The sequence below is a fragment of the Peromyscus maniculatus genome, chromosome 8 (assembly GCF_049852395.1).
Source record: "Peromyscus maniculatus bairdii isolate BWxNUB_F1_BW_parent chromosome 8, HU_Pman_BW_mat_3.1, whole genome shotgun sequence".
Taxonomy (NCBI): domain Eukaryota; kingdom Metazoa; phylum Chordata; class Mammalia; order Rodentia; family Cricetidae; genus Peromyscus; species Peromyscus maniculatus.
This window is the reverse complement of record NC_134859.1, coordinates 13,430,107-13,481,239: the sequence shown is the minus strand read 5'-3', so window position 1 is coordinate 13,481,239 and position 51,133 is coordinate 13,430,107. Positions and strand designations below refer to the sequence as shown.

Genomic DNA, 51,133 nt, shown 5'->3' with positions numbered 1-51,133 from the left:
GAAGCAATTTGCTCTTGCCTAACGTATTTTAATAGCGTTATTTGAGATAGATTTCCATTGTCTTTATTTTACACCTCCTCAATGTGCCCAAGTACATGGTCATTCCTGTGCTTTGGGATGAAAAGTCAAGCAGGTTGCCTGCTGCAGGGGGACCTCCCATCCAGTAGCAATCTTTGTGGGCGCTCTGGGATTGACTTAGAGGACATGTAAAAAGCATGATGTGATTTGTGACAAGGCTTCAAAATTTTTAATGTACGATAAATACCTTTAAGGCTGACAAAAAGGCCCAGAGAGGCCTAATTAAAATACTAAGTAAAATGGGATGCCAACACAACACAAAGATCCAAAGTGGGACCCTGGACTAACCGTCATGTTATTATCTCTTCTCAAGCTTGCCAATCCCCACTGTGTGTTTAGACTTAGAGTCTGTGAGCTAATTCCTGAGACAAAATATTCTCTTCTCTATCTATATACACCCTGCTAGTTTTCTGAAGAGGCCCAATTCACCTACCTACAGAAAATAATATATAAAATTAAGTTATCAACAAATCTATAATCACTTAAATTAAAAAAAAAACTACTTGGTAAGTTTAGTATCTTTTGCTATGTGTGTATACATGTAGTCATATACAAACAAGTAAAGTTACATAAGAGATAAGCCATAATATATGTACAATATGTTACCAGCAAGTAAGAATCCCTGAAACTCATTTTTCTTCTCATTATCTTTCATTAACATCCCATTGTTTATGCAGACTTAAGAAAATACAAATAGGAGAAATTACTGAAATCCTATTTTAAATTTCAAAATTATTTATTTAGTATGCTTGAGCCATGAAAATCTAAATTACATATTAATTAATATAGGCACTTTAAACCTTTAACACATTTTGTATTGTAATATATATTTTCAAGCAATATTCACTATTTTTACAAGACAGGGAAAATACAATTTTATTTATTCATAAAATTATACATAGGGAAAAAATTATACATAGGAAAATACAATTAACAACTTCAATGTTTTGTTGTCCAATTTTCTTTTCTTAAGGTACATTATTTATCACGTAACTTTCAAAACCCAGATCCAGTGCAGCAAACAGGTTTAAACTATAACATTTCCTCTGAGAGTGGTTTGCTCACTGAGATTCAGTTCTGTGAAGGATCATCACTTAGGGAACCTCTGGTCAGCATCACAGCCATATCTGAAGTTTTGGTCAAGCAGTGTAAGCACACGAGGTCTCAGCACTGGCTTGTACCAATGCTCCACGAGGGTGTCCTGTGCACAGGGACGATCTCCAGTGAGCCCCATAGTGCAAGCCCCTCACTACTGTTGTGGGCACTGAATCTCCGGGGCTGACTTTGAGGACACGAACATGATGGTGTCTGATTTCTTACAAGCCCCCTTTTCCAATTTGCTTGTAGTTTCTTTCCTTTTTTTCACTTCTGCTGAAAGCTTTGACTCTGCAGTTAACCTACAAGCATGAATATTCGCATATTCTGAATTCAAGGATGGTCAAGAAAAAGAAGTAAATGCCTAGTAGAGTGGGCCTCGAACACTAATGACCGACTCTATAGAACTTTTATATCAAGAAGGCTTCATTTTTTAAAATAAAAATAATTAATATAAAATAATAATTAATATAAAAATAAATATCTTCAAATCTGATAAGAGGTCAAGCAATGCCTGAGTTAAAGTATTAGGTAAAAGGAGATACACATCATCAGAACCCAGAACACAAAATTCAAAATGCTAAAGCAATATTTTAAGGTAGACATCACATAGGAAAAGGTTAACAAGCACAAGAAAAAATAACATGGAACCCAGGCTACCCAAGTAGATGTCTGTCTCAGACAAGGAAATAGAAAGCAAGCAAGCAAGCAAACAAACAAACAAAAAAACCCTTCAAACCAACTTCCCATCAGGCAAGCAGTAAACAAACAGCGCAGATGTTTAAATAAAAATTCTTGCTAGGCGTGGTGGTGCACACCTTTAATCCCAGCACTCGGGAGGCAGAGGCCAGCCTGCTCTACAATGTGAGTTCCAGGACAGCCAGGAATACACAGAGAAACCCTGCCTCGAAAAACAAACAAACAAATTCTTACTGGACGAACATTCATTCAGTGAAGACTGAAAGTGTAGTATTTCAGTTCTCAACAAAGCCCATCCTTACTGTGACAAAGCTAACCTCAAACTGTGTATCTAAGTTAAACATGCAGAAAATACATAAGGTTGGAAATGTTTTAAGTTAGTAGATGGACTTACACACTTAAAAACAAATTTCTGTGGTATTTTCTTGTGTGCATGTTTTTTTAAGCAGACAAAAACTTTCCAACGTGCAATGTGAGTCCATCAGGGACATGCGGTCATGTGATGTTTCTCAAGCAACCAAGGGCAGGAAAAGAAAGGCAGACAACAGACAGCAAGGTGCAGTGGCCACCTAGAAACCACCTAGACGCCCTGTCAAACACGGACTCACACAGCAGGCAGCCCCTGCTGAACCCCGTCCAGACCTGCCTGAGACTAGGCATATGGGCTAGAACATGGAGTTCCATTCCATGTGTCACATAGATGGAAACATTATTAAAATCAACAGAATGACACAACAGCAGCAGCTGATGTTTTCCTGGTGAACACTGCACTTGGCAGCACTGAGAACTTAACCCCAGGACACGCACTAGGCAGCCCTTGGCTCCGGGGTGCACTGGGTCTTGCTATCTCAGCTCAGCGTCTGATGCTGCACCTGCTCTCTGACTCACGTAGCCCTAGCAGTCCCCAGAGGGCTTGTCCCCTGGTGCAAACGCTCATCAACAAGCTCACTTGTCAAGTGTGTGAGGGCACTATTTTAAATAAACTCGTCAAGTGTATGAGGGCACTATTTTAAATAAACTTGTCAAGTGTGTGAGGGCACTATTTTAAATAAACTTGTCAAGTGTGTGAGGGCACTATTTTAAATAAACTTGTCATCGCACTGCATGCAGACACCACCCATCTCCTTAAAACTACTTGGCTCCTTCCTTTTCTTTAATCACTTTTTAAACTTTGTGTACAAGTGTGTGGGTCCGTGTGTTCTAGCCTATCCTTCCTAAGCCTGTCCCTTCCTCCCATTAGTCCTTAAATAAGATTTTCTTTGTATTTTCATGTCACACGCACACGCATGTTTTATGTACAGATAAAACCTGAGCCACAAATGAGAGAAACATGCACTATTTGTCTGAGATTAGATTAATTCATTTAGTATGATGTCTCCATTTGCATTCATCTTCCTCCAAATTACCCAGCTCTGTTCCCCCGTGGCTGACCAAGTTCCACTGTGTCTCTAGACCACGCATCCCTCAGCCCTGGCTGTGTTCCCCGTGGCTGACAAAGATCCACTGTGTGTCTAGACCACGCATCCCTCAGCCCTGGCTATGGTCCCCCGTGGCTGACAAAGATCTACTGTGTGTCTAGACCACACATCCCTCAGCCCTGGCTGTGTCCCCCGTGGCTGACAAAGATCCACTGTGTGTCTAGACCACACATCCCTCAGCCCTGGCTGTGTTCCTCGTGGCTGACAAAGATCCACTGTGTGTCTAGACCACACATCCCTCAGCCCTGGCTATGGTCCCCCGTGGCTGACAAAGATCCACTGTGTGTCTAGACCACACATCCCTCAGCCCTGGCAGTGTCCCCCGTGGCTGACAAAGATCCACTGTGTGTCTAGACCACGCATCCCTCAGCCCTGGCTGTGTTCCTCGTGGCTGACAAAGATCCACTGTGTGTCTAGACCACGCATCCCTCAGCCCTGGCTGTGGTCCTCTGTGGCTGACAAAGATCCACTGTGTGTCTAGACCACGCATCCCTCAGCGCTGGCTGTGGTCCCCCGTGGCTAACAAAGATACACTGTGTATCTAGACCACGCATCCCTCAGCCCTGGCTGTGGACCCTGTGGCTGACAAAGATCCACTGTGTGTCTAGACCACGCATCCCTCAGGCCTGGCTCTGTTCCCCGTGGCTGACAAAGATCCACTGTGTCTCTAGACCACACATCCCTCAGCCCTGGCTGTGGTCCCCCGTGGCTGACCAAGATCCACTGTGTGTCTAGACCACGCATCCCTAAGCCCTGGCTGTAGTCCTCTGTGGCTGACAAAGATCCACTGTGTGTCTAGACCACGCATCCCTCAGCGCTGGCTGTGGTTCCCCGTGGCTGACCAAGATCCACTGTGTGTCTAGACCACACATCCCTCAGCGCTGGCTGTGGTTCCCCGTGGCTGACAAAGATCCACTGTGTCTCTAGACCACGCATCCCTAGCCCTGGCTGTGCTGCTGGAAGTCTAGGTCAGTCCCACTGTCCTTCTGATGCTGCCGTAGAGATCCAGAACCTTCGGTCAGTTCCCTGTGCCATTCCCTCTTCTGACTTCTCACCTCTGTCAGCTTTGCTTTCTTGAAGGACAAAGCCCTTAGAACGTTGGTTCCTTCATTTACCACCTGACACGTCCTCTTTTAGTTACAAACTCAATTACACAGAAACTGGAATCTTTGAAGTTTTGGAATAAAAATGAAACTAAATTAGCTTTGATATTTAAAAATGTCAAGCAGGCATCAAAGCCTACTTGTGAAGGCTTAGTATAAATATCAAAAATCATAAAAACTTTTACCTGCTCTTACCCCAAAATTTAAGTCTAAATGTCTTAGACTACTGAAAAGTCCTTTGAGAAAGTAAGGTTTTCTTTCATGGCTACTCTTGAACCGAGAGAAAACAACAGTACATTTATTCCACTCAGCAAAGCACCCAGTGCTGGGCTGTATAATTTTGGTTTCATGGACAAGGGAAGTAAGTGTAACCACCTAGCATCACTTGCTAGTCACCATCCTTTCTTCTTGCAGCCACCTTAGTCTTCCTGAGGTGCTGAAAAGAATTGAAGGAAGACAGACCAAACTGCAGAGTTACAGTGCACACACCCAGGAACACAGAGCAGCGTGGAACAGTCAGAACACAGAGCAGCGTGGACCAGTCAGGAACACAGAGCAGCATGGCACAGTCAGGAACACAGAGCAGCATGGACCAGTCAGGAACACAGAGCAGCATGGACCAGTCAGGAACACAGAGCAGCGTGGAACAGTCAGGAACACAGAGCAGCGTGGAACAGTCAGGAACACAGAGCAGCGTGGCACAGTCAGGAACACAGAGCAGCGTGGCACAGTCAGGAACACAGAGCAGCGTGGACCAGTCAGGAACACAGAGCAGCGTGGCACAGTCAGGAACACAGAGCAGCGTGGCACAGTCAGGAACACAGAGCAGCGTGGCACAGTCAGGAACACAGAGCAGCGTGGCACAGTCAGGAACACAGAGCAGCGTGGCACAGTCAGGAACACAGAGCAGCGTGGACCAGTCAGGAACACAGAGCAGCGTGGCACAGTCAGGAATACAGAGCAGCATGGACCAGTCAGGAACACAGAGCAGCGTGGACCAGTCAGGAACACAGAGCAGCATGGACCAGTCAGGAACACAGAGCAGCGTGGCCCAGTCAGGAACACAGAGCAGCGTGGCACAGTCAGGAACACAGAGCAGCGTGGCACAGTCAGGAACACAGAGCAGCGTGGCACAGTCAGGAACACAGAGCAGCGTGGAACAGTCAGGAACACAGAGCAGCGTGGAACAGTCAGGAACACAGAGCAGTGTGGCACAGTCAGGAACACAGAGCAGCGTGGACCAGTCAGGAACACAGAGCAGCGTGGACCAGTCAGGAACACAGAGCAGCGTGGAACAGTCAGGAACACAGAGCAGTGTGGCACAGTCAGGAACACAGAGCAGCGTGGAATAGTCAGGAACACAGAGCAGCGTGGAACAGTCAGGAACACAGAGCAGCGTGGACCAGTCAGGAACACAGAGCAGCATGGAACAGTCAGGAACACAGAGCAGCGTGGCACAGTCAGGAACACAGAGCAGTGTGGCACAGTCAGGAACACAGAGCAGCGTGGAATAGTCAGGAACACAGAGCAGCGTGGAACAGTCAGGAACACAGAGTAGTGTGGCATAGTCAGGAACACAGAGCAGCGTGGGACAGTCAGGAACACAGAGCAGCGTGGCACAGTCAGGAACACAGAGCAGCATGGACCAGTCAGGAACACAGAGCAGCGTGGCACAGCTCAGGCAGTAGCAAGAGGAAAGATGGAGAAGGCTGCTGACGGCCAGGCAGAAGGACACACTGACCTGGGAGAGCTGGGGGTGTTCCCATTTTGTTCACGTAAGGCCTCAGAATTGGCTGGACCATCCACAAGCTTCACACATTTCTTCTCCTTCTTTGGCTGCATATCCAGAGGCGGGCTCTTGTGGGGAGAGAGGCTGGCTGGCTGAATGGCTGAAGAGGCTGGCTGGCCCCACTGCACAGTGTTATCATCGAAGTTATTAAGGCAGGACTCTTTCTCCTCTCTCTGAAGTGGCAGTCTAGAAACTTCTTCCCTAGGGGCATTGGCAGCAGGTGTTTCTTCTGGAGTAGTTATATCCAATGGCAGCACCTCACGTCTCTTTTTGAGTACAGGTACTTCAATTTTCTCTGAGAAGAAAAACATTAATAAAATATATGCTTAATGAATGGAAACACATGAACTATGAACCAAAGACTGAGGGGCTCCCAGCTGGATCAGGCCCTCTGAATAGGTGAGACAGTTGATTGGCTTGATCAGTTTGGGAGGCATCTAGGCAGTGGGACCAAGTCCTGTGCTCATTCCATGAGTTGGCTGTTTGAAACCAGGAACTTATGCAGGGACACTTGGCTCAGTCTGAGAGGAAGGGACTGGACCTCCCTGGACTGAGTTTACCAAGTCGATCACAGTCCTCGGGGGAGGACTTGTCCTGGAGGAGGTGGGAATGGAGGGTGGGCTGGGGGTAAGGGGAGGGCGTGGGAGCGGGGAGAATAGGGGAACCCATGGCTGATATGTAGAACTGAATGGTATTGTAAAATAAAAAACATATATCACAAAAAAAAATAAAATAAAATAAAATAAAATAAAATATATGCTTAGTGAATAAAAACAAAGACATAACCTGAGGAAACCAAGGGAGTTATATATAAATTTGTTCCTTTTTTGGTACTCTTCATATACATTTTTCTCTTTGATAAAATACATATACATTTAACTACTGTACCTTTTCCCAATACTTTCACGTTTTCATATAAGCAGATATTTATTGCATGTGGGCGCCCCACACATGCATGTGTGTCTCATTCTCTCCCTCCTGCTGCCCCTCAGTCTCCTCGTCAGCCTCACTTCTACCTCCTTGTGCTGTCTCTCCCCCATCTTCTGAGAGACACCCTTCACTGTCTGTCTGTGTCCAGGAAAGGACTCCAGGCTCTATCCTCACTGAGCACCATCAACTCTACCGTGAAGAGCGTCTATCACTTTCTCCTTGTAAATTCCGTGTCCACACAGCTCTCGGAATGATCAGATCAGGGCTGGAGGGCGGGAAGGTCTACTGCAATCTCTGCAGGTGAAGCAGCAGTGGCAGAGTCCAGGAGTTCTGGTTCGCGCCCCACAGTGCAGCCAGGAGACCTTGTGCAGCCCCCTCTCTCTGCACTTCAGCATCTTTAAGACTGCTTCACTCAGTACCGCCTTGCAGGGAGGGAATGAGAGACAGCTGGGACTCTGAACACTGGTAATGCACGTCTACTACTATGTCTAAAATGTACTCAGAATCTGGCCACTTGTATGACGGCTATCTCCCCAGTCCCAACCACACCCTGCTCACAGCGGCTGCTACAGAGCCTCTATGCTCAGGGCCTACCGATCCCCTGTGGGGTCCCACACAGCCCCCCAATTACTCTAATGTCTTTCTCCCACTGCCACCCCAACGTGCCCTTTCATTTTCAACCCCCAAACGTCAGAGGTCTGAGGTGCTACCGCAAAGACGGGGCCCTGCTCCACACTTCTGCCTTCAGATCAGCGTGCCCCGCCCCCTCTCTTTTGCACTGCTCTTCGGAATCACCCAGACCCCACCCGTGTCTGTGCTGGGCTGGCAGACCTCGGGAATTCATACTGGGTAATTCTTAACCAGGGGAGCCTACTGGATCCCGGAAGAGAAAAAGCACAAAGAAAGACGTCTTTTAAAAACTATACAAATCTTCCTATTGTCAACAACCTCCCCCTAGTGGTGAGAGTCACTGTAGTTCACAGAGATGATCTCAAAGTTAGGCAAAGCGAACCTGGTTAAGAATCCTTAAACTCAAACATGCTAACACAACCTTTTGAGGAGGGGATGGGGTCAGAACCACAGCATTCATACATTTCTTAATACTGACTTTCTATTTTTCAACTTAAACACTATAAAAGCCACTGTTTGTAGTATATCAGCTGCAGAGACTGTATGAGTAGGCTATTTTCTGAGTAGTTAAGATTTATTGTATTTCCTGTATCAAAATGTTTTTCTGTAAAAACAGAATTCCTGGGCCAGGCATGATGGTGCACACCTTTAACCCCAGCACTTAGCAGGGATTAGTGGTAGGATCTCTGTGAATTCAAGACCAATCTGGTCTATACAATACGTTCCAGGCTAGCCAGTGTGAGTCTGTTTCAAAATTAAATATAAACAAGTGAATAAATAAATAAATCCAAGATGAATGATGGAAGATGATAGAATCTGTGCTGCCATCAATTATCCCTTGAGTTTGAATAACCACACACTAGAAAACACCTCATAGAGCTCAGAAAACCCAAATACAAAAGCAAGATGGCAAAGACTCTGGAACACACACACACACACAGCAACTGGAAGGTCCTGTTACTGTGGTCCTCCTTCCCCAAGCCACTCGGGCATCCTGCACAGAACGGTGACTGTGCTGGAAGGTCCAAGGGGACATCTGACTTCCCATCACCCTGGTCCCCTGTGGTGTTTCACTCCTACACTGGCCCACAAGGGAGACAACCGGGGCTATTCTACCCCAAGCCAGCAGAGAACAAGAAGAAATGGGCAAACAGGAATTAATATCCAGACCTTGCCGTGGTCCTCCATCCCTGCCACACCTTCCAGACAGACTATGTACACGCCCCGTCCTGCTGGAGGCACAGTCCACATGGTCTTTGGACTCGAGTGTGGGACTGGCTCGCCCACATGTCCTGGGTGCCCCCTTATACACTGTCCACGGCCACCAGGTGGACACTGTACCAGCCATAGAGCCATCACAAAACTGACAGCTAACCTGAGCTGAGGGTGACCTCAAAATGCTCAAGTGGAATGTAAGAAGTTGGTTTACTGAGAATTTCAATAAACAAACAAACCAAAAGTAAAAAATCAAAACGCACCCCAAACACCAAAACAATGAAACAGAAGTCACAGGCAAACACAGATGGCAAGGAATATGACAACAAACATCTATTTCATGAGTCCAGAGATGTATGTAGGGACTGAGAAAGCCAAGGAGGGAGGGCCTTAACAAGGTCTAAACAAGGTGCCCACGACAGAACTCAAGCCATGCGTGGGACAGCTGGAGACAAAGGGCTTAACCACTGGAGGAAACCAGAGAAGTCAAACCTACAAGCCAGATACAGAAAATGAGAAGTGAAGTCTAAGACGTCCACAGCAGAGCTGACCAGTCAGGGAAGAGTGAGTGAGTCTGAGACAGGCTGTTCAAGACAAAGGAAAAGAGCATGAGTGAGAAGGAAGGGAGGGAGAAAACTCCAGCGTCTTCTGAGACACCATCCAAAGGGAAGTCGAGGCCACTGGCACCGAGAGAACCAGAGAATGAGGAAGGGCACAGAGTTTGCGCAAAGAAGTAACAGAAAGCCCCAGAAACCCAGGAAGAAATGTCCTTCCCACGGGAAGGTCAAAGTTTGCTCAGACCCAACCAGAGTCAAACTCTCAAAGGTCACAGAACATTCCGAGAGCAGCACAGGGGAGGTGAGGGGACAGCCATGTCCCCAGCAGCAGACTTCAGAGGCTGAAGGGAAAAGCTGCCAGGCTAAGCGGTTCTGTGGAGATGGGACATGGACGCCCTTCCCTAATAAAAGCTGAAGCAATCACTGTGACTAGACCTGTCTACAGGGATGCTAAAGCATGTTCAAAAGGAGAGGGCGAAGATGCTCATGCGCAACGTGAAACCATCTGAAGGTAGGCTGGGCTGCAGTAACAGTAACAACGGCTCAGTGGTCAAGAGCACTGGCTGCTCTCCCAGAGGACCTGGGTTCAATTCCCAGCACCCACATGGCAGCTCACAACTGTCCTTAACACCAGTTCCTTGGGATCTGATGTCCTCTTCTGACCTCTGCAGGCACCAGGCATGCACATGGTATACAGACATACGTGCAGACAAAACGCCCATACACACAGAAATAAATAAATCTTCGTGGAGGCAGGGAGCACCTAAAGTTTTAAAAACTGAAATGATCAGAGAAAATCTAAATATTCAGACATGATAGTCACATAGATCCTATGCACTCAGCAGGAAGATTTAAAAATAGCACTAACAAAGGAACAATTATAATCAATTGTTAAAGGATAGGAAATATAAAAAAGGCATGAATTTTGACATCAAAACTCAAAGCAAGGAGGGAAATGGAGCTAAGAGAAGGGTTTTTTTTGTGTGTGGGTTTTTTGCCTTTGTATTCACACTTCAGTTCAATGTAACTTGTTTTAAATATAGGGTGTTCTTTATGAGCTTGTGGTAATTATGGACGAAAAAGTTAAAGTCTAAAGGATGGAAACAAACATACTGACCGAGAAACACCTCTCAGCAATGAAGACAGTAGGAGAGAAAGAAAGGAAGAAAAGGCCTGCCAGAAAACAACCAGCAATACGGCTGGTTCTTAACGATCAGTAATTACTCTGGATGCAGATGGATTACATTATCTAATTAAAAGACAGTGGCTGAAGGGATTACAAAAACAAGAACAGAGGATGCTGCCGATGTGAGACTCATTTCATCTGCAAGGATATGCAGAGGCTGCAAGTTAATAAATGAAAAATGTAATCCACATGGAGACCAGAACAAAGTGGGATATTATGTCAGGTCAAATAAACTTCACATCAAAACTATGAGATTAGAACATTAAAGAATGGTAAAGGGGGTCTGGAGAGATGGCTCAGTGGTTAAGAGCACTGCTTGCCCTTCCTGAGTTCAATTCCCATCAACCACATGGTAGCTCTCAACCATCTGTAATGAGATCTGGTGCCCTTTTCTGACCTGCAGGGATACCTGCAGACAGAACACTGTATACGTAATAAATACATAAATCTTAAGAAAAAAAAAAAGAATGGTAAATGGGTCAAAACCAACCCTGTAGCATACATATACACACACAACACATAAACAAACATTGATACAGCTCTCTGTATGAGAGACACCAGCATACATACACACACACACACACACACACACACACACACACACACACACAACACACAAACACTGATACAGCTCTCTGTATGAGAGACAGACAACAGCATACACACACATACACACACACACACAAACACACAAACATTGACACAGCTCTCTGTATGAGAGACAGCAGACAAGTGACACCTGGGGATGGCCACGCCCACTTACAGCAGTGGAAAATCATCCAGACAGGAAGTCAGCAGACACTCTGGATTTAAAGTACACTCCAGACTTCAAATGGAGCTAAGAGAAACTTATAGAACATTCTACCCAACAGCTGTAGAATCCATTCTCTATTGCATATGAAGATCATGTTAGAAAAAAAAAAAAAACAAGTCTGAACAAAACATATTTGTTTTGGTGGGACCCCAAACCAAGGTTCCATCAAACATCTTTTCTGACCCCAACCAAACAAGCAATAGAAAGACGTTAATCAACGCAGCTGAACAGAAAGCTGGGGAATTAACCAGTTCATTCACACAGCTCGTATATTCACAACATCAAAACACAGAACAGGGAAAGGACCTTCAATTAACGGTGCTAAGAAAACTGGCCACTACATGCAAAGTACCAAACACCTCATCTCTCATATGAAACACAACCAGCTAAAAATGGACTAATCACTGATGTAACATGAAAATACTAGAAAAAAAACAGGGCAAGTGCTACCTGACTGCTAGTGAGGACCTTTAGAGAAGACCTCAACAAGTACAACAATAAAAGCAAAAATAAAAAGTAAAAGCAAAAAAATGGATATCAAACTAAAACTTCTGTAACAGCAAAGTAAACAACAATGGAAAGGATCTACAGAATGAAGAAAAGTCGGCAAAGTATATGCCTAATAAAATAGTAACATCTATAAAAATTATAAAGACCCAGAAACAAAATACCTCAAAAACAATCTGATTTGTTAAAAAGAGCAAACCAGGGGCTAAAGAACGGCCCACTGGGTAAAGATGCTTGCCCTGTGAGCCTGACAACCTGAGTTAGAGCTCCAGGAACTGTACAGAGGAAGAAGGAGAGCCAGCTTTCCAATGCTGCTGACTGATCATCACATACACTGTGGTGTGTAAGCATACACCACACACAGGTACACGCTCACACGCAGTAATAATAAATACATATGTAAAAGCCAAACACTGTGTGACCTCATTCATCTGGGAGCTCCTACAGCATGATGACTATAGTTAACAGTAACACACTGTGTATTTCAGACAGTTAGAGGAAAGAACTTTCAAAGTTCTCACAACAAAGAAAGGGAAAAGTTTAAGATACTAAAACCATGAGTAGTTCTGAGATATTAATAAAGTGATAGACATTAATTACCTTGATTTGATCATTATACAACACATACATAAATGGAAGTATCACATTGTACCCTATAAATGTGTCCAATTACTATGTGGCACAAGAAAAACAAATAGAACTTTCACTATGGAGTTGGAGACATAGAAAGCCCTTGAGATCAAGACTCCATCTCAGCCTTTCTGGTGGTGGATCCCAAGGACACATGACTAATTTCTGGTCAATGGAATGACAGCAGACAACATATGCACTGTATTTATCAGTCCTGGAATGCTCCTCCAGAGGTTCAGTAGAGGGGGGGAAGGGGGAGGGAGGGAGGGAGGGAGGGAGGGAGGGAGGGAGGGAGGGAGGGAGGGAGGAGGTAAGTACTTAAACCTAAGCCTTGCTTAGTTCTTCTATAAACAAACTTAGCCGGTCTAGTTCCCAGTATCAGCTGTTTCAACACAATGAAACTCTTTGGCCTGTGCATGGTCATATGTATCTATGATCCCACTCAGAAGGCAGAGTGAAGAAGGGCAGAAGTATGAGGCCAGCCTGGGCTGCACAGTGAGATCCTTTCTCAAAATAACTCTTTGGGACATCACGAGATGCTACAATCTTCAAGGGGAGAAACTCAAGTTCTTGCTGTTCAGTATGATGAACTCAGATATCCTAAGAAAAAACATTACTATATTCATGTTCAGGTAACCAGTTCTCTTAATTTTCTTACACATTTGACAGCTAACTTTACTACAGATATACGATGACAAGTTAAGCTTTGATGACACTGGTAAAAAGCTACAAAACATGTCTTCGCTTCTCAGAGCTAGTCATGATTTGAAAGACAAAAAGCCTACGAAACACACACCTTCAGGCTCATACTTCAGCTTTAATTCATCTAGCTTAGCTCTCAGCTTCATGTTTTCACTTTCTGTAAGCTGAAGGTGCCTTTCATTTGCAAACAGTTTCCGCTCGATATCCAGGGCCCGCTGGCTCTCAAATAACGCCTTCATTCTCTGTATGGACAGTTCACCCTTTGTGCCTTCGTTTTCTTTTCTACAGTAACAGAAAAGAGTAATTAAAGAATATTAAAATAACCAGGCAGTGGTGGCGCATGCCTTTAATGCCAGCACTCAGGAGGCAGAGCCAGGCGGCTCTCTGTGAGTTCGAGGCCAGCCTGGTCTACAGAGTGAGTTCCAGGACAGGCATCAAAACTACACAGAGAAACCCTGTCTCGAATTAAAATCGTACATAGTGTAAACATGGTAAACTAAGTCTTGTGTATTAAAAAGGCATTTCTCTGAGTTTTTAGTAATAAAGAAAAGAAACAGTAAATTAAAGTAAGCAACCCCCCACAAAAACTTCATGGATTCTTTAAAGGAAACAGAGGGAGAAAATTTTTTTTCCAAATGCACATATACATATCCCTTTACATTTTGAATTATATGAAATTTATTCTTGAATTTTGATGGAGAAACTTAAGAGTTTGTTTCACTTACCAATCCTAATGCTAAACATAAAAGAAATGCATGCTTTATATAAACTCATATGCTACACAAGGATATTTTATTGACTTTCTTCTGGAGATTATTTTTAACAATTAAAAACAAACAAATAAAAAACTCAGTCAGTAATACTATTATAAGCAAGTAAAACCCTTCATCATTGTATTCACAATCGCAAACACTTACTTTAACTTATCAAGCTTTAGCTGAAGTAAATCTGCATAATAGGTGCTGTCTTCTAGAGTACCAGGGCTGGCTGATGTGGAAGGCTTAGAGTCCATACTTTCATATAAGTTCTAACGAAAGCAAAAACTCTTATTACACAGAGTAGACAACAGACCAGGTCTGCTGTAACAGCAGCAGACACCACTAAGCTGGAACTCACCAGTTTACAGTCACCAAGCTAAGACCCACCCTCTTAACTCTTAACTCACCTGCCTTCTGCAGTAGGGAGAATAAGCATTTCTCTTTTCAAATAAGGAAAGTGGCTCAATGTGACATGGGCCTGACAATAACATGTTTAGTTCTGAAACTAAGGCTTCCAACCACACCAGTCCCACAGCTCCCTCTCCTAGCTTTTAGAATGGAAGACGCAATGACTGTGGGTTCCATTCTGGACTTTAGAGAAAGGCTATAAAATGGAAAAACACAGAGAGGAAATCCTTGATGTTACTGAAGAAAATTCTTTGTATTTCTCGAGGTGGGGGTGGTGGTGGTGGTAAATTTGTTCAAAAATTTGCAAACAATTTTAGAGAGTGCAAAAACCCAACTCTCCTTAACTTCAAAATGTACTTTTCAAAGTACGGTGATCAGCTCATGTAGACACACCACTGCCCAGTAACACACTACATACACATTTAACAAAAATGTCATCTTTTCCCACAGTTCTAAGAGATGGAAATAAAACTTACTATTTAATGACAGACTAATGGCCACAATACAGAATGCCTAAGGGATCATTAATATTTACAAAATCTGTCACTTATATAAACTTGAATCTTTTACTAGATGCTTAATGAAAAGATACTAATGCTCCCTAAGGTAATTAAAAACTTTGAAAATTTGTAAATGTAGTATAATCCTACAAAACACCACCAAATAGTTCTTTCTAGTGTGTGTGTGTATGTGTGTGTGTGTGGTGCGTGCATCAGACAAGAGAAAAGCAAACATGTAAAAGCAACCAGAACACTATGAAGAAAAAACTAGGGGAACTAAAGTCTAAAAATAAAAACATATACTAAAAAACATCTGTAACTTAAACAGTATAGCACTGCTGTACAGAGGTCAACCAAAACATAGAAAATGTTGAAAGACTCATGCACACACAGAAACTTGTTATGCGATAAACCTGGCATCTCATTGGAGCCAAATTTAACAAATGATGCCAGGACTGACTTCACATCCTACAAAAAAAGACTGAGGTAAGACTGCCGTGAGCTCCAAAAAAATCTAAACATTGGATCAACTTGTACTGAAACTGGAATACTGAAATTATGAGTAACTGCATAATAAACTATAGAAGCCAAAAATGTAGAGATTTTTCAATCAAACTTTGGCTATATTTTTGAAAAGATGTTACATATACCTTAAATTTCTCCAGATTTTTAATTTCACCTAAAAGGTCTTTTATTTCACCATTCTTCTGTTCCAACATGGCAAACAACCGTTCCTGCTGCTCAAATTCGGTTTGAGATCCCCTCATCCTCAGCAATGTGGAGATTTGTAACTAGAAAAACAACCACCCCCAAAATCACAATCAAGATCCTGGGAAGCATACTTCTGGTATAATTCCTGTCTTGTGAGCCACTGATCTGAATTCAGCCTGGAAAGTAAAGAGTTCTTTTTCATCTCATAATCTGAAAACATTTGCATCAAAAGTTTTGTTGTGGGTAACTTTCAAGTACTTATTTTGACTACTTTTATGTTATCGGAGGCCTTTACCATAATTATTGATGTGTCTGTGAAATGCACATGCTGAGGTCGGGCAGCATGCCATTCAGACAGTACATAGCCTGGCCAAACATCACCTGCTACTCGTCACTTGAATTAACACTATAAGTCGACTGGGGGTCTTCTAGAATTTGTAAGTGAGTGGGGAATTGTTAAGTTACTCACAGAAACTAACAACAAGGATGGGTAAATGTTTTACTACATGTTAAGTCCAGGACAACTCTACAAGGCAGGTTTTGGCTAGCACCTTCCTATTTACAACATGAAAAATGAACATCCCATCTCAAGAGGCTCATCTAACTCCCAAGTTTGATTACTGAATTTCCTCATGGTTTTGGTAAAACACTTATGGAGGGAAACTGAGGAGGGAGCCTGTCTAGCAATCCATTACTACCTCAGCAGCACTGGGCACAGCGGGGAGGGTCAGACCCAAAGGACGGGTGCAGTGAGGACTGGTGCTTTCTCACTGCCCTAAGCTTCTTGTAATGAGGAAAGGAAGACAGTCTACTTGACCTAGTGAGCTGCAGGGCTAAGAGGCCATGAGGAGTACAGAGTTCAATAAAAATAAGCCTTCATGTGAGAGCTGGTGAGAGAGTTAAGTCTAGATGACATAGGAAACAGTGTTATGCTCAAGAACACACCATGCTATGCACAAAAAATAATAAACTATTTCTCATTCCAACTGGATAAGACAACTCACTGTCTACCTGGTGAGTCAGTGAATAACCACTAGAGCAATTTGCAGCTGCCTTCCCAAGGTGATGTTTGAAATATAAAGACTCATGCATTCTACAAATAATTACATAGAATACTTCCTGAAGGAAGACAGTTTCCTATATATAGCTGCTAAGACAAAGCAGACGTAAAGCCTTTACCAGTCTATACCTTCATTTTGTTCATCTGCTCTCTGGTGAATGCATTTTGCTTCTTCATTGACTGATACTTGACTTTCATCAAGTTGAGCTGGCGTTCCATAGCCACCCTCCGATCCTCCACCTGGAAAATATTAATGTGTTTGTTCTTGTAGTAAATGAAACGCCAATTTAGTCAATTTGGTCATGAGAACACTTGTAAGTACCTCTGCAAACAAGGAGTTTCCTTTACTGTTGGGATCCAAGGCTTGCTGAAGGGCATGACCCAACTGCACCTGAAGATCTTGATTTTCTATGCGAGCTTTCTAGATTGAAAGGCAAACAGTTTCACTGGCGGAGATCAGCAAGAGGGCGCTGGGTTACTAACTGGAAGCATGACAGCACTCTCACCATACCTCTAAGGCGTTATAATACGACACCGCTTCCTTCTCTCGCTCCTCTTTTTCTTCTTTAAGCCGGTCTACCTGGTGCATTAAGGAAGTATTGAAGCATTCCAGTTGCTCTTGTTTGTACTGCAGTTCATCCACCTCTTCCTTGAGAGCAGCCTATTCAACACGAATACAGAGTTCTCGTGAATAATCTCTCACACAGCAGCTGATTCATCTACTGGCTCCCACCTCATATTAAAACAAAACCATTCAAAGACTGCCAAGAAAATTTTAAAAGGTTTTTAATTAATGAAATTTTTGGCAGAAAGCCAATGAAAATACCTTGGAAACTGCCCCTTTTTCCTTTGAATTTTAATTATCCACATTTGAAATGAAAAATCTATATTGACATGCATTTTAATTTCCACTATGCTAACACTGTATATTGGGCTTTTATGATCCAAACCAATATCAGAATAAAAGCCTATAAATGGTTCCAGAGTTTCCATAATGTAAAATCTGCCTTAAGTAATCATGAAATAGAAAACTATTTTATGAATGAATTAATCCACCTGAAAACTCTGCAGAGTGCTTTTTGGTTACATCCAAAACCATTTCAGTCCTCAAACTGCTTCTTGAGAACAACTACAACATGTTCTAAGAACATGCAGAACGATTCTAAAGTAAAATGAGGAAACACCTGAAATATAAATTACCTTCACACCTTCCATTTCAGTTAGCTCAATCTGAAGAGCCAGCACCTCCGAAGACATGCTATTGCCCATGCGCTGCTCAGACATTAGCCGGAGCTCTTCCGATTTGCGAGCGAGAACTTCCTCTTGGTGATCCAGCTTCTGCTTCAGCTGCTTTTCACTTAACCTTGCTTCATCTAGTTCCACTTTCAGTTTCTCTAACTAAATCAGGAAAAGAGAAAGAGGCACAACCTTTGAACTGAGGGTTCCTTGAGTTCCTTTGACTTTCCATCCTGAAACTGTATTTAGAGTCTAGACCTGATTTTCCAGATGCTACTCTACAGAAACTCACTGGATCTCAGTGACATGAGCAAAGCACCTCTCCCTCCCCACCGCAGTGCTGGGAACTGAACACAGGATCTTGGGTTTGCAAGTTAAACATCTCTCACCAAATTACATCCCCACCCACTAAGTGTCTTTTAAACAGTGACCTATACTGTTCTAGAAATTCAGGAATAACCCACACTAGTCACCCAAGTAGACCTGATTTGTTTAGAGGCAACTGAAGGTGGTATAACCAACCACCAGGCAGCTGTAAAGAACAGGAAGCAGTCCTCATCCCCAGCCCTTAAGAAGAGACATGGGTAACGACGACACAAGCAGGTAACTTGATTAGAAGACCACAGCAGTGTGATGATGGTCTGGACTACAGGGACAGGAGCTACCGAGAGATCTTATAGGTCAACTCCTTGGAATTCAGTGACAGATTCAATGTGAGAAATAAGACAAAGATAATGAGTAAACCTTGAAAATTTTAAAACAAATGGTTTGAGAATATCAGCAACACCATTTTTTAAAATTTACTCTTTCTTCTATAAAAAGGCCATCTTTATAATTATCTTTGCTTTACCTAGTCCCAAGTATTTCCTCTATCATATCTGCTTAGGTAATTAGGGCGACCGCTAAGTCCACACAGGAATGAAAGACAAGAATACATCATTTCCAGTTATCCATATCTCTAATCAGATTAGCTGCAAACAGGATTACTACCTGTCAGTGCTACAGGCAAGATGATTCTGATTTCACCGATACCATTATTCAAAACAGAAAAATATGTTGTAGCTTAATGAAAAATTATAGGTGGAAACAGACATGGAAAAATATTAAAAGACTACAAAACTACTAAAAACTGAAAAACAGACTTCTGAGAAAATAGGGCATTAAAAAAATCTTATCAAGTTTTCATAGAGTAGGATCTGAAAAACTAACAACAAAAAAAAAAAAAAAAAAAAGGGCACAAACTGCACATGAAGAGAAGGATAAGCAGAGCCCTAGACTTCTTGGAGGAAACTGGAGGTCCAGGGCAGCTGGGGGTTCTGAGAGTGAAGGGCGCTCACTGAACAGCTGCCCTGTTTACAGAGGAGCCAGCACGTGAGGAATCAGCAGAGCACGGCACAAGTTCAGTCCCGGGACTTACTGCCCGACAGCCGCAGTCAAACAGCAGCTGACAGTTCTAGTTCATGTTCTGTTCAGTGTCCTCAGTTTGCCAGCCATTAGCATCCTGTTCCGTCACCATGGAGATAAGACGACATCCTTCACAAGCTTTGTTCGGAAACTGGATCTTCCCTAATTTTTTCTTTCATAAACACTTGTTTCACCTCTAAAGCACATTAACTCACCAGACAGTACTGGTTTGTATGCGGAGTAGCAGCACATTACTAACTGCAGGAACTGCTACAGGACTAGTTAGTTCTCTTGCAAGGTGAACCAACCACATGCTATAAGGAGGCCATACTGATCACCAATATTACAAATATTCCAAAAACAAATATTCAATACCCAATTTAAATAATTAAATAAATAATTTCACGTCATTAGAAGGCTAGTACGTACACAAATTCCTTTCGTAGCTTATTTCTCAGTGTTTCCACTCAGAACATGAAGCTAGAGGAAACTGATCTCTGGCCTTTTTGCACAGCTAGTCCTTGAGCAACTCCCCGCCCCCATGCTCACAGGCATCTAAACAACACAGGCTGTTTTGCGGACACAGATCCAAACCTTGTTTTTCAGGCCGCTCACTTCCTGCCTGTGGCTTCTGTTCAGCTGCATTTCCAGCTGCTCCAGCTGCGTCTTCTGCTGTTGTTTCAAAGTTTCACATTCACAGCTCAAACTTTCCAACATCCGACTCTTGAGCTCAACTTCTCTTTGTAGAGCATACTTCTCTTGGTTATAATTCTGAAAACACACTTCATTGCATTAAAAAACTTAAGTCATTAGGTATTAGTTAGCATCTTAAACTGGCTCATACCTGTTTCATTTGCTACCATCTAAATAACAACCACCTGTCAACTTGGGAATAATGCAGTTATCAGTTTTTTACTTTTCTGGGGTGTGGGCAGGGTTACACGCATGTTCACGTGGGCAAGCACACATGTACATGTGTGTTAGTGTAGGACAGACAACAGCCTCAGGTGTTGTTCCTCAGGCAATGACCATCTTATTTTGGGGACAGAGTCTCTCACTGACCTAGAACTTGCCTGCCAAGTAGACTAGGTGAGCCTGCCAGTGAACTGAGCCCCAGGGATCCACCTATTTCTGCCTCTCCTGCACTAGAATTGATAAGCATGTACCAACATGTCAGCTTTTTAAGTAAGGGTTCTGGGAACTAACTCAGGTAAGCATTTTACCAAATGAGCTATGAGCTCAAGCCTGCTAATCAGTCCTAATGAACCCCAAAAAATGGAGATTGCAGTGGCCTCAAAACAGTCAAGCTGAAGATAGAAAGGCGCTGGTCCCAGGAAATTACTGACTTCTGCTTCCCAATCTGTGGTCTCTGGTGCCCTTACAGCCAGCAGAGGAAATGATAATGGAGGAAGCATTCTCTGGATTCCAAATTCAATGAACCCCCATATTGATGAGTGATAAGACTTTCCTGAAAAATTCTTGGCCTTGGTAAACATCAACCATCATGGTAGCAGCCAAGTCTTATCTCAAGCTCATCAAAAACTAGGAATTTGACTGATTATTAGGAAAGTTACCTTTTACTTAATACAGTACAACAACAGAATCTTTCCAAAATTAAAATCCACTTGAGAGACAAGAAAAAGTAAAGGGACCTTTGGTAGTGCAATACCAGAATCACTGTACCCACCTTACAAAAACAGTCAGCTGTCCTCCCAACAACTGTCCATTCCATTCCATGCTCACTTAAACAGCCAGCAAATGTGCCAGGTAACAAACCCAGAGATAGATAAAACATGGCGCCTAACCTCAAGATCAGTCTAGAACAGACACACACTTAAAAACTGTCAGTCACAGTGATCGGTACTGAGGACAAGGGTGGGCTGAGAGGAGGCTTTTTTTAGAACTAGATCCTGCAAACACTATATGGAGGACCAAGGAGAAATTTAATTCTACTTAATATTATGCAAAGAATCCCAAGGAGTTATGAAGTGATTAAAAGAAAATCTCTCATGTTTATGCCTTCAAGGAATATGCATATGCCACATTCTTAAGTCTAAGTGCCCAACACAGAGACTCCAAGACAGCTAAGAATTCTTTTCAAGTACACACCATAATTCTGACTAATATAATCCTTATTATTTCAACAACTGAGTAGACTTACCACTATGGCATTATCTATCGGGTGGAATGTTTTATGAGAGCCTATATCACCATGACTAAGATAAGAGACAGTGCATAATGTCAGAGGGCAGAGGATGTTACATAGTAGAACACAGGAAAACCTGGAAGAGGAGGCTTTCCAAGGGAACGGATGTATGAGCAGGTTTTCAACGTAGAGGTAGGAAATGCTCATGGGTACCAGATGCTGTGATGCACAGAACAGAGGGGAAGCATGTTCAACAATCACATTGTGCCAGGCATCCAAACTCCAACACAGCAGCAGATGTCATTTGCATCTTATCTGCAGGAGTTATGTTCCAGAACCCCAGCCTAATGCCTGGATCCTCAAACAGTACCAAACCCCACAAATACCACACACTCCTCCTCCATATACAGTATTTATCCAGACAAAATTTAATTTTAAATTTGACACAGTAAGAAATTAAAGATATAGCCGGGCGGTGGTGGCGCACGCCTTTAATCCCAGCACTCGGGAGGCAGAGCCAGGCGGATCTCTGTGAGTTCGAGGCCAGCCTGGGCTACCAAGTGAGCTCCAGGAAAGGCGCAAAGCTACACAGAGAAACCCTGTCTCGAAAAACCAAAAAAAAAAAAAAAAAAAAAAAAAAAAAAAAAAAAAGAAATTAAAGATATAGCCAATAATATAAAAAGCAAATTAAAAAGTTATGTGCCATTTTTCTCTCAAAATCTTACTGTTCTTATGATGCAAGACAGTGTAATACCCACATGACAGAGATGAGGTGTGGCCAGTGTAAGGCCCGATGACACAGTGTTACATGATAATGACCTGACAAGAAATCGTCGAGAGGAGCACCATCGGCTTCAGGATCCTGGACAGTGATTCCTGTCCCAGGTGGGATGCATCCACTTCAGCTTTATAAATCCTATGATATGGAATTCCCATGTATTATTTACGGACAACTGTACTGTAAAGTCCAACTGCAGATGGGGGAGTATGTTAATGTCTGTGCTAGAGTCATGGCAATTGCTTCAGTTCACTATCTGATAAAAACCCACAGCATGACGGTCTATCAATCCCTGCTGAAAGAAAAACAAAACAAGGATGCTTTACTAGCACCCACATGTTCCTAGTAAGCATTACTGTTTGAAAATTAAATGTTCTTCCTTATATAATGTCTTGGGGGGGTAGAATGGGTAAAAAGGAAAAATACTGAATTTAACCTTTACTTTCAGAGTGTTGTAAAAACCATTTACAAACCAACCACAGAATGCAAACATACTAAGGTTAAAAAAAGGAACTGTAATTCCTTCTAAATGTTTTTTTAAAAACATAAGACAAATATCATAACTGTCATCATAGAGCCTTCATCCAGTAACTGATGGAAGCAGATGCAGAGATTCACAGCCAAGCACCAGGCTGAGCTCCAGGAGTCCAGTCAAAGAGAGGGAAGGGGGATTCTATGAGCAAGGGGCAGCAAGATCATGATGAGGAAACCTACAGAGACAACCAAACCAAGCTAGTGGGAACTCATGAACTTAGACCAACAGCTGTGGAGCCTGCATGGGACTGGACTAGGCCTCTGCATAAGCGAGACAGTTGTGTAGCTTGGTCTGCTTAAGGGGCCCCTGGCAGTAGGATCAGGATCCATCCCTGGTGCATGAGCTGGCTTTTTGGAGCCTATTACTTATGGTGGGATACCTCGAACAGCCTTGATGCAGGGGGGAGGGTTCTGATCCTGCCTCAACTGAATGTACCAGGCTTTGCTGACTCCCTATGGAAGGCCTTACCTTTTCAGAGGGAACTGGAGGGAAGTTGGGGGGGGGGGGAGAACAGGAGAAGGGAAGAAAGGGGGACCTGTGGTTGGTATGTAAACTGAATAAAAAACATTCTCAATTAAAAAAAAAGACAAGGCAGGCTAGAGAAGGGATTATGGGGAGGGACAACCCTGAAAGAGTTTTGAAAGAAATGACTGTAAAAGCATCCTGACATGTATACATCTACAAAAGGAGTTTAAATGGTGTTTCCATCTATTTGGGGGCAGGTGCAATATCCAAATCAGACATCATATACTACCAAGTAAAACCTAACACCAGGAATGGGTTACACATTTTTGAGTTGTTGGCCAGTGGGGTCCCACACATGCCCTCCCTCAACATTACAGGAAATATTACCAGTGCTATTGGTTGTGGTGGCATATTGTGTACCTTAATAAAATGTGCCTAAAGATCAGAGAACAGAACAAGCCACTAGATTAAACATAGAGGCCAGGCAGTGGTGGCACACACCTTTAATCCTAGCACTCGGGAGCCACAGATCCGTCTAGATCTCTGTGAGTTCAAAGCCACCCTGTATTACATGAGATTGACTCAGTCTAGGAAAGAAACAGAGCCAGGCAATGGTGGCACACACCTTTAATCCCAATATTTGGGAGTCACACACCTTTAATCGCAGCACTTGAGATATCACACCTTTAATCCCAGTATTTGGAAAGCATACACACCATTAGTTCCAGTACTAGGAAAGAAGTGACGCTGGGCAGAGAAAGGTATATAAGGCTTGAGGAGACAGGAACTAAAGCCCTTTTCAGCTGGAGAGCTTTTCAAGCTGAGGAGTCCCAGGGGTAAGACATGGCAGTGGCTTGTTCCTTTGTCTCTCTGCTCTTTCAGCATTTATCCCCAATATCTGGCGCTCCAGGTTTTTAATTAAAAGGCCAGTTTAGGAATTCGTGTTACAGTTGGTTGCCCTCCACAATTTGCCATAAGACCCAACATGGAGAAATCTAGCTGGCATCCAGCTAGAAGCTTCATGCTACTGGCTAGTGTTCATAGTGATGAAAAGTGCTATGTACAACATCAGAGGAGAAAAGTAATGATCGATCTTGCCCACTCACAAGCCCAGTAAACCACAATTTAATGACTTGCCTACAAGTCAGGCCTACAAGTTCAATAGTGGCTTGAATGTTAGGGGGATAATCACCCACCTTTTTACTTGGATCTGAGCCCTCCCATCTCCTTCTATAAGATGAAACCCATACCTGACACTGTCAGTGAGGCCAAGAACCTGAGGCTAGATAGGTCATGGGCCCCAGGGGAAAACCTACCATTATTATTCTGCTAAATGAACACAGCAATAGAACAACTAATAACATACTGCTATACCCAAAGTTCAGTATGTCACTCAACTCTCATCAGGGAGGATCTCACAGTGAATGGTGATTAATTCAGAGACTTAAAAAACAGGCAGCGAGTCAAAGACTCTGGAATGCTCAGCCCTAATTGGGATGTCTTATATCACACCCTCTCCTCAGGGTTCCGAGATCCACTTGGAAGAGAGGGCAGAAAGACTTTAAGAGCCAGAGGTAGTAGATGACTTCAAGGAAAGAACATTTTTCACATACAACAGGGCAAACACACATAATGAACTCACGGGAACTATGACATCACGTGCACGCCCTTCATAAACTCCAGGCAGACAAAATTCCACTGTAGCTGGAAGGCTTCTCCAGTCCTGCCTGACCCCTCAGTAAAGCTACATTGGCCTATGGCAAGGCAGCTTAGAGGCAGGCAGGAAATCCAGGCAGATAGACAGGAAAAAGAAAAGCAGACGTGGAAGAGACACCAGCTCTGCCAGGAGAAGCAAGATGTAAAAATACCATTAAGCCACTGCCATGCGGCAACTTACAGATAAAAGAAATGGGTCAAGTTATAAGAGCTAGCTAGCAAGAAGCCCGCCATAGGCCATGCAATTGGTAATTAATATTAAACCTCTGAATGATTATTTTGTAAGTGGCTATGGGACCTTGGAGCCAGGCGAGACCAGAGAAACCTTCCGACTACATTCCACCACAGAGGCAGGGAAGAGGGCACAAATCCCACCCCTAACCGAGAAGCTATCTGCATTGCCAGCTGCTGGGAGAGGGGAAAGCAGTTTCCCCAGTGGAGTGACAATGGATATGTCAACCACAACCTAGGATACAACCCACACCCAGGAGTCATCATTCAACACAAACTGCACTCCATGGTTGTTGTTTGCGTGTTTCTTAAAGGGAGAGAAAACATGAAGTTGGGTGGGGAGGTGGAGAGAATCTGGGAAGAGCTAGGGGAGGTGGGGAAAGAACACGATCAAAATATATTGTAAAAAAATTCAAAGAATAAGTGAAAACGTTAAATACAACAAAACAAAGATAAATAAAATTCAATGAAATTAAGAAAAAACAGCTAGAATTATTTACATCACTCCCCTCAAAGCTCCTCTATTTCAAAGGAAACCTAAACTTGGTGAGATATTTTCAAAACAATTGTGCAACTTTATTTCCACTCTGAGGTTTGTAATCTTTGCTTTATGATCTGGCATTGAGGGCTTATCAAGTATGTGGAAAAATGACAACTGCGTTAGTGGTTTGTACCTGTTATATTCCAACCTCTGAGATTCAAAGGTAAAACACCAAGCATTTAGTATTAAACTGATTTAGTTGTTTTAATAATATTTGTGTGCCAGGCAACAGGGGTGTATCAGTGAGTCAGAGCAGCCAAACTTCCTCTCATGTAGTTTGCAACTCTGGAGACAATCAGCACTCCGGAGAATTAAGAGCAAATCTGACAACTTTACATCACAGTCAGTGTTTGCTCTGCTAAAATACATTTCACTGAAAGTCTGAGGTTGAGGACGGAATCAAGAAGCGCAGGGACAAGTCACTCCAGGGGAAGAAGCGTCTAGTATAAAGCCAGTGTAAGAAAGACGGAAGGAAAGTGGTTTGAGAGGTGGCGATAAGTTAGGCAGAGGCCAAAGCACAGGGGTGCACACCCAAGCAAAGAGCTCAGATTCAGCCGAAAATAGAACAGAAAGCCCCGTAAGGTTTTCAGAAGGAAAGAAACGAGACTTCTTGTGTATTTTTTCTCATGACCACTTGGATGGGTGAAGACTGAATGGTAGTGATGGAAGAAGCTGGCAACCAGTTAGAAGGCTGCAGCAGCAGTTCAGTGAAAAGATGGCCGTGCTCTGGGCTAGAGCAGCAGTGCCCCAGGCAGATGCTTTGGTTGTACTAGTTGGATTTTTTTTTTTTTTTAAACAATTTAGCACAAACCTAGACATACATGGGAAGAGGAGATCTTAACCGAGAAAATGCCTCCATAGGACTGGCCTGCAGGTAAGTCTGTGAGGCATTTTCTTGGTTAATGACTGATGTGGGAAGGCTCAGCTCACTGTGGGTGGTGCCACCCCTGGGCATGTGGTCCTGGATAGTATCAGAAAACAGGCTGGCCAAGCCAGTGAGTAGAACTCCTCCATGGCCTCTACTGCAGTTCCTGCCTCCAGGCTCCTGCCCTGACATCTCTAGATGATGGGTTACAAGCTGTAAGATGGAATCAACCCTTTCCTCCCCAAGCAGTTTTTGGTCATGTTTCATCACAGCAATAGAAATGATAACTAATAAGTAAGTTGAGTCCTTAGATTTGTTAATGGATAAAATGTGGGACTTCTTGACTTGAGGCTCAAGCAACTGGATGAATGCCAATCCATTTACTAAATCAAGAAACCATTCAGTTAGCAGACAGGGGACGAGCTGTTCTTTCTGTGTCAAGCTTGAGATGTCCGTTAACGGCAGGTACTTGAATACACTAGTTTAGCCTTCAGGGAGAACTAAAGGCTTGGTGAGATGCCACGGAGCATTTAGATGTTTAGAACTAGGAAAGAAGTGAGGTCACTTCAGTCCAGCGCAGACTAAACAAAGCCTGGCAGTAAAGGCATCGAACGGAGCAAATGTTATTTGACTTTTCAAACTCAGAGCACACTGATGGAAAGAACACTGGAAATTCATTTAGTTCATTCTCTTTTTCAATGGAACTGGGGTAGGTAAGATTTAGGTCTTCAAAAAAGAATGAATAATTGTTAGACAAAACAAGTTTATAGTCCCTAAGCACATCCTCCTCCTCCTCCTCCTCCTCCTCCTCCTCCTCCTCCTCCTCCTCCTCCTCCTCCTCCTTTTTTTTGGGGGGGAGGGTCGAGACAGGGTTTCTCTGTGTAGCTTTGGGCCTTTCCTGGAACTCACTCTGTAGACCAGGCTGGCCTTGAACTCACAGAAATCCACCTGCCTCTGCCTCCCTAGTGCTGGGATTAAAGGCATGTGCCACCCCCACCCGGCAAGCACATTCTTCTAAACAGGTGTTCAGGATCCTACCTCTGTCACGGTCATCATTTCCTCGTGACACTTATCCAATTGATTCTGCAGTTCCGTTTGCCTCTCCAGCAGCTGCAGGCCATACTGTGCAGCTTTCAGTCGCTCCTTTTCACACTCTTTGAGTTTGTTTCGGAGATCCATGATATCTGCCTCCATGCTTGCTGTTCTCAGTCTACTATAAAGAGAAAATGCAACCACTTGAGCTGAGCCTGGAACTAAATGCAGTGATATCAGAGCAAGAGAAGAAGTACATAGTTTAACACTACTGTCATATAAAACCAAAGGGATATTAGGTTTTAGTCCTGATCTGTAAGACAACGCCTCTAATCAACAATAGCACGGTACTGTCCACTGGATTTCAATGAAGGCAGACCACTGGCCCAAGGGCTGTTCTGTAGAAGTGGGCTGAAAGCCTGACTGGGATAGATTTGAGAGAGAAGGGTAGGTGATACAGGATGTGAATAAATGACATAGAAATCAAAGTGGAGCTCCAAAGCCTGATGTTCTAACCACTTTTTGGCCCAACCTTTCAAAAACACAACCTGCATAAGGCATTAACAAGAAGCTGTGGGTGAGCTACCGAAGTCCTAAGCCCACTTCCACCACTGACCCACTGCATTGTTTTGTAAACACCTTGTTTTATCTATAAGAACAGTCAAAAGCTTCTAACTAGACGAATTAAAGCTGACAACGTACGAACGCTGACTAGGCATCAACAGAAATACCATGTGAGCCAATTGGGGTTTTAAACTTTCTGAGGGCCACATCTTCAAAAGTAAGCACGGTGGAAAACATTTAACCTGATACATCCAAAATGTTACCATTGCAAACTCTAATCATTGTTAAATAAATACAATGAGATGCTACATTGAGAATCCATTGTGTGTGTGTTCCACTGGCTAGGGATCGTGGTACTGGAGAACTCCTACCCGGAGTTTACTGAACTGGGTATCAAGACCACCCGGTACCCGTATTTAGGAGCAGCCGAGCGGGCAGCGAGGCGGTCCGACCGAAGACTACACCGACCTGGAAAGCGACTCCTGAGAATTCAGGTTCCGGGAGAGCAGGCGTTTCGCCTGCGGCCGCCCGGTTCTCCCCTCCCCCGGCTCGCCCTTACCTCCCTCCTCACACCTCCCAGCTGCTGCAACCAGAGGCCCGTCCAGAGAGCACTGGGCGCCCGGATTCGTGACACTACATCCACCTCAGCACAGAAAAACCGTCCTGTTCATTCAGCAGAACCACTGCTAAAGAGCCGGGGTTCTTTTTGAAAATTGTTCCCGCGAGAACTCGCATGTCTCACGAGATGTCTTGTCCAATCCGCGCCTCCGAGACAAACAAGAGCCGCGACTCGCAGCGACTGCGCAGGCGCGTGCGGCGCGCCCAAGGCGTAGGCTTTCCTCCTGGTCAGTTCTTCCGTGAGCTGTTTTGGGGGTTTTGGTTTTGTTTTGGTTTTGTTGTTGTTGTTTTCCGCTGAGTGTCTACTTTTAAGTGAATTGTGTTTCTGGGTTTTATTTATTTGTTGTCGTCTTTAGCAGCGCCATTGTAGAGGCAGTGTCGCCGGGCCACAGAGAGGCGACAGCAGGCAGGCCAGTGTGGGACTGACCCCCTCCCCCTTGTGGCCCAGCGACACTGTCAGCCCCACACTGGCCTGCCTGCTGTCACCTCCTGCAGCGAAGGCATTTCGTCTCAGCCGTGCCAGGACAGTGCCACATTCCACACGGATCCTCCCGGGTAGACCCGCAAACCATCTTGCCAAGTCCACGGCATCCTTCAGTTTGCAGAGGAAATCAAGGCCTCCCCCAAAGAAACGTGACCTGTCAAAGTAGTGGAACTGCTGTTCAAACGAACGCCAGCTGCTCGGCAGGACAGCTGGGGCGCATCCGTGTTCAAATGGAAATGTCTTGTAAATGTGCTTACTCTTTAAAAATGTAAGCACTTGGAAATCTGGAAAGTTCTAGTACCTGGTACATGGCATCATTTCTTGTTTATCTAAGGACTTGGCTCTGTCTCTTTTATCGTCATGTTTTGCTGTGCTGAATCCTCCCCACCAGTAGACGAAGGTGCTGAAATGACTCCCCTTGCAAAATTTAATGAAAACTTCCCTGACTCCAGTCAACCACAACCCCATTTCGTTTTTCTTTATATAACAAAATGAAAAAAAGCCTTTCACTATTCAGTTTCTATTATTACTATGATGATGATGATGATGATGATGATGATTTTTGAGACAGGGTTTCCATGTACCTCTGGCTGTCCTGGAACTTTCCCTGCAGACCATGCTGGCCTTGAATTCACGAAGATCCTCTTGTCTTTGCCTCCTGAGCTCTGGGATGTTGTAGAATATTAGTTAAAGATGTGTTACAGTTGTTTATGCTGTGGAACATTGGTTTGATAAAGCAATGATGTGTTGCACTCTTATGTTGCATTTGTGTTTCTTTGCCTGTCTAAAGCACCTGATTGGTCTAATAAAGAGCTGAACGGCCCATGGCAAAGCAGAAGAAAGGCTAGGTGGGGCTGGCAGGCAGAGAGAATAAATAGTAGGAGAAATCTGGGAGAAGATCAAGGAGCGAGAAAAGAAGGGGCCAGCCCCCCAGCTACACACCCAGACATGGAATAAGAAGGAAAGAAAAGATACTCAGAATAGAGAAAAGTAAAAAGCCTAGAGGCAAAAGATAGACGGGATAATTTAAGAAAAGCTGGCTAGAAATTAGCTAAGCTAAGGCCAGGCATTCATAAGAAAGAATAAGTCTCAATTTATATTTATTTGGGAGCTGGGGTGTGGCTCCCCAAAGAGCCAAAAGAGGAAAAAAAAAAACAGACAACTACACTAGGATTAGTTTCTTCTATTATTTTGGTATTCCCATCAACTGAGGTCTGGTCTTAAACCAGTACAGTGAATTATCTCTTGACAACATCACCAGTGATTTTTTTCTTTTTTACATTCAGACCAAATCTGAACTGTACCACAGCACCCCAGTGATTTCTTTCCTGCGTTGTCTGGTAGTCGATATCCTCTCTTCCCCTTTTCTGCATTTGGCGGAGTTGAATGCCTCCATTAAGTTTTAATGTCTTGATGCGCCATACCCCTTGATTCCCTGTCTTCATATTCACGTGTAGACCTGTATTTCTGATGGAGCTAGACTAGGCTTTAAAGGAGTGAACTGAATTTTAAGATAAGCAACAATGATCCTTCAAGCATATTTAGTCATCACTGAGTTCTTGATTAAATAAAGCAAATTCTATTTCCCCTATTATTTTCAAATTCCTTGACCCAGGAGCCAAATAACTCCTTTTTTTCTCCTCTGTTTTAAAAGATGGTAAATCATATATCATCTCTCATGTAACGGATTAAGTGAGGTAGACATTGGGAGGCTGTGATAAAATGTACCATCTAGGGGTTGCCCACAATATAGTGTATTATTTACATATATTTAATATATATTTAAGATCAGGGCTGTTTAAATTCATATGGACATGAATAATACATGCCCCTACATGAGAGGAAAAGTGTTGTGTTTTTTTTTTTTGGTTTGGATATTCATTTTTTAAAAATTACCAATCTAGTGGCCCTAAGCAGAGCCTTGAAAAATGGTGAACCTAAGGAAGAATGAATTCAAAGGGAAAAGACCATGTTCACAGTCTTAAAAGCCACTCACCCTGCAATTGTTAACTAGAGTTTATAGGAGAACACTGACTTGAGCTAGGCCTCTACACTGGCCCACTACATGAAAGTAACATGGAGTCACTTGTGGTAATGGGCACACGAATAACTAAGCTCCAAGGCCATCATCAGTGGGCAGATGATTCAAATCAGTAAATGCTGAGCTGGGACCAGTGAAGCTGTCTCTACACTTCACTTGTTTCCTGTCACAAACACTGCCTGATCTTGTTGTTTAAAGGAGTTGTTTGAACTTCTGATTCAGAGAGTTGCCTTATCTTAGCATCATAAATAAAAGTCAGTTATGGTCTTTAAAGTCAATTTGTCCTGGCTTTTATCTTTTGGACATAGCTAAGTCACTGTTTAGGAATGCCCTGGATCAAGTGCAGCCAATACCATCACTGGACACTAGATGTCACAAGTAAGATGAATTTTAATAGTCAGCTTCATAGATTAACTTGGACTGTTACATAGTGCTAAGTGTAGATCTCCCAGATCAGACTGGGGTCCACATACATGCCCTATGTGCCAAAGGTGGGAGTGGGGTGCTACATTTGATTTTTGTTTGAATAAATGAAGCCTTCATTCAGCAACGTTGTGCTATCTCAGTACAATGCATTGATGAACTTCCTGTTTTTCCTGCCCAAAGCATTGTGTATTTTATAAGCAATTCATCTTTCCATCCATGTTCAGCCACATGGACTTGTTACAGATGATTCTTCCCTTCAGCTCCAGTGAACTTTAACCTGTAGGACACTCATCATCTTGATTACAGAAATTGGTTGAAAGATGGCCTATGAAGGACAAGCCAATGGGATTTTCATGGGGACTTCTGGGAAAATGGATTGTGTTAATCCTCTCTCTTGTGGCCTGAAGTGTGGCTGCCTGAGAAGATACTGGCCCTCCATCACATTGTGCCCTGCAGCTTCCAGCGCCGTCTGGCTTGAGAAAGGAATGAAAAGCAGGGATGGAAGTGGGGAGTGATAGGAGTCCTTTTCTCACCATTTGAGTGCTCTGAGCATGCCCTGGAGCTGTAGCTATCATCATTGTGCTGCTCACAGCACTTCAGTTTGAGGTCTCTGTTGTTGGGAAGATAAAATGTTTCAACCAATACACAACAATGCTCTGTCTGAGAGGAAGTGTCTCAGAGCGCTCATCCCTGACTGAAATCTGTAGGGCACCCTTCCTCTCTGGGCTCAGAGAGCATTGCACAAGAGAGGGTGGAAAGACTGTCAGAGCCAGGGGTAGGGATGACTGCTGCGACACTGGTGTCCCAGACAAGAGGCCTTCATCCCACCCACAAACTCAGCTGCCGTGGCTGCACGCACAAGACCAAGGCAAAAGCAAGTGAGTCATGAAGTCCCGGAGGAGGGCAGGAGCAGCTGGCCAGCGACAGCTGCTGGGAGAGTCCATTTTCTTTAGAAATGCAGCCACTGAGGGGCTGCCCACGCTCCAGTAAATGGCCTGCACCCATCTCTGCTAGCCTGGCAGCACTAAGTAGCCTCAGTGGATGTAGAAGAAGAACACCTGAACCTGAAGAGAAAGGTGCTGAGGTGATGGGGAGGGGTTTGATCACAGCACACTACAGTTATGTATGAAATTATCAAACAGTAAAATAAAATCATACGTCTGTCTGAGCTCGAGTGGACCCAAACTGCTAAGTTCCAAACTTACAGTTAGGAGTTCTGCTGACTTCTAGACAGAATGGCCTCTGTGAGGGGGAAAAAGACTTGCCTGAAGGAAAAGAAGGTTTATCCTAAGTGAAGGGCCCAGTGAATGGTAAAGGAAATAAAGGTCTCAGACATCATACTGACTAGTTCTGTCAACTTGACCCAAGCTGGAGTCATCAGAGAGGAGGGAGCCTCAGTTGAGAAAATGCCTCCATATGATCTGGCTGTACACAAGCCTGTGGGGCATTTTCTTAATTAGTGATTGATGGGGGAGGGCCCAGCCATTGTGGGTGGTGTTATCCCTGGGCTGGTGGTCCTGGGTTCTGTAAGAAAGCAGGCTGAGCAAGCCAGAAGTCAGTAAGCAGCACTCCTCTGCGGCTTCAGCATCAGCTCCTGCCTCCAGGTTCCTGCCCTGTTTGAGTTCCTGTCCTGACTTCCTTCAGTGATGAACAGTGATGCGGAAGCATAAATCAGATAAACTCTCCTCACTCAGTTGCTTTGGTCATGGAGTTTGATCACAGCAATAGTCACCATAAGACAGACATCTTGTGGGTAATCCTTTTCTTGCCTCTGCTTCAGATGACCTCCTGGCTCCATTTAAGTTGACTCCCCCGCCCCAGATAATCTAGGCACTTTAGAATTAAGATTGCCATGTTTACAGACATTATGTCTTTTGCTTGATAAGAACAGGACATAACTTGTTAGTTTGTTTATGGGTATAAAAAACAAAAGTCTTATATTTTTGGTTGTGAGCCTAGCCTTTAATGGCTGAGCTAGCCCTAAAATCAAGTGTAGTATCTGTTCTTATCAGTTTAATAAAAAAAAAGGGGGGGGGCTGGAGAGATGGCTCAGAGGTTAAGAGCACTGACTGCTCTTTCAGAGGTCCTGAGTTCAATTCCCAGCAACCACAGGGTGGCTCACAACCATCTGTAATGAGATCTGGTGCCCTCTTCTGGCCTGCAGTCATATATGCTGTATACATAATAAATAAATAAATCTTAAAAATCTATAATAAAAAAGAATTATTTTTTTTAAAAAAGTCTTTTTTCACTATTTACAAGATTGTGTTTCTACTGAAAACCCACTTTCCAGCACCCATTCCATATCCCTGTTGTTTTCAGGCAGTGCTACAATTCACTGGAGCTCTTGGACTAGTGGGATGCCCGAATGCTCTCTCATAAAACATGTTCCCTAATTATACTGATTCTCCTCTTGACTTAAATCCATTTGAGCCAAGTCGAAGGGGAGTGAGTGTCTTAAGGTCTGAGGTCTTGAATTGGTCACAGTGAACTTTTGAGAAGGGGATTCAGACTGCCTAATTCTTAATGTATCTTATTTATAGGGTAAACTACACTTTAGAGTCTGATCTACCAGGTAAGCAGCTGGATATCAGTTCATAACCACCTCCTGCCTATTGCCACTAGGTGGCAGTCTTAGCAAATATTTTATGTGAAGGGAGCATCTTTCTGTCATAGAAACTAAATCCTACTGTTGGAAGAGGAGACTACTTGCTAGTGTCCCTTAGATTACACACACCTGCAATGTTAGGCATCTGACCATGGTTCTGCCTTAACAGGAATAGTCTTTCTCTCCTACTTAACTCATTTGTCTCATCCTTTTTCTCTGGAGAGGCCAGATGACTAATGTCTAAGTATGTAATATAGAGAGAGATAAAAATAATACTGCATGCTCTGAATCTAGCACTGACATTGAAGAGCGTGCTGTGTTACAGACTAGCCACAGCCACAAGCAGCTGGCCTTCCTGAGCCTCCACTTCCCTGGGGATGGCCAAAGCATCTAACTTAACAGATAGCTGTGAACTTCAATGAGCAAGCTCTTCAGCATGGCATCAATGACTAATAGTTGTTCTGATTAAGACCATCTTTCCATTCAAATATCACTCCCTTTTGGACCCTTTCCTGGCTTCCTAGTCTAGGACTTATCTCCTACGTACGGTTCATAGCACCCTGTGCTTAGCCTTCCGTTTGTGGTAATTTGCATCTGCCTTCAGCACTAAATTCCCAAGTCTTTTGAACCTAAAGAAGACCTTATCTATTTTGCTCTTACAGATCTTTTTTCCCTGGCTTTCATCTCCAACATGCCAAGAAATAAGGAAGAGGGAGAAAAGATGTCTTCTCTGACTCCTATCTTCTTCCAGCTCTCGGATTTCCCAAGCAGCTGGGGAAAGGCCCATATCCTCTCACAATTCGAGTTTCTTTGGAAATTCAGATCTATGAGCTTTTGGCACTAAAGTTACATTCTTTTCACTCTGTGTTAGCTCAGGGCTGAGAAATCTCCTGAGGGTGAGTAACCATTTAAATGTTAGAGGACAAACAGTTCCAGGATCAGTGTGCATTTAGCAGTTTGCAAGAAAGGTCGCTGTCCCTTATCACTACACTTAAATTAGCAAAGCCCATATTGTATTTTGTCTTCTTGTGAAACTAGCCTGGAGGTTGACGTGGTCCTCTTTTCACATGCAGCTGTGTGAGATCTCCCTGCTGGTGCAATCTGCACACAGGAATGAAGTGTAGCTTCTGGTTAAGTCTGTATAGTTTTCAAGTTTTCCCTATTCTGGAATCACGAATTGTTTAGCAATGTAAACACCTCCTGAGAACTGTGGTAATTTTGTCACTGAATGAACACCACAGAGTACAGGTACACAACCCAGACAGCCCAGGTCAATCATGCGATGTGCTTTCTTGATGTTAAGATGTAAAGTCAATAGCTTCAGAACACACTTATGGTATCAGCACTCAGGAAGCCAAGGCAGGAGGTCGACAAGATCTAGGCCCACCTGAGCCACATAATGAAACCCTATCCCGGGAAGAGAAGGGTGGGGGAAACGGGATACACGAAGCTGCTTGTCTAAAGTATGCTGTTTTTTTCAGTAACTTCCAAACAGTTGATTGTTCCGTGCTGCTGGTTGAAACAAGAGCTTTGAACTTGCGAGGCCAGCAAGTCTGCTGAGCGACACCCCAGTACTAAACAAGTTTTTTTAATGTCTTATTTTAGTGTTTGTCTCTGTGTCATGAACCATCTCTCCAACACCTGTTATTGCCATTGTTTCTATTTAATAAATAGGAGTCCACTCCAAAACACTATTAGGAAGTATAGTAAGTCCATAAACAAAATCATCATCATTATTATTATCAAGTATTATTGCACTGTGTATAATTAAATGTGTGATACATGTATGTGACAAACAGAATGGGTTTGTTTTCCCGGCATCACTGCAAACATATTTGCAATGCATTGATCTGTGGCTTTATGAGGCTGTAGTACCACTCGGGGACTAGAGTTGTTCAACTCCTTATAAAGGAGTCATAAAAACATATGGGACCTCTGTTGTGCATGTGGCAATCATTGACCAAAACATTGTTTCGTGGCCATCACTATGTGGGATTCAAGGCATTTCACTGTGGAAAGATATTGTGTGACCATCACTTCCCCCACAGAATTTCTGGCAAAGGGGTTAATATGCATCCTACAAACAGAGCCAGGTCTAAGTTCTTGAAAATGACACCTCATTCATAAGGTTTGAATCCTCCAGCCAATGTAGGGATTTGTTAATTTAATAATTTGGTTAGAAGGTTAGATTTCACTTCTGCTTGCACAAAAGTCATTAATGCAGCTCTCATCCTAAGAAGAGTGGTTTCCAAACCTTGCTGTGCCTTAGAAACTCCTTCATTAGAGCATTGGCAGCTCCTGATGCCTACAGACCTTACCCAATACTAATTAAATCAGAATGCACCAGCATCAATAAGCTTTGCAAATCCCATGAGTTCAGTGTGTGCCAGAGTTTGAGAACCTCACGTTGTAGCAATCACATACTCTCTACTATACCATTGAGCTCTGTTGCCTCTGTAGCTCAGTGGTTCTCAGCCTCCCTGTTCATGAGCATTGATTCTTACAAAAAGATTCTTACAAAAAGTCCCATTCTGATCTGTTACGTAAGGGACACATCTAAGTCTCAAAAATGTTTAGCTGCTCCCCCAAGTGACTCTGCTGTCAGCTGGTGGTAGAGAATCACCTCGCCCAAAAGGCGTTAAAGTAGTAGTACAATGGGAGTCCCTTAGCATTTTTTCTGGCAGTTATTATACATTGTTAAAATTCCCATTCACTACTAATTTCATAGAACTTACAGAATGTTCATATTATTTCTTCAGTTCTCTCATCTTTAATGTCCAACCATTTTGTTTAATCTCCACTGGGGACTTATCCAATAAAATGCAGGCTTCATCTCAGCTAAACAAGTTTTGTCTTGATTATAAGTGCATCCATACAATATTTGGAATGGATAATACAAATTTACCATTTATCTGAAAATCAAATTTAATAATTGACCTCTGTTTTTATGTATGTGCTGACACTAATTGCTGTGAGCATGCATTATCCTTGGGAAAGTCAGCAGCTGAACTGATGTTGGGAGAGTGTGGGTTATCCTTGGGAAAGTCAGCAGCTGAACTGGTGTTGGGAGAGCATGGGTTATCCTTGGGAAAGTCAGCAGCTGAACTGGTGTTGGGGAGAGCATCACATCATTAATTTCAGGGCTGGAGCCTGTGTTGTAGTTCTTTCCCTCACAACTAATGGTGGTACATAAAAAAGCAGGGCTGAGTTTGTGTTTAGCATCGGTAAGGGCCTAGGTCCAGTCACTAGCATCACTTCCCCCAAGACCCTATTCCTCCAAAAAGATCAGCACTATGGAAATTTAAAAAAGAGTTTGAAATACCCCACAAATACTTCCACTTTCATTTTCCTAAGGACAAGTGCAGGAAAGGGGAGGTTTTGCTGGGCCCATAGATAGAATGTAAGAATCAGTGAAGACCTGGGTCCCAAGTCTAGGTTTTGGCTGTACCCTCAGCTCCCGGCTCTGGTCACAGCTCTAACCACAAGGGGATTGCCACCTTATCAGTTTGAACCTGCTCTATGGTTTCAGACTTGACTTTTATTATACATTTTGTGCACACTGTAGTCCTTAATCTGCCTGCCTACCAGATGCCTGCTGCATTGGCTGGAACCAGCATAGTTCCAGGTACAACTGCTTCACAGCCTGGTGAGTCTGAACCAATATAAACGTCTCAAGAACCCAATTTTGAAGAACTCACTAATTTTAGGTTCTTTCCCAGCAGTATGGATGCCTTCAGCTTCAAATTTAAAGGACTGTTCACTACTGGATCATTTCTGTATTTCCCTTCCTTCCCACTATCTTGAGCAGCCTTTGCTCCATAAATGAAACCTAGGGTGGGTATATTTCTTTGCCCACAGCAGAAAGGTTAAAAAGGGAGAGGGGAATTTCAGGATGGTTTCCTGAAATCGGGCATTATAAGGATTTTGCCTGAAAGTTGGAGGGACAGCTCTCAGCCCCTTGTCCTTTCCTCCAAGAAGGGAATGAGGAGACAGGTACTGTGTCAACTCCCCCATGGCCTGTCCACGTTTGTCAGCGGAGAAGTGCAACAGGTGGAGCCTGTGAACTTAGAACCTGCTAACGGCATTGTTTCTCACAAAGCACTAGATGTTGAGAGAGAAATGTGCAAGACACGGGGTAGTAGGAAAGGCTGGCGCTGGCCTGCATCGGGGGACATGTCTGTAAGCCGGCTGGGCCTCGTGCACAGATGTTTTTAGGAACAAGAGGAAGGGGCAGTGCCTTAGGTTCATGCCTGAGGTGAGTCGGGTGTCTCTTTAGCTGTGTTCCTAATGCCTCTCTGGCTGCGGAAGAGGGGTGGTCATAGGCCTTGGGGTAATTGCTCAACCTGAATTCGGGTTCAGAAAAGTTGTATAGTTAATAATAAAACGTCTAGGATGACAGCTCTGAAAAGCAAAGAGGTACAAGTTTGTGTACATCCAGAGAAGACAATCCAATTATCTATCATTAATAGTGTTTAATATTCATATGAACAAACTCAAAGTGACTTGCAGAAGTTTCTAGAATCTGTCTGCTCAGATGTAAACACTGAGGTTGTTTTAGCACAGTGGACAGTTAGTCCTCCCTTCCCAGGGTGGCTTGGTGTCTTCCTTTGTGCTTCAGTCTCACACTAGTTGTCTATGTAATTTGTCTTGCAGAAAACGGAGGGAGTTGAGTGTTTTATGTATGCTGAGAGGTGTGCAAAATGATAACCCAACATTGCTCTATTTACCCATTCACAATGCAAAGGGAAGAATCTTTGAACAAAATTAGGAAATTGGGAACATACACAGAGTCTAGATTTCCAGCTTATTTTCAAAAGCACAGCATAGTTATTAATCCTATTAATCCCAATAACCACATTCATCGTGTCAGACTCACTAGCTCTCTTTATTGCATCCATGTACTTTTTCCAGTTCACTCACTGCTGCCTCCTCCGTTACATTTGGGCTTGCTCCTTCAGGGAAGTGAGTAGGATGTAAGGGGAAAATTCTGTTATGTGCATGGGTTCCTGTATGCACTGGAATTTGCCATCACTGCTATGGGACAAGATTAGATTATTGTATTATTCCATTGTCCCCCAAGCTGCGTCTATGGTTCTTTTTTTGTACAAATGCAATTCTCTCTATTGTTATGGGTTACCTGGTAACTTCACTTGAAGAAAGAGCTCAAGTCATTTCTATCACATGTCAATTTCGTCTGCTTAGAGAATGAATAAATTTGTCCCCAGCAGAATAGTTGCTAAGTGGCTTTTCTTTTTGGCCTTGTTTTCATTGGTAATAAAATATGAAGTAGACATAGGACAAGTTCACCAACACACGAAGAACAGAATGAATAATCTGAGAACTCTGATGTGTTTGTCAGTGTTTGCCACCTGTTGGATCCGCTCCACTTGACATCAAATGCTAACACTGGAAGGGCCTCAGGATAACATCTAGGTCCTTTGTTTAGTAGATGAAAGAGCTTAGCAGAGGTGCAACTTTTACTCTTGATCACACTGTGAGTTAGTGTCAGAACTTAGATCTGAATTCATCTTTTGACTCTAAGCAAGGCGATGTGATTTCCACTACCCTTCATCGTCTCTAGTAGGTAAGAGACACTGCTTCAGGGTTATTTTCTGGGCTCCACTGAGGTGAAGTTCAATAACCATAATTTACATTAAGAATTATAACATTGTCATTATTTTACTTTTTATGTAACAAGATTTTGTCATGAAATTCTGAGCAATTATACAAGTAGCTTTTTGAAAATAGGAAGATGATTCTGAGTGATGAAAACCTAATTCATATTTTAAGGAAAAATGTGTATCTCTGTGTGTATGTGTGTGTGTGTGTGTGTGTGTCTTCTGTCTCTCTTCCTCTTCCTCCCTCCCTCCCTTCCCTCTCTAATCTGCATCTGTAGTCCACAATTGCAGTTGTTGTGGGCACTGACATTGTGCTGATAGAGGTGGATTGTTGTATGGTATTTTGTTTATGTTATGACAAATAAAGCTTGCCTGAAAGATCAGAGAGGCAGAGCAGCAGCCACTAGAGACTTCTTACCTCTACAAAATCTCAGACTGAATGGAGGTGGGGGAGATCCTGTCTCCACCCACCTTATATTCCTGTCTCCACCTCTCTAGTGCTGTGATTAAAGGTGTGCACCACCACTGCCTGGTTCTCTTTTAGACTGGTTCAATCTCATGTAGCCCAGGGTGGCCTTGAACTCCTGATCTTCCTGCTTCCTCCTCTCAAGTGCTGGGATTAAAGGTGTGTGCCACCACTGCCTGGCCTCTATGGTTAACTAGAGGCTAGCTCCACCCTCTGATCTCTAGGCAAACTTTGTCAGAACACAAACAAAATATCACACAACAGTGGATAAAGGAGTCCTCAGGTCAGGCTTGGTGAGAAAGAAGTAAAATCATCTCTCTCTGATTTTCTTACACTTTTGGGAAATCTCTCTTTCTTCAGAGCAGAGGTGGTGAACAATGGCTTTAAGCTGGGACATCTCCACTTAGACACATGGGCAGGAAAGTATTGAGAAGGGGCACACAGCATCGCCATTCAGAATCACGAATAAAGACAAACCTAGACTATATTTGGTTCATTCGTGGAAACACTTGGAGAGTTAAAAATGCCTCCTTTTCTGTTAGCCTCCTCGCTTTTCCCTACCAAATGTGTGCTTCTGATTACAGAATCAGCCTTCTTATAACTCAGAGCAGTTGCCCATTGAAATCCTGAATAGGTATCAATGGTGTGGTAAACCTATTTCAATTTTCAAAATTCTACAAAATGAAATGCATACATCTGCCAGATTTTATTCCTCTGAGCACCCTTTGGGTTACATCCTGCTGGTAGTGGAATTTGATTATATAAAGAACAAATAGGACATTTCGTTGATTTCCTTGCCTTGTTTCCATCTTATGGAAGAATCCTTTCTTAAACCCTTTCTATTGACATGATGTTTTTTATGAAACTCTGAGGCCTCCAGCACATTTCCTATCAATAGTTGGTCAGTCTCATTTCCTTGTGCTAGAGAGCCTGGCAGACCCATATGGGACCAGATGTGAGTTATATATAAGGGATGATTCCTATTCCTGATTATTTCTTGTAACTGAATAAATAACAAAGTTAATTCTGATTCATCAGGGATAAATTCAGCAGTTTCAATATGTAAAACCACTCTTTTGGCTTACTGAGGGTGAGTAACTATGTTGAGAGGTTCTGAAAGATCCATTAATACCATCAGAATGGCATACAATTCTGATTTTTTGATAGAATTATAAGGACTTTGAACCACTTTACTTAAATTTTCTGATTTGTAACCTAACTTTCCTTGTTTGTTTGCATCTGTATAAAATGTAGGGGCTCCAGATATTTGTGTTTCCCATACAGTGCAAGGCAGGATCCAGTTAGCTCTCTTTACAAGTTTAATTCTATAGCTTTTGGGATATTTGTTGTTAATCTCTCCAAACACATTACTGCAAGCTTTTTGCCAAGATTCACTTTCTACCTATAATTTGTCAATTTCATCCTTAGTTAAAGGACTACAATTTCTGCTGAGTCTATTTCTGATAATTGATGAACTCTCAAATTTCCTTTTAAAATCAACTCAGATCTTTTCTACATAGGTTTTATTTTTCACTCTGTTTATTTGATAGAAATATCCATTCCAATATATTATCTTCCCTCTGCATTAAAGTTCCTGTAAGAAAATGGTTAGAGTGTAAAATAACCAAAATGCAATCAAGCTTTGGATCCACACACTCCACATGTGCATCCTATATTTTCTTTTCCACCAAAGCCAATTATTTCTCAGCTTCAGCTGATAATTCTCTTGGACTATTTAAGTCCTTGTCACCCTCTAAGGTTTTGAACAAATTACTCAGCTCATCATTTTTTTTACCCCAATAGCAATCCATAGATTGGAAATGTCTCTGAATAATCTTTGAAAGTCATTAAGAGTCTGTAATTGATCTCTCCTAATTTGCACCTTTTGGTGAGAGATTGTGGTGAGAGATTATATCTTAAATAATAGAATCTCCTTTTTATATCTTTTCAGTAGCAATTTGTAATCCCCAATAAGGCAAATTTTTCTTTACTTCTTCAAACATTCCTTCTAAAATATCCACATTTGAATCAGCTAGTAAAATGTCCATGTAATGATAAATTATAGATTTAGGAATTTTTTTATGTATTACTTCCAGTGTCTGTCATACAAAATATTGGCACAGGGTTGGGTTATTTAATATTCCCTGTGGGAGAACCTTCCATTAATATCTCTTGACTGGCTGGGAGTTATTATAAGTAGGTATCATGAAGGCAAATCTCTCTGTTTTTTTCTTGTAAGGGTATTGAGAAGAAAGAGTCTTTTAAATCAATAACTATAAGAGGCCATCCTTTAGGTAACAGAGTAGGCAAGGGAATTCCAGATTGTAGAGAGTCTACTGGTTGAATTACCTTATTAATTGCTTTTAGATTGTTACCATCCTCTACTTACCAGATTTCTTTTTAATAACAAATACAGGAGAATTCCAAGGGATGGTTGAGTCTTCAATATGTTGAGCATTTAACTGTTCTTGTACCAGCTGTTCTAAGGCCTGTAGTTTCTCTTTTGTTACAGGACATTGCTGAACCCATACAGGCTTGTCTGTTAACCATTTTAAAGGTAGGGCTGTTGGTGTCTTTGAAAGATCAGCAGCTGTTGTGCCCTGTTCTTGTACAGTCTGGATGGTCAGTGACTGTTCTTTATAATGCCTTCTAATATTTTCTTTCCTACTTCTTCAATTCTGTCCCAAGCATTCAAGGCTGCCATTCACATAAAATTAGGGTGTGGTCATCCTATAAAGATTGTCTTTGTATATCAGCATAATCACCCTCTCCAAGAAGTTGATCTTGGGAAATTTCCATACTTCTAGCCCTACATCATTGTTCAATGGTCTTAGCCTCGTCTTTCCATGAGGTCCTCCATTGTAAGTGGGGACCAGAACTCTAAGACTGCTGTGACCAAATCTCTCCAGTCTTGAGGAATGATTCTATTACAGGTTGACCACAAGTTGAACATTTGCTTCACAAATGGAAAATGCATACCATATGACACTATAGCTTCTTTGAATCTCCTCAAATCTAACATTTGCACAGGAGTCCATCAGCTCATACACAGCCTTGAGCACTTGGCAATTCCTGTATAGTTACTGGAAAAACTAAGGTTGACTGTTTGAAAACCCTAAGCTATTTCTCTATAACTGTATAATGCAATGTTGAGATTGTTTCACATTTAAATTCCTCTGTCTGGGTCTGAATTTCTCTATAATCTGTTTTAACAAGTTTTTATAAAAAATTTTTATCATTGCACTCACATTAACCAACTTTTTGATAACCTAATGTGTTATCAAACAGAGACCAAACACCCTCCATTGTCAAAATGTTTCCCATTTTTTAATGTAGGGAAAAAATTTTTAATTAATTTCTCCCTTTAATAAATCTTAGTTGTCTCACCAACTCTGCCAACTACATAGAACAGTAAATGCCCAAGCGGGTTTCAAGACAGCTACCTAGTGTGGCAGCAGCCCCAGAGGGGGATCCAGGGAGAGCCCACAACCCACCAGGAGAGAAGAAATGAAAGATCCAGCCGTCTGGAACCAGCTAGTTAGGGACTCTGGCCCACATGGGGTGGAGACTCTGACCACATGCAGCTCAGGACTGAGCTGAGACCTGCAAGGCCACAGGCAAGCAGTTTTTTGTGAATTTGTGCCACAAACATTGGGAGCCAGATGTAACAAGAATCTTAAAAGGTCTTATAATAAAAAACTCAGAGCCAGACATTGGGATGAAAGCTGAAAGATCAGAGAAGCAGAACAGCCAGCCACTATCTTACCTCTATGAAATCCTCAGCCTCAAGAGAGGGAGTTCCTGTACCCTCCTGCCTTATATACCTTTCTGTGTCCTGCCATATTACTTCCTGGGATTAAAGGCGTGTGTCACCACTGCCTGGTTCTGTTTCTCTCATGTAGCCCAGAGTGGCCTTGAACTCACAGAGCTCCAGACGGATCTCTGCCTCCCAAGACAAAGATTAAAGGTGTGTGCCACCACTGCCTGACCTCTATGTCTTAGTGGCTGGCTCTGTTCTCTGATTCCAGGTAAGCTTTATCAGGGTACACAATATATCACCACACTGATCTGCTCACAAACTGGATGGCCTTCAGAGCAGGTCCTGGCCCCTGGCCTGCAGTGAGCAGGACAGCAGCTGGGGTGGGAAGGGAGCTGAGGCAGCAGACTTCCTGCACTGGGGCCCCAGATGGACCAGCTGTGGTCCACCACCTGACGACCAAACATGTCCTAGAGGCTTCTCTCAGCCTCTGGATTATGAGGCTGCAGTTCACACCTAAAGCCTGTGGATGCGGGAACAACCACAGGTGACTTGGTTACACTTGTTGGCAGTAAGGAATCTGAGCACGTCTCCTCTTCATCTCTCAGTTTAGTTGAGTTTTTAAAAACATTTTATGACTTCCTTGAGAATTTCATACAATGTATTCTGATCATATTTACCCCAGACTCCTTCCTCTAACTCCTTCCAGATCAACCATCAGCTACCTACCTGCCAGCTTTGTTCCTGCCAAAATAAAATAAAACTGACGGATTGGAGCTGTACATATAGTGCAGGCATGTGTCCACCCACTGGAGCACAGGAAACAACAGGATCCACACCCTTAGAGACCCCTTCAGGAGAAACCATCAACTTCTCCAGCCCTCCTCCTTAGAGACAACTGACCACCCCTTCAGCAGAAACCATCAACTTCTCCAGCCCTCCTCCTTAGAGACAACTGACCCCTTCAGCAGAAACCATCAACTCCCCACAGCTCCTCAGCTGGCGATGAGGGCACATGAGCCCCTCGACCCTCTGTGCTGGAATGTGACGGGCTTGATCTTGTTCAGGTCTTATAGAGGCAGCCACAGATGCTGGGAGTTTGTCAGTGCAGCGGTCTGCTCTTGTGCAGAACACACTGTCTCACTCTGGTCCTCTCTGCTCTTCTTTCATGGTGTTCCCTGATCAAGGGGAAGAGGGTGATACAGATGTCCCATTAGTGACTGAGCACTCCATTGGCTTTACTCTCTGCTTTTTGAACAATTGTGAGTTTCTCTGTTAACCACCCTACACGGCACAAAGAAACTGACGAGGTCGGAGAGCTGAACTAATCTATGGGAGTAAACAGGAATATGGAGATATTTTTCACACCCAGTGAGCCCCTCAACCATGTGGTTGGGCTCATGGACAGGTTTACAGTACTTTTTAAAAGTTGAATGAATTTTCACTGGTAAATAGTAACAAAAATTATGCACATAAATATCCTGATATTATGGAAAAATAAAAGGAGGCTATTCATGAAACAGTGACTCGGCCACCTGAGATCCAGCAATCACACTCCTGGGTAGAGATCCAGGCGACACAGCCAGTGTGTCAGAGGTTTGCTCACAGGCTCACAGCAGTGCCATTCACAATAGCCAAGAACTGGGAACCACCAAGTGCCTGTCAGCTGGTGAACAGGAAGGATGTGGGACAGCCACAGTGGGAACTCCTCAGCCGTCTCCACCTCCAGTTACAAATCAGACGTATGCTCCTTTACAGCGAACACTGACCATGGCCTATGCATGAGTAGCAGCAACTTGTGGCTTACATTGTGCTATCTAGTGATGTCACTCATTCTGTTCATCATTATGATGAACAGGCTGCTTCATGACAGTTTTAATGCAGATGTGCAGTATGAAATCTGGGTCCTTTCTGAGATGGAATAGGGCAGTAGAAGATCTGAATTCCCACCAGGAAACACTGGGCAGCTGGGCTCCCCCTAATTCTACTGTCAGGGACTTGAAACTGCAGATCCTGGGAGAGACTAGGCTGGCTGAAAACTGACCCAAATTTCATCTACTGAGAAGTAAATTTATGGGGGTCATTATGTGAAACCACACATAAGTGTGAATTTCAACATAGAATTAACACACCAGTGTGCCCTTTGATGTTGGTACAGGTGACTTGACAATTACTCCACTTTAAGTTCTCATTCCAGGATTTTAACCAGGTTTGGCCAGAATTTAACCTTGCATCCCTCACAAGAGGGTGATACTTTGAGGAGAGGGAACAACTTATCACAATAATGAATGATACAGGTCTCTCTGTGCCCAAATATATGGGTATGTAACCTGTGTTCCATGTCAGATGGCCAGCTACAGCCACAATGAGCCTGTGCAGGAGACAGCACATGGCCAGACTTGGGACACAACAATGGCGACTCCTTCCCCTGCTGGAAAAGCCTGTCCTTCCATCAGGCACTCTGACTTCCCACAGTCTCCAAATGACACCCACAGGGTCCACATGCTCATGAGTCATGTAACCTGGGAGTCTATCTGAATGCAAAAACACAGTGCAACTCCCCGAAAACATCCTCATGCCAGACACTTGGTCTCCAGAGGGAGAGCCAGGCTGATTCAGACAAGGTTTAAAGCTTCTCACACTTATCCACTGAACTTTCCACATTCTGAATAACTACAGAGAATGCACAGTGGCCCCATGGCCGTGTGTGCCCAGCAATCCCCAGTGTTGGGTGTCAGTCATGTTTTACACCCACCACCACCCCGTCATGAGAAACACTGGAAACCTGGTGGTTGAGGCTGCAGCTCCTGCACAGGGAAAGCATGGACTTGACAGAGTCCCAGGAAAGAGCAGGCTAACAGAACGGGCTCCCAACACTGCATAAAGTGCAAATGCATGTGGACAGTGGCATGAGACATATCTAGACAGAATAATTATTCACAAACACAGTTATTCAGGTGGAAGGTCCACTGAGGATAGGACAAGTGAAAGCATGTGCTCCCAGGATTCTCACACCTCATTCTGGGCTCTGTCTGCAATTCATTCTACTGCGGCTCATGAATGCTGTGTATTTATTCACTATTGATCTATATATTTTCATACTGTTCCCTCTAAAACTAAGGGTCACTGGCCTTGCAGCCGAACACTCAGCTAATAACCCACCACCCACCACAAGCTAAAAAACTAGTGGTGCAGAGAGAAAATAGGAGACGAGGTATGGTTACATTTGGAGCCAGATGCAAGGGGAAGAAGATGGCACCCCGCAGGTGAATGCCAGCAATAAACCATGATGCCTATGGAGAATCTGAGATGCTGAGACAGAGGGTGAGTTCAGACGTTTGAGATGAGGAAGCAGCACTGTCAACTGTGTGCCTCCTCTCAAGGATGCAGTGACCTCAGAAGAGATGGAGGGCTCCCACAAGATGTATGTGATTCCCATGGAGGGGTCTCTGTGAAACACTTCCAGCTACTTTCCCAATCTATGTGTTTCCAAGGATGCTTGACACAGTTTGGGAGAGACTAAGGATGGGCAAAGCTGGGAGGTAACTGAGGCCAGGATGCCCTTTGGGATTCTCAGAATGAAGTGAGGTGAGGCCTCTGTGATGTCACAGGTAAATCTGCTGCAGAAACATCAGTGTTCTTTGACTGGGAGCAACACAGAGTCCACCAAGGAGGGCTGGGATTCGGAGCAGGCCCAAGTGTCTGGGTAAGTTTGGGATGTTTTCTGGGATGGACGCTACCTGAAATTCATCGTGTGAGTGATTCAGTCAGTGTGGGGCACTTCTTCATTGAGGCTTTAAATGGGGAGAATGAAACATAGTGAGGTCATTGAAATGTTCCTGCCTGAGGACAGCTCATCCTAAGAACTAGAAAGATCAGGGGTCAGACATCTTATAGCAGTGGGACTGGTCCCTCAAGACCACAGGGAGAGACACCCCTCATCTCACCAGGGAGAGAGGCCTTAAGATGAAGCTGCACAGGTGTCTCTAGGCCAGCACTCAGCACCCAGCATAGGTAATGAAGAAGGATCCATTCCTGTTTGAATGGCCACATTAGACCAGCACGCATGGCTTCTCTAGGGAAGGTAGGAAAAGCACCTGGGGGACTGTCATCTGCTCTTCCTCGAGGACTCCAGTCCCTGCAGTGGCAATGTTTTCATTTGTACTCAGCTGTCACAGTATGGAAACAAACATCAATGTCACCATCAGAGGACACACCACGAAAGCACTCTACCCTCTAGTTCTGTGATTACGGACATTTGCACTTTGTGTATGTGCTCATGTGTGTGTGTGTGTGTGTGTGTGTGTGTGTGTGGTGTGTGTGTGTGTGTGTGTGTGTGTGTGTGTGTGTGTGTGTGTGTGTGTGCTCTGTCTGCAGGTCCATGTCATACGTGGGAAAGTGCTTACAGGGGACATGGAATGCTGTCACGTGTCTTCCCTACCAATATACACATTGTCATATGAGACAGGGTAACTTTATGTTCAGGTATTGGTGAAATTATTAAGGCAACTCCACGCAGTTAAAAGGGAGGTTTATTTTGTGGGGTAACTCACAAGTGAAGGGATAGTTTACAGGGTCTGGGAAAGGTGTAGCGCAGTCCGGCAGTGTTCTCTGGAGAACTCTGCTCGGTCTACCTCCAGCGTCCAGGGCCCAGGAACCAAGAAAGCCAGCGCATCTGGATCTCGGGTCTTCAGGGTCCTCTCTCGGCCACACCATGTAGGCGTGACAGTTACCGAAGCCTCAATGGGGGTTGGAACTTCCAGATCAAAGCTGGAATGGCTACCCACTACATTCAGGCTTTGTTCATAAGATGAACTCACCACAGGGAACGCCTTCCACAGTGCTGGGACAGAGTGCTCAGCACAGTTTGGGAAACCATGGCTGTTCCTCATGCTGCACTCAGGCACAGAGGAATAAGCTGGACAGAGGTGTGGTCAAGCCTCTGTTACCTCATATAACAGCTCATTGCCAAGGTAAAGGCTGTGGTGTTGATGTGAGGGAAGTCAGTGTCTGCTGGGTTGGGCCAGGATTCAGAAAGATTTGCTTGCAGGTGTGCAGTGAGGTTTGGGCTATGTGGTGGGAAAAATACATACAGGATTCCAGGGATGAAGGCCTAATTAACAGTGTGTTATACTGAAAAGTGGGAGGGTGTAATGTGAGGCGCAAAGTGGTCCTTGAGGTGACCTTTTAACAGGACCTGTGCTATAGCAGTAGGAAAAAGTTGCAGTACCAGTGGAATGTGTGCCAAGAAATTGTCAAAATAAGGGAATGACACCCACAACTCATCGGACAATGAGGCCCAGGGATGGCCACCCCCAGCCTGTGCTGCAGACTGGTACAGGATGAAGTTCTGATGTTGTGCTGTTCTCCAGTGAGTGACGCTCTCAGAGGTCATCGACTACCATTGCACATCCAGGTACAGAGACTTCATGACACCCTGCTTTCTGGGCAATCCTACTTCAAGCTGGGTTTAATGGTGGCGAGAGAACAGGCTGTAGGACAATTTATCAATCAGTTTGGTACCCAGGGCCCAGAAGGCGGCACACTCCAAGTTTCATGATGAGAGAAACTTGCTGAAAACCAGGGCATCAGAAATGATAAACCAAGAGTTACACTTTGCACATCGGGGCTGAGTGTGCACACCTCATCCCCACTGGACTTGCTCTTCCCAGGGGTAAAATTCCCTAGAGAAAGAGGAGGCCTGGATCTGAGCTTCTTCCCATGAAATGGTTATAAAAGATGCCTTCAGATACTTCCCATAAGTACTAGCCCAAAATGTACCCATGTGCCTGGACAGCCTTTGAGATTTCCCAAACCAGTGAGGCCTGGCCTTGTGACCTCACATAGGGGTCACTGTCATGTTTAACCATGACATGTGCCCTATATCTAAGGGCAGCAGAATCAGAGTAGGCAGGGATTTGAAACAAGGAGAATATGGGGAGGGATGCATTTCAGGTGAGTGACTGCAGAAAATTCTTTAGGTGAAAAAGTGATCTCACACCAGTGTATGTAGTAGGCAGGGGGATTTCTGGAAAGGGGGTTTGAAGGCACAATTCAGTGTCTGAGGGTGTTTTGTTTTGTGTTTGTTTTGTTTGGTTTTGGGAGTTTTGTTTTGTTTGGTTTAGTTTGATTGTTGTTTTTTTGGGGGGAGGGGGGGTTGGTTTTTCAAGACAGTGTTTCTCTATGTAGTTTTGGTGCCTGTCCTGGATCTTGCTCTGTAGACCAGGCTGGCCTCGAACTCACAGAGATCTGCCTGCCTCTGCCTCCCGAGTCCTGAGGGGTTTTTGGTGGACAAGACAGATGTGATCTTCAGAAAAATTGCGATTCAAGAACCAGAAAGAGATCCTCACAGAGCATGGCCATGCATGACATACAGGGACAAGACAGCATATCCAAATCAGGGAAAGAGGCCTTGTGAAGATCTGCACAGCCTCCAATGCCTTAGCAAGGCATCCTCTAGACACACAGAGGACTGCCCTCTATTGTAACTCCTGTGATATTCCTTCATGGGAGGGTACCACAGGAAGAAAATGCAGCATGATGTCTTGATGGGACTCACTTGAGGGTCTCACAACTTAGAAGCACAAAACATTCCATATGAGTTCATGGGCAGTCGTTACCACATGGCCAGTGAGCTGTGCAACATGAGGTCTTTTCTAACTTTCTTTCTTCCCTATATATTTCATCTTTCTATTTATATAATGTAAATTTGTATCATCTGGATGGTGGGCTATAGATGTCTGTGTCTGTGC

The 51,133-nt window shown here is 43.6% G+C and overlaps 1 protein-coding gene across 2 annotated transcripts; it reads right to left on the bottom strand.

The window, feature by feature from the left end:
- Positions 1-795: 795 nt before the first annotated feature.
- On the bottom strand, positions 796-29,137 carry Spdl1 (spindle apparatus coiled-coil protein 1). Of its 2 annotated transcripts, none has more exons than XM_076578061.1 (12): positions 28,923-29,137; positions 27,806-27,980; positions 20,085-20,261; positions 18,051-18,248; positions 17,362-17,511; positions 17,173-17,271; positions 16,980-17,090; positions 15,730-15,870; positions 14,331-14,440; positions 13,508-13,695; positions 6,195-6,537; positions 796-1,475 (listed from the first exon to the last, which is right to left on the bottom strand). In XM_076578061.1, exons 2-12 carry the CDS (start codon positions 27,959-27,961, stop codon positions 1,328-1,330), a joined length of 1,821 nt encoding a protein of 606 aa, XP_076434176.1. In that variant the 5' UTR covers positions 27,962-27,980; positions 28,923-29,137; the 3' UTR covers positions 796-1,327. The 2 variants fall into 2 exon arrangements, with proteins under 2 accessions (XP_076434176.1, XP_076434177.1); XM_076578062.1 differs by having other exon boundaries at positions 28,832-29,094.
- Positions 29,138-51,133: the final 21,996 nt, after the last annotated feature.

Excerpts from the sequence above, each read along its gene's own strand:
- Spdl1 (XM_076578061.1), bottom strand. The coding sequence starts at position 27,961 with ATGGAGGCAGATATCATGGATCTCCGAAACAAACTCAAAGAGTGTGAA. Across the intron at positions 17,272-17,361 it reads CGTATTATAACGCCTTAGAG|AAAGCTCGCATAGAAAATCA; the intron begins GTATGGTGAGAG and ends CTTTCAATCTAG. Across the intron at positions 17,091-17,172 it reads GAAACTCCTTGTTTGCAGAG|GTGGAGGATCGGAGGGTGGC; the intron begins GTACTTACAAGT and ends AATATTTTCCAG.